This window comes from Dioszegia hungarica (genome assembly GCF_025882075.1).
Source record: "Dioszegia hungarica strain PDD-24b-2 chromosome Unknown MKK02contig_19, whole genome shotgun sequence".
Lineage (NCBI taxonomy): Eukaryota > Fungi > Basidiomycota > Tremellomycetes > Tremellales > Bulleribasidiaceae > Dioszegia > Dioszegia hungarica.
Genome location: NW_026515776.1, coordinates 1 through 64,513, shown reverse-complemented (window position 1 = coordinate 64,513; position 64,513 = coordinate 1). Strand labels below are relative to the sequence as shown.

Below are 64,513 nucleotides of genomic sequence, written 5' to 3'. Positions count from 1 at the left end.
AAGAGTGCAGCGAGTGCTCTTCTCATGGCAGTCCAGGACGTGGGGACGGAGCTCTGAAGCGCGCTGGATTAGGGAGAAGCAGCGGGAGCGGGAGTGGCGGAGAGCACAGGTCGGGTGGGCGGGAGAGGCGGATGTCATTGCAGGGTGCGGCGCTGGCGGTCAATTCGCCTTTGGGGAGAGTTCCGATGTTGCCGCCTGACGAAGGGGTGAGTCGGAGGGGGAATAAGTCGTCCAGGCGGAGTGGGCGATAGAACGCGTTGTCAGCGTGTATGAGTACGTGTGTATCTTTTGTGTAGCTATAGACGTCAAAGTGAGCGGTATATGTAGCTTCAGTATCGCAACATGTAGATCTGTGCAGACGATGGACGTTAGAACCAGGTAGCAGCTGAGGCATACCCGTGCTGATGCTAAAGATGCCATGATGATCATGCCCGGACAGGTGGAAGACCCTTCTCTTCCCTCGCTACCTCGAATGGATCCCTCATCGACCCTGTCCGCGCCCGATATTCCTCCCTGAATGGTCAGCTGGGACCCCCCCGAACTCTGTCTCGCAGCTACAGCTACTCACGCATACGTCCCCTTCAGTCCGTTCATCCGTACTTGTAGGGTCTCGAGTTGTGCGGCGAGCGTCACCAAGGCGTTTTGATGGTTGTGTATGGTTTGGGCGATAGCTGAAGGATGAGCTCGGTTCCCACAACTACGAATGCCAGAGCATTGCTAAGCTTACCTTGTGGTGTTGGTCCATCCGACTCATTTGTCAAACTCGCAACCACCCTCGATAGTTGCTGTCACATCAGCCTACCACCCCAATCCCGGACGAAGCGCAAAGTGGAGAACGCACAACAATGGTAACCTTATACCTTGCCACCCGATCTTCCAGCCCCCTCGCAACCCTCCCAAAGAACTCTCCAGGCCACTCCTTATGCCCTGCGACACGCATGGCACCGGGCCGCCCATCGACCGCCTTGTACGTCTCTACTATCTCCGCCAGGCGCCGCACGTCTTCTTCTTCCGTGATGAAGCGGGCTTGTAGGGCTGTTAGGGCCTGGGCGGTGTTTTGGAGGGATTGGGTGAGGGCGGATGATTCCTAGGCGGGTCAGCTACGTCTCGTCTCTTTCGCGAGGCTACATGAGAGAGGAAGCTCACTTCGGTGCAGGATTTGATATCTGTTGTGGTGCGCCATATAGCTTTACCGAGCTCTTCCGAGTTGATTCCCTGCCCGAGCGTCTTTTGTTGCTTGAACGCCGCACTATCCTGTCAGCTAGATGCACATCGACAGAGGTAGTCTTAAAGCTTACTCCATGCTTTCAATCTGCTTCTGAAATTGCTCTGGCAATTCCGAGAACTTGGTGCTCTTATTCAACCCTCCCTGCGCGCCACTCGAGCTCGCGCCTAGAGTCGAGTTCTGCAAGCCCGAACCGCCCTGCTGATTTTGACCCATCGAGGTGCTCCCCCAAAGGGAATTTTGTTGTCCTGAAAGATTAGCCTATACACCGGTGCTCCAGATAATGGGCTCACCTAGACCACCAGACATAGGGGTTGGAGCCGTCCCACCCGTTTGAGCTTGCTGAGTTTGTCCAAACAGACTGGGCTGCTGCTGCGACTGCTGGGACTGAAGCCCACCGAACAGACTCGAGCCTCCGGCGGCTGCAGGTTGAGTCTGAGCGGGTTGACCGAAGAGCCCGCCGGAGGGTTGAGGGGTGCTTGTCGATTGACCAAAAAGGCCCCCGGCAGGTTGGGTATTTGTTGACTGACCGAAGAGACCGCCGGGAGGTTGTGCGGTATTTGTCGATTGACCAAAGAGACCCCCACCAGTCGCCTGAAGATCAGCCTCAGATCCGGATAAGTTGCAGCGGTGATCCCTGAGCTCACTGGAGCTTGAGCAGGCTTATTGCCAAATGAGAACCCTCCCGACGCCTGTCCCTGCTGTTGTTGCTGCCCCTGAGCCGCTCCAGCGAAAAGAGAGGACTGCTGAGGCTGTGCAGCCTGACCATTCGCTCCTGTGCCTGATCCAGCATTGTTGAACGAGAATGGGGTAGGCGCATTGGCCAATGCCGGCGAAGGGGCAGCCGAGGCGCCCGTGAACGAGAACGAAGGCACCGATGATTGTTGTTGCTGCTGCCCGCTAGGAGCGGTTGAGCCGAATGAAAAGCTACACGTCCATCAGCAGGACGTCGGCATAGCTTGCCAGCGCGTCAAGCACTCACCCTGACATGGTGCAGAGGCTATGTGAAGGGTAAGAGTATAGTGAATTCGCAAGTGTAGCGAGGAATGAGCTTTAGTGCGGCCATGCTGTTTACGTAATTCATATGGTTCCGGCGGGTAATTGTTGTTGCGACGCTCGCCACCTAACTTTCGTCAAAATATCATCCACTTCCTTCGTCTTTACCTATCTCTATAGCAGCTGCAGCACTCATCTCATCGCTAGAATCTCCTGGAAAAGCTCTCTCTCAGTCTCAACCGCCCGCTCAGGAAATCTCTCCGCGTCCGCTTTCCAGTCGCCCGAGGGAGAGCGATCACCGTGGTCCAGCTCGAATCATGTCGTCCGACCTCGATAAGTGGGTCTCGACTCGCTTCATTGCCCATACATAACTTGGATAAACAGCTGATGTGCCTTCTAGGCAAATAGAGCAACTGAGAAGATGCGAGATTGTCCCCGAGTCGGTGGTGAAGGATATCTGCACCAAGGCGAAGGAGATCTTGATGGAGGAAGGAAATGTGCAATACGTGGATAGCCCAGTGACAGTATATCCTTCAGCTGAGTACCTCATCGAGACGACGCTGATCAGTAGATATGTGGGGATATACACGGGCAATTTTTCGACCTCCTCGAGCTGTTCAAAGTAGGCGGGGATTGCCCAAATACGAGCTACATCTTCATGGGTTAGCTTCTAGCTCCACTGCGTCCTTCGGTCGAGACCAAAGCTGAAACCGTAGGCGACTTTGTCGACCGCGGCTTCTACTCGGTCGAGACCTTCCTCCTCCTCCTAATCCTCAAAGTCCGATATCCAGACCGTATCTGCCTTATCCGGGGAAACCACGAGTCCCGCCAAATCACCCAGGTCTATGGTTTCTACGACGAGTGTCAGCGGAAATACGGATCGGGGAATGTCTGGCGGTACTGCTGTGATGTGTTTGATTATCTGAGTTTGGGGGCGGTGGTGGATGGCCGGGTGTTTTGCGTGCATGGGGGGTTGAGTCCGCAGGTTGCCAGGCTGGATCAGGTGAGTCAGCTCTCGCGTTCCCGATCACTCGTCAGGTGAGCGGCAGCTGATTTTGTAGATAAGATCTATAGATCGGAAGCAGGAGGTACCGCACGAGGGACCGATGTGCGATCTCTTATGGTCAGATCCAGACGGTCAGCTTTCTCCCACTTCTTATCGTTACGGATCAGCTGACGAGGTAGAAATACAAAGCTGGGGAATGTCACCGCGCGGCGCTGGATTCTTATTCGGCTCAGATGTCGTCGACCAGTTCAACCACAATAACGATATCGAGCTGATAGCGCGGGCACATCAGCTGGTCATGGAGGGGTTCAAGGTGTGTAGCTCTCCAGTCCCAGACAGTCTCCTCTCGGACAAGAGCTGACAGGTGTAGTTGATGTTCGACCGCAAGATTGTAACAGTCTGGAGCGCCCCAAATTACTGCTATCGATGTGGAAATACAGCTTCTGTGGTGAGCCCAACAGGCTGTTCCTTCTCTTCCTATCCCATTACCACGACAGCTTTGAGTCCCACGGCGGTGTGGACTTCGGAATATCAACTGACTCCTCAGCTCGAACTAGACGAGAATCTCCGGCAAGAATACAAAGTCTTCGAATGCGCACCGGCCGACGCCCGGACAATACCTCAAAAACGGCCGCTCATGCACGAGTACTTCTTATGATTGCCCGGATATTGGGTGGGACGTGTGTCGATCGCAGAGGTGACGAGGGAGGTGGAATCGAGGGCGATAGCAAGAAGGGCCAAGGCGAGGGAGAGGGCCGAAGCGGAGATGAGATGAAGGGTTCACTGTGGTCGCCCTTTCGGGATCGGCGTAATTTCGTAGGAGGATCATCCTTCACTGGACATATCTGTATTGTACTATCCTCAGGAACTGCGAGAAACAACATCACTAGGTCATCAGGTCATCATCGGGCATGTATCGCATGGAAGTCATTGAGTCCCTGACTCTACTTCGTCTGGCGGTGGCGGTGAGTCAGTATCTGCGACGAGTCAGTTTACCTGAAAAAATCGCATCGTCTCGCCTGTGGCCGGGTATCTGACCCAATCTGATCATCCGCGCGATCGGCTACCCATCGCCGCAGCGCCGCTCGCTGGGCGGCCGGACATCCACGTGGATCTGGGCCGATGCCGAGATGAGGAATGAGGAGTTTTGGGCTGATCCAGATCCAGGCACGGAGAGAGTCACTCCATAGAAGTCCATAGACGGTAGACCGGCTGTGCCATGTACCTCCGCGTGATTAGTGCGACACATCAATCCATGCCTAAAATCTGAATCCACTACATCTACAACAGTCCCATATCCTTCCCCTCTAAATGTCAACTCCGCCGAATGTACTCGTACTCTACTTCCCATCCCCCAATATATCGCCTACTCCACCTACCATCCCCTTGATAGCGTCCCTTACAACCCCACTCTCCCCGGAGATCCATAATGACCCGCCCTGATCCAACTTCATCGCCGTCATCTCGCTCCCCCCTCCACCTGAGCGCATATCCGGCTTCGTCTCCTCCCCCGCTTCTCCTCCCAGCGCCGCCACTTCCTTCTTCTCCGATGCGCCCCTCAGAGACTCCCACAAACTCCCCACAACGTCCGGAAATCCTCTGATTTCCTCCAATGGGCCACACCGTCCGTCCGCCTCAACCCCATTCATCGGTGACGCCGCAGCATCGCTGATAACCCAGCTCTGATTATTCGGGAGCAGCGTGAATTCGACCCCGAATCGACGGGTAGACTGGATATCCCAGATGAGGCGATATCGGCGAACAGAGAGGATGACGAGTTGCGGTCCCGGGCTCGATACTGGTTCTTGGGCGGGTGCCAATGAGGCTGTCGAAAGGGAATACGGTGCAGATTCGAGAAGGAAAGGCAGCGTCGCACGAAGAAGCTAGAAAGGATCAGCCGATCATTCCGGTACGGCCTACTGTCCAGCAATTACTCACCCCGATGAATCTGACACCGACGTCCTTTTGTCCCTCGACCAGCTCGTTCAACTCCCAGCTCAACAACCCCTTCATCGCTTCGTGGGGGTTGACTGCTTCCCCGGCTCCGTTTTCCTCGACACCCTGTACCGCTCTGCCAGCAGCAGCAGCATCAGCGGGCCCCGTCCGGCCAAACGAAACGACATAGCCGTCCGTGCCTGAATCGTACGTGATCTCGCACAGGTACCCAGGGGCATATTCGAGCGTCGCTGTTCGGAGGTCGAAGGACAGCATCCGGACGTCTTTGAAAAGCGGTAGCTTGTTGAGCTTGTTGACTACAGAATCAGTTGCAGTCCTTTCTGCGCTAAGTGGTGAAAAGATACTCACCGGTCCCAGCCACAATAATGACCTTACTCAACCGCTCCCACTGCTCCAAGAACCCCTTGACGCAATTGTCCAAATCGTCCGCATGGAACTTGACGACTGACGATGCTTGGTCAAACGTGATCCCATCGGATTTCGTGGTTGCGCTGGTACCCGTGGCTGAGGAGCCGGAAGGTCCGGATGTAGGCGTCGATGGGCGATGTCGAAGCTGGACGACTGTTACTGCCTGATTGGATCAGCTCAGCTCCCTATGGAGATCTTTCATTCGCCTCCCAAGCCGATCTGCGTTCTTATTCCTCAGCCTCCCTCACCAAGGCCCATCGTTGCCTGATCATCATTGTCCCCCGCCCTCTCTTCTCTGCCTCTTTCCATCCGCGACACATATCGACCCAAAGACCGAAGACCAAAACCCACCGAGCACTTCCCACCCTTCCACCACCCCCCGACCTGTATCCACACTCTCGGCATAGCCACCTCGCCCGCCTCTGCTCTCGCTCCTGCTCCTGCTCCTGCTCCTGCTCCCGTCTCGCTGCCGCCCCCCTTCCCTCCACTCTGACTCTGCCTCGCCATCAACAGATACGCCGACCGGACCGTAAATGTCGGAATAAGACCCGCGAGCGGAGAGCGGGACTTGGGCGCGCCTGGGCCAGCGCGGGAGGGCAGGCAGAGGGTATAGGGGATATGTCGGGATTTGAGTTGGGATTCGATGATGGATTGAGCGACGAGGGCGCTGGATGATCAGCTTTGTGGCCTGGAGATACGACACATCGAATAGAGGAGGATGAGCGCGTATAACCGCGCTCGCGAGGGATAAGGACGAGGGAAGAAAGAAAGCGGTACGCACTTGCTGTAGATAAACACATCCCGGAGATGCTTCTCCTCCAACTCAAACGCCGATCCCTCCTTATCCTGTGGCAGCACCGCCTCACCGCTTACACCCGCACCTGCAACTCCAAGCTCCATCCTCTCAACCTTCGGCTCGGGCGTCCCTGCCATCTCATCATCCTCCCCCTCGCCCCTCTTCCTTTTCCCTCTCTCCCCCTCCCCATCCCCCTCTCTCCCTTTTCTCCCACTGATCAAACCCCGATCAATCCCCACTCGCTCCCCTATACCCAACTTCCACCCCGCCCCATTCTCCGCCTGGACCTTGACCAGCTGCAATACCTCGAACACGACACCCGAGCCCGTGATGCGGGTGACGAGGTGGTGATTTGCCGAATTGGGGAGGGGGAGGAATATGGAGGATGCGGGGTGCAGGTCGGCTTTTGCCATATCTACAATATATATCAGCTTGGTTCTCCTTGTTAGACCCGCTGTCAAGTCGGATGGAAGTAGAAGTCGAGCTGACCTTGCGATCGGAGGGGGAGACGGCGCGTAGGTGTATGGCCCAAAGCCCGCATCTGACCTTCGATATTCTCCGTGATGATCTATACCATCAGCTGAGGTGTCCTCGAAAGACGATGGACGGATCTCCAGCTGGACCTTGGCGGATGAACAACATACAGCGGTAATGAGCCGTCCAATATCGTCCCCCAACCTAGTCTTCCCCTCATTCACACTCCCACAAGCCATCTTGGCCCTCTTGCCTCGATCTTCCATTCCTCTTCCTAGCCCTACTGCGGCCGCTCCTGACCCCGCTGTGATCCCGCCGGCAGGGACTGTATCGTACATCGGGACAGCACCCTCATCCTCAATCTCGATCAGACCAGTAAGCGCGCTGATGCCCACCAGAATGGCGGTCGATCGTTGTCTACCCGGTAGAGGGACGCGCATCGACAATGGTCGTGTCGAGGTTTCGGCGTGGGTATCAACCAACGTAGGGGGATTGTTGGGGAAGATGCCGATTCGCGCAGAAGTGAGAAGTGGGGCGCAGTGCGATCGCGTCAGATGGACGGCATGCTCCCTCGTCGCCTCGGTGAGAATATCGGCGATAGACAGCTGGCTCGGGTCCTATAGGATGTATCAGCTCATGCTGTCACATTCCTCTGCAGCCGGCAGCCGGCAGCCTCAACTCACAATCTCCAATCCCGCACTATTCAATTCGTTCCCAACCTTCCACCCATCAGCAGTAGCACCTCCAGGCGCCTCCCCAATCTCCCCAAGTTCCCACTTGACCCCCAATCTCATACGTAACAGTCTTTCGGCGGGTACGATCCCCTCGGCGCCTGCTCCGACTTCAGCGAGGAGGGATTCGGCCTCGTTTCGCTTTTTCGAATCTTCGAGGAGGGCGATGCGGAGGATACCGCCGACGAGGGGGGTTCGGGAGTCCGGTACGGGCGGGGCGGGACGGCGTGGTCCGGATTGGGGTGGAGGGGGTGGAGCGGGAGGTCTTGGGCGTCTGTAGGTCAGCTGATGGCTCCAGTCTTCGGAAAGCGAATGAATATCACGACCAGGATCGAAGAGAGCACTGTGAGAGAGGGGAATCACACGTACAGCCAGTACCTCAGCGTCAAGACCTTCTTGCCCCGGTCCATCTCCACCGCCAACTGTCCCCTCCACTTTCCATTCGCCAGTACCATCGCCTGCGTATGAAGAACCTCGAGCTGATACGTCAAACTCAGATGTTCTGGTGGTATCAGCTTTTCCACCTCTACTTTGCTTTCAAAGAGGGAAATGTCAGCTTACGGAGGAAGTTGTGAATCCTAACAAGCGGAGCATCCACCCTCTTCTTCTCCCCGCCCGACACCGTCTCGGCCTTCAGATCCGGTACCCCCGAGCCCGTCCCTATCCCTGTCCCGCTCGGAGCGGGTGAAGAGGCCATACTGACGTCCTCGCCCACCGCTCGGCGCACCACCGCCTTCCTCCCCTCTCCGGGCGCCGGAACACCTACCCCCCCATCCGGCACAGGCCTCGGTGGCAGAATCTCCATATTCGCCAGATCCAATACCGCCTTCCTCTCCTCCCCGTCCAGCCTGCGCCGTGTGGTCGAATTGTTTCCCTTTCCTCCTGGATCATCCACCCCCTTTTCCTCCTTCTCCCTCCACCCCCACTCCACTCCCGTCAACCACCACCTCCCCTGTTCCTCCTTCTTCCTCCCGCTCCCGCTGCCGTTCCCGTCCTGTCCCTCCACCCCGCCATCGGCCCCACGGAGCGCATGCCCAAAGTTGATAATCGTCAGTTCCGCCCGCCATTCCCCTCCTTCCCCTTGGAGATACACCCGCCCATCTTTGATTTCGAGAATGACCAGATCCGACGGGACGTAGTCGACGCATTTCAGCCGGAATCGGATATGTCGGTTCAGCTTGCGCAGGGTGGTGAGGAGGAGCCGGTTCGTGAGCAGGGGTTTGGGGGTGAAGGTGTCGATAAGCTCTGTGGGCAGGCGGGGGTAGGTTCCGAGCGAGAGGACCGACATTGCCGTCAAGAGGTCTGGGTTCCGCATGCTACCATATCAGCTTATACTCCTCGATAGCGCGGGGTTGCCAAACTGACCGTAACCCATCAACGACCTTGGAGGTATGTCGTAGATGCTCCACCGCTGCCGAGTGCTGCGCATTCTGATGACCCATGAACACCTCTATCCGCTTCGCATCCGTGATCTTCCCTCTTATCACTTTCCTCTCCGCGCCTCCTCTCTCTCCTTCTCCAGTCCGGCCAGAACCATCGTCCATCGCTCTCCCCTTTCCTTTCCCATTCCCTCCGTATCCTGTGATAGCAGCTACGTCGGGCGAATCCGAAGACCCGTTGTTACTGTGCGGCGTGGGGAAACTGGCGGCTGGATGACCGGTACCATTTGTTCGTGCCGGGGAAGTCCCAGCCGCGTTGCCATTGAGGGCGGCATAAATGGGCACGTCGACTTGGGCTTTCCAGCGGAGAACAGCGAGGTATTTCAGGATAGATTGGCGCGTTGTCCGGGCGTACTGAATGATGGGTTGCGGTTTTTGGCGGTCACTTATGGATGGAAGACTGGGTGTCAGCTTGTGGGCCACAAGCAGATATTCTTGAGGCTGGACAGTCAAATTTCTTCCATGCTTCGCGTCTGGCTCCGACTCCCCCGTCCCCCCATATATAGTCTTCTGGGCCCTTGCTTGATACATCCGACTCACGTAGACTCCGCGAGCCCCCTCAATTCCCCATATCCCCTCCTGACCACCCTATCCAACATCGGACCGAGCGGTACCAGATCCCCTTCAAACCCCGGCGGAAGTTCCTCCTCCACCTGCTCCGGTGTCGGTGTAGGATAGGCAAATACCGGCTCTGGACCGAGCTGAGGGTTGCCCATCACTGCTGATTTCGAAGTCGACGCGTGAGGTTGAGGTAGAGCGGACATGGATAGGGGCGGGGGATGACCATTGTGCCCGATATTCGCACCTCCAGCTCGACCGGCCCCTCTTTCCCTGGACCTGTCGACGCTGCCGTTCCGGCTATGCGCCGCTGAGCCTGCGACTGTGCTCATGGCTTGTGTAGGGAGGGCATGGCACCCCTCTGATTGTGCTATAAGAAGTAAAAGGAAGGAGGGGATAGCAAATAGGGAGGCTTGGGTGAGGATGGGTGGGTGGGTTATTCTAGCGGCGATCGCCGTTAAACCTTAATCTGAAACGTTCCTCGTGGGTCCAGCCAAAATGATCGCCTCAACAAAGTACTTTACCTCTTGCTACAGATAGACCCCATAGAAGCTAGAGACACGGTCTAGTCCTGCTCAGACGGTCGACCAATAGAGTAGAGAAAATCGCATCGAAAAATGCCTAGAATACGTCCAGAGGATCTCGTCCGAGTGCTCCAGCTCGCGCAGGAGCAGACCGATGCCGGACGCAGAATAGCCGATGCTATCGCGCTCATCGAGGGGGTGATGGATGACTTGGGGTGAGTACGTGATCTTGTATAAGGCCAACGATATCTCAGACTAAACTGTACTGATCTTGTACTGACTTTGATAGCGAGGAAGCTATATCGATCTCCTTCAACGGCGGTAAAGACTGTTAGTCATCCTCTCTTCCCCCCTGTCTTGATGACTGCCGAGGATATGTGCTGACCACAGAAGGCACTGTCCTGCTCCACCTCTACGCAGCCGTCCTTCTCGCACGGCATACGAAAAGTCTCTCCTCTCTACTACCTACGCCGGCCCATCTTCCCATCTCATCACCCACAACCAACGGCCTATCCGAGCCCAAACCTATCTTATCCTCAGTAACCCCTTCATCGCCTTCCGGACATATCACCACCCCGCCCTCCCCACCCCTCCCCACCATCAAAGCAATCTACATCACCGCACCGGACCCTTTTCCCCTCCTCGACGAATTCGTGCTCTCCTCGGCGGAGTTGTACGGGATGGACCTGTATCGCTTCGGAGGGGGCATGAAGGCTGCTCTGGGGGGTTATCTGGGGGGTGAGGCGGGAAAGGGAGTCAAGGGGATGTTGATGGGTACGAGAAAGGGGGATCCGAATGGGGGTGAGTTGTGCGTGTGGATTGAGATCCACTCAATCAAGGATCAGGAGATCGGACCGAGTCAGGCGTGTATTGAAAGTGAAAGAGGGGTGAGGTCCGTGGAGCGATCAAATGGAGTCGGAGATGGAAATCCGGAGACCGGTTTCATAGTAGCACTATGTCCCTAGAGACTCGAGCTGACTCTCAGACGTCGAGCCCCTCGCACCCACAGACCCCAGCTGGCCCTCCGTGCTCCGCATCCACCCAATCCTCGACTGGTCCTACGCCCACGTCTGGGACTTTCTGCGAGATCTCAACGTTCCATATTGCTCATTATATGACGAGGGGTGCGTTGTTTCCTCTCACCACTTCATCTGCCTGGTTCCGACTGAGACGCCATCGCTGACGCCGCAGCTATACATCACTAGGGTCCACCAAAAATACCGTCCCCAACCCCCTGCTACGGAATCCGTCCGCTCCGTCAGGCTGGGACCCCGCTTGGAAGTTGACGGACGGGTCGAAAGAGCGTTGTGGGCGACTAGACTCTTCATCATGACATGTCGCTTTCATCTTGGCGACCGGGCGCGCGTCCACTAACCACACTGATGGATGACTGGCCGAAGCCTAACAGTGCACAATCTGAATCACGTGCGATCCCCGTGCAAATCACAATACAATCGCCAATACGCTACTGCCAACACCCAAACCATGCAAGAATACAGAAAGCATCTATCAATACTGTATGTACCCAATATGCTAACAAACCAAATCAAGACCCGCGCAAGACCCTGATATCTCGGTTCTTCTATCAATACACTCCGCCTCCATACCCAAACCAAACCAAGACATACCGTACTCCCAAAACACCGGCCGCCATGCCGCCATCTTACATAGGCTCACCGGCTCACTTGCCCGCATCCCCAAAACTCGCCCTCCGTTCTCCAGCCCCATCCGAGACCCTTAACCCAGCCATTTGACCCATCACCGGTCGATCCCCATCGAGGCTATACCTCCCCCTCGTATCTTCCTCTTCTACCTCTACTTCTCCGCCTCTTTCCGCCGACTTTGCAGCGGCGGCAGCAGCAGCAGCCAACCGTCTCTTCTCGCGCTGGACAGTCGGGCTCCCACCGCCTATAGGCGTAGCCGCGCCAGATGGGACTTCCGCCGTATCGCTAGCAATCGAGATCCGACTGATGAGGCTCGACAACCCTTCTCCTTGTCGTCCCGCACCAGTCTCCGTCCCTGTGGCTGTATCACTCAACGCCCCGCCTGGCGCCGGCGCTTCCGAAGTAGAAGCGAGCCTATCCCGCGCATTCAGCGCCAGGGGCTGACCCTGGCCCGGGCCCGTGGACGCAGACGTCGAATATCGGCCCCGTGCGGAAGTTTCTCCCCCATTCGACGGTTGTCGCGGGATGAGAGGGAAGTACTCTCCACCGCCCCCTCCACCATTACTCTGCCCATTGGCATTGACGTTGGCAAAGTACGACTGATTGGCATTGCCGTTGCCATTGCCGTTGCCGTTGGGCGTTGTGACCCCCGGAGACCCGACGCCTCCGTACCCATGCACAGGATCGCCAGGGGCGAACGCCATCGTCGTCGGCGTCCCGAGCGCCGCTGAACCGCCTTGCCACCCACCGCTTCCACTACCACCGCCTCCAAAGGCGCCATTCCCGCCGAACCGATCCACCGGCCCGCCCGGCGCCGCATTGAGAAACGGATTGTACCCAAACGCGCCTGGCGAGTTCATCGGTATACCTGGACTAAACGGCCCCGCGATCCCAGGGGACAAGAACGGATGCCCTCCGCCTCCAGGATGCCAGCCCGGCGTTTCGGGCAGGAACGCATTAAAGACGAAACCGGGCATACTTGGCGTCATGGGCGGTAGACCTCTCGTCTGGAGGGGCGAGAGCGGGTTCCCTGAACCAGGCGTGTGGAGTGGCGAGAAGGGAGGCATCGAGATGGGTCCGGGATGATATTGGCTCGCGCGGAAGTTCGGGCCGGGAGTAGGTCCGCCAGGGAACCCATTGGGGGAGGTGGTAGATCCGGAAGTGGAGGTGGGGCGCTGTGGAGTCGTTTGGGCTTGCGCTTGGGCGAGGGAGGTGTTGATCCCCCATGGAAGGCGGTTTGCGGGCGAGGCGGGGAGGGAAGAGGCGGATTCGGAGGATTGTGAAAGTGATTGCGTTTGGGTAGGGAGATTTCGAGCGCCTTTCTCGAGGTAGACCCGGATTTGACGGCCGCCTATCTCGCGCCTGTGGGTCAGCTGACGCTTCGTATTGACATCTCGAAGCACCAAATCTCACCCGTTGAACATATTGACAGCTCGTGCAGCGTCTGTTTCCGTCGCAAAGAGTGCAGTACCGTAGCCTCTTGGTTTTCGGTTGTCGTCCTGCGCAACGCTGCACTGTTAGCTGTGGTCTCAACCTCGATGAAGACCTCCCAGGTGATACGTAAACTTACTCGGCGCGCATAATCAGACCAGCAGGACGTAGCAAATCCTTCAGATCCTGCCACTGCATCGTGAGGGGCATCTACGAATCAGCTCTGTGCCCCGCCCGTCTCAATCCGAGTCCGACCCCGATATCCTACCGCCCCCCCTGGCTCCTTCGCTACCTTTATTCAACCCTAGTTTCCCGTTCTCCACTCTACGACAACCTGAAAATCATTCCAGAGGAACATCCTACTCACATTCGACACAAATACCACCCTCTCATGCAGATTGTCCGGCCTCCCCAGCCCCATCCCCTGATGCGCCAGCCCCTCAATCTGGACCGGGAAATGCGGCGCTACCTCTCCAGCATTACTTCCCGAGAACGATCCCCGCTGACTCCCCAGCCTCCCCTCCCCTCCGCCTCCGAATCCATCCCCGATTCCACCTCCTGGTCCTCCACCCACAATCGACGTCGGACGCGATATAGGCAGATTCGACGAAGAGCCTCGGATAGAAGAATGCGCTAAATCCGGGGACTGTCCATTGCGGGTTTGCGAGAGGGCTGCGGAGGGCGCGAGCGAGCCTCGACGGTGTTCCAGCGCCGGATGCGGGTGCGGGTGCGGGTGGCCCGGGATAGGTAGGGCAGAGGGGATCGTTCCTCCGCCTGTACCGGTGAGAGCGCCAGCGAGGGGGGACGGGGCGATGTTGAGCCCGGCGACGGGGTCTTTGACGATAGGGAGGGAAGAGCCGAGAGTTGAGGATGGAGGACTGGGGTTGCCCGGAGCGGGTGAGGGGGCGTGGGTGGAGTTGGCGGAAGCGAGGTGGGAGTGGGGTCCTTGGCCGTCTCTGTTGCTGTTGCTATAATTGCTCATATTGCCGCTTGAGCCACCATGACCGTTGAACATCGGTCGTCCCCCTCTGCCTCCTTCTCCGTTCCCCATCCCCATGCCGTTCCCGTTATTCCACCCTCCACCGCCCCCTCCTCCATTCGACATCCCATACCCTTGATGCTGCTGATGCCGTTGATCGTGATTGTTCTGGTTCTGCTGGTGGTGGAGCTGATGCTGATGTTGATGTTGATGTGGACCCCCAGGCGGCGGTGGAGGTCCGTTATTGAACGGCGGATACATCGGTGCCCGGCCGTTCCCATTCCCGTTATTCTGAAATGGGTGCGGGCCGCCATGTTGATGTGGATGCGGGTGGGGGTGCTGATTCGGATTATGACTCTGGTTCTGCATATGCAGGATATGCGGTTGAGCTTCGTACTCTGGCGGTAGTCGATCGGGCCGGACTTCCAGGGTCCGAGTTTGCCAGGTGTAGCCGTTAAACCGATCTTGGACATCAGTTTCTTCTGCCCGGACGCTGGTAGAGGGGGACTTGAAGCTCACCGATAGCCCTAGCGGCGTCCTCTCTACTCCCGAGGAGCACAGTACCGTATCCTCTACTCCTATTGTCTGGACCGAGGCTTACGTCTGCGCGTAGTACAGTGCCTGCTTTCCGGAAGAGATCTTTGAGATCTTGCCATCTGACTCGATATGGGAGCTACTACGTGAGCTTGCGAGATCCTACACAGCACAATGAGGTAATTGTATGCTTACATTGCCGACAAACAGATTCACCCGCCCGTCCGCCCCCACAGCGCTGGGTAAGAGATTCGTCATCAACGGTGTTCCTGATCTATGTAGGACTGGTATGTCAGCTCTGCCTCCGTCACTCAATGACGTTCATAAAAAGCAGTCAACTCACATCCTTCATCTTGGACAGATTCTGGCGGAGGAGCTAGATGCGGTGGGGCATTTGCCATAGCCGCAGCGATGACGGCGTCGATCTCGGCGGACGTGGGAGGTCGGGAAGGGGAGTATGGGCGACCAGGATGTTGAAGCGACGGATCCTACTAGGTCAGCAATGGCCTGACTTCGCTCGAGGCGATTAGGCAAAGTAGAGCTCACGCCTAGACTAGGTGAAATACCCCTGAGATCCAGCTCGCCTCCACCGCCCGCAGGCGCAGCACCGCCCTTATAGACTCCCCGCGAGCTCGAGCCAGAGCCTGCAGTATAGAAGGAGCCGTCATTGGAATATGATCGCTCCATGTTGCTCTGCAGGTGACTGATGCAAGATCAGAAATGGGGATGGGGCTCGCTACAATGTCAGCGTAAATGAGGAGGACAATGGAGGTGCTTGGGCGAAAGGGAGGGACATACCGCCAGACTACCACCTCGTTTTCTAGACAAGACGATCCTAGATCCAAAATGAGGGGTCGTTAGGCTGTGATTGCGAGCTCGAGGGGTATGGCTTCGCTGAAACACCTGGACCTAACCTCGCGGGTAATGCGTTCGAGCGGCCCCGGAGCTGCTATTTCGATACAGGAGCTCCAGACTGATGACAATCGGAGCAGGATGGTCGAGCGATAGCCTGAGTCTCGCTCTGTCAGAATGGGAGTAGATGCGAGGATAAAGGAAGCTGTTGGACGGACTCGTTAGCGCTAAGAACATGTGAGGAGTGCGAATGCGTCGATCACCGGCCGGATACTCTAGCTACCAACCGTGCCTGACGCACGGATATCGCAGCCGCCACGTGGATCAGGTGGCAGATGGGTGGCGAGTGGCATCTTTCTCCCCGGTAGCGCAGTTGCGTTGAGTGAGCTTTCCGGAAGGGCCAGGAAGGACATACAGCCCAGGGAACAAGGAGAGAGGCCTGAAAGAAGAGCCATTATTCCAGCCAAAAAAGGTCGCGGGCGGGCGCCCACTGTGGCACTCACCCACTCGCCGCTCGGTCCGGAGTCCACTCTGCTCATGTATCCAAGTGCCGTTCGAGGCACATGCTCCTCCCGTTCTTCAGACTTCGGCGCTCAGGGCTCAGAGAATGGCTGCAGAGAGTGGCCAGAGATCGAGATCTCGACATAGATCACTACGTGTGTCATCAATCGACGTAGAGTGCCACACGACAAAGGTCGACCGTAATCATGACTTCCCTTGACTTCCTCGTTGGAATCTAGGTCTAGTAGATCTACAATTACACATCGCTGCAAGATCTGATCGCCCTTTGCGAAGTCATTGCGCGTCGTGCGTCCATCACGGCTCTAAAAACACATTGTAGGATGTCCTGTTGCTTCTCAAACTTCTGGGAGCTGCCTGTTCTGAGACAGCCGGAGATCTTCAGCTTCTCATGCTTCTCGCAATCTGGCCTCACGATGCGATTCAGCTCGGTGCGTCTAGGTTTCTGTCTCGAAGATAAGGCGCCAAGCTATTGATCCTTTGAAGGGTTCTTATCTAAAGGCGCCAGATCTGATGCCCCTTACTCGCTTCCCCCCTTCTGCTCCGTGGACTTCAGGCAATCTGACTAGAAGCAGATCAGATTGACGTCGCAGAGCTTCTAATTCAAAGAAGCAATGTCGCTCGGTCGATCCCTTGAAGGCTTCTTGTCTAATGGCTGTCATACAACGCGACAGTCACTCGCATCACCTGAGACCTCTCAGACATGACATAAATAGCGCTCGCTCTCCGGTTCAGATCAGGTCGACAGCAACTACAGTCATCACAGATCACATTCCATCCTCACTCACACTTGACAATCTTGCCACCCTCGATCTCACATCCTCATACTACCCTTATCGCACACTATCCAAGGTCTTCCAACAGAAACACGCGATATGGAGTCAGGCAACGAGGCTTATTTGACCAACGTCTACATCTTGCATTGGTGGATGCAGATCGCCAGTCTGACGGGTCCGAGGGTCCGACTGTCCGCTCCTTCGCGATCTACGATCCCACACAGACGATCAGTGGCCACGGTGTCCTGAAGGCGAGTGAGGTTCTGGCGTGGCGAGAAGACGACGACGCCAGGATCTTCAACTCGCTGGAAGATTCCCTTTCGGGAGGCGCGTGGCCGAATACTTGGCAAGACACGGAGCAGTCCGTCCGGAGCCTCTGCGAGATCAAGCAGAAGCTGAAGGACGGCAGACCCATTCGTGTCATGAATTCCCACATCCAACCGGGATCGGCCGCCAACGCTGACAGCGCCCGACCCACAAACCTGGAGAGGACCACCAAGGACAATTCTGCCCAACAGCTCCTGATCAGCCTTCACCAGGCGATCCTCGCAGGCATCGACTTCGTGGCAGGTAACCGGACCAATTAGCCCTCCAGGCGCATCTGTCCAGGCCGAGTGCCTCTCTCCTTACTTGTATCATCCCGCTAAGAGCAGCGAGTCGCTTGTCTATAGTTCATGCATATCACATCGTATCCTTATGTCTTGTTCGCTTCCCATCGCGACGCAACCGAGTGAGTCTCAGTCTCGAGCGAAGTGCACTTTGCCGACTGGGACACAAGAGATCATGTGCGGATATCTCCCTCACATCAAGATCTAAAACAACCCCAGCAAATCATCATCCGCCTTCTTCTGCCCCTGTCCCTGCTGGGCCGATTGCCCCGCCACAGGACTAGCGCTCGGTGGCGACATCAGGTCCATCCCCATCCCGCCCATCCCGCCCATACCTCCTGATCCCATCGCCGCAGCCGGCACGCCAGCGGGCTGACTCGGTACCGCCATACTCGCCGTTGAGAAGAGGTCCATGAGCTCGTCCAGAGGATTGGTCGATTTCGTGACGGACGCTATTTGCTGTGTCGATATAAGACCGCGATCGGTTGCTGGTCGGCTGGTGCTGGCGCTGGCCGCGGGGGTGGATGGCTCGTCGTCAAAGTCCAGGAGGTTCTCGGCTTGTTGACCAGCCATGACTGTTTGTAATGCCTTTTCGCGCGATACTTCCTCCTCCACACTAAAGCATCAGCCCAGGTCCCCGCTGATATTACTGGCCAGACTCACTCTGTTGCCCGCTTGGCCATCTCCTCTGCCCCCAGACGCCCCTTCCCAATGAACGTCGCCGCCGGCTTGTGGTACACACTCGCCAAACTCGATATCTCCCCCAAAAGCTCCTCCAATATCGCCGGAGATACAGTTGTTTGCGGCAGACTGATCGGTGGCCGAACAGAGAGGACGACCGACTTCGCAGCGGCCGGGTCGGACGAGAGGAGCCGCCAGTAGATGTACGCTCGATCGCGCACGTCGGGCGAGTCGCAGTCCTTCGTTGCTGCCTGAAGGACTTTTTGGACGATACCCTGTGCCGAGTCGGGCTTCTTCAAGAAGAGCTTGACGATAGCTGTGAGGGTTTGTAGTTGGACCTAGCATGTCAGCTGAGATCTGGACCTGGGCGGAGTGGGCTCACCTGATAGCTCTCCTCCTTGAAGGCATCCAAGAAGTGCCCCAGTAACTCATCGGCATTCTCAATCTTCTCGGCATATTCCCCAATGATCCAGATCAAAGACGCTTTCGCCTCTGGCTCGTCCAGCTCTTCCAGGTTGGCGCATAGTGTTGGGATGACAGCTTCGTACGAGTGTGGGTATTTCCGGAAGATATCCTGCATTGTCAGTCAAGCACCTTTTCCGTATCTGCCCTACTGACCTTGATAACAATCACTGCCTCCTGTACCACATAGCTGACCCTCGTCTCGATCAATTCCATCAAAACGCCCACACACCGCTCCGCCGCCGACTCGATCTTGATCGCTACCTGGCCCATCGCCCGAACTGCCTTGCGCACAAAGTCGACATCCACTTCGGAAGCATACCTGATGAATCAGCTCGATCCGCACGACATGTCAGATTCTCACTCACTCCTTCAATTCTCCTAGCAACGTATCTACATTCTTATCGCTCGCGAGCCGGACCATGATATCCAGCTTCTCCACCTTGACATATGGCGGGTCGTTGTATTTGCAGAAGAAAACGCGCATCTCGTTGGCGAGGATATCGGGACGTTTTTGGAGAAGGAGGTTGATGTTTCGGAGAGCGACCCATTGGACTTCGGGTGGAGATGAGATGAGAGTGACTGATGGGTAAGCTTTGCCTGGTCTCTTGCTTCGTGGAGCACACATGGCAGCTGACATACCGAGAGGAGGAGCCATTTTTCGTGTGATGATCTTGAGCAGGTCTTCCCGCTGCACGCCCTTGATATGGACCATGATCACCTATCATCAGTTTCAACTTCAAGCGTTTCAACCCCTCAGAACTGACCTTGACGGCTCCCAACACCACCGCAGCGTTATTATGCTGGAACTGCGGCATGACCCGCTCGCAGATCTGCTCGCTCTCCTCGGTGTCTACCGCCTTGTACGTCGCGAGGGTGTTGAGGATCGCTATTCTTCCCCATTCAGAGCATTCGTTCAGCGCCACGAGTAGCTTGGAGAGGGTAGGTGGGTCGATGAGGAAGAGGTGGGCGTTGGGCTTGGCAGAAGTGGGAGGGGTAGTGGGGTTGCCGTCCTCGTCTACGGCTGATTCGGGTGTTTCAGATATCCTTAGTGATGCTTCGTGGATGTCTGAGAGGGCGGTGATGGCGTTGGCGACGACCTGAGATGTCAGCTCGACCGCTACTGTTCAAGTCGCAAGAGATAAGGCCTCAACTCACCATAGGGTTCCCATCTCCCACCAAGTCCCTCAACGTATCGATAAACCCATACTCGACACATAGCTCAGGCTTCAGGTCGAACACCTTGGCCACACACAATGCCGCCGTCTTCCGGACATAGGGGTTCTCGTCTCTCAGGCACTTTGACAGCGGGGACGCGAGGTAGTCGAGCGTCTTTTCTGTGCGGAGGACGGACATGGTGCGGATGGCGAGAGCGCGGACGAGGGGGTTTGGGTCTGCGGTGTCCTGAATATTTAGCAGGTGCCCTCTGTGTTGCACTCCAGACAGTATATCCGCCTTGCGAAGCCCAGCTCAAGAGGTAACAGGTCAGAACTTACCTTGACGAAGGTGTTGACGGCGAGGATGACCAGCTCTGGCTGAGTCTTGGCGTAGTTCATGAGATACAGATAGACCAGCTTCTTCTGCTCCAGGTCGTCCGTTTGCTAGGCGGTCAGCTTCTCCCGTTGCGCAGCGGTGTCTAGCGGTCTAGCGGTTCCTATTCATAACGCCGCCCTGCTCTCCCGCCTCTGCGGCTCACGTCTGGGCAACCGCGTCCGTGATCACGACCCAGTCCAATATACTGCAAAGTATCCTCCCGTCATCGCCTAAGCTCCACATTGTGACCGCCCTCTCGTCGACACGCCAAATCCAGCTTCGCCAATTCCAACTTCCCGGCGACCCTCGCTTACTTCACGAGCACCTCCATTCACATCCACTGACCCGGCCCTTACGTCCAACATTCTCATATCCAGGATCCTGCACTCACCATGTTCTTCACCACATCCGGAAAGAGTCCACTACAGTCCTTCCCTATGGTGTGATTCGCAATGACCCGCTTGATCGCGTCGGCCCGCTTTTCGCGATACTCCGAGTTGAGCTGTTGACGGAGCTCATAGTTCTCGCCTGAGACGTCAGCTCTCCCTTTCTTCTCATAAAATCAGACGGGCTGTCATATCCGAAGGATCAAAGAGAGCTCGGGTCCCATCATGACGATACGCGAGTCCAGCGGACATACCTTTTCGGGGAGGTGCTACAGACATTGTGGAGCTGTTTGACCGAGTATGTGGAAGTCCAAAGACGCTTTCTTCTTGTTTGAGCCTGGTCGAGGTGTTGGGTTGTCTGTGCTAGCTCGGCGACTTGGGCCTGGGCTCGCGGCGTAAGTGAGTAGACAGCAAGATGGTTGAGGAACAACTGAGGAATGCAGAGCCAAATCAGAGGTTGCCAAAGGACGCGCGAGGTTATAACGGCATTGCTCTCGCGCGTTGATTGATTCGGCGAAGGGCAGTCAATCTGCTGAAGCACTCCGACCGTTCAGTGTCTATCATGGACCTTGGGAGCGGCCAGCCATCACGCAGGGCTCCAAGCTCCTCTCGAGGTTGCTTCAATCGATGTTGAGCCAGGACAGGCGCGGCTTGCTGAAAAGCGGCCTCCGAGCGCGGAGATATTGGTTCTTACTCGGCCTCGGTCGACGGACATCGGGCTCGTGGATATCGAAACTTCGCCGCCTCCTTTCGATGCCTATATGACCGCTGACTGTTCTGATACTCCCTACTTCCCCCTTATAACCTCAAAGCCAGATGGTCCCGCGAAATTGACGCCGCTGACTCTTTACCCCTCCTGGCGTCAGCTCATGCGCTCGACATGCCCGGGACAGTCGTCATCACCGGCTCCAACGGGGGCATGACCATCCTCACTGTTCGCCAGTACGCTCTAGCCCACCCTGAGGATCACCTCATCCTGCTCGTACGAGACCCCAGCAAGCTGCCTGCGGAGGCGGTCCCGGCATCGGACAAGATCATCTACGAGGCGCTGGATATGACGAGCCTTGAGGCCGTTCGCAAGGTGTCAGCCAGTATAGCTGCGAGAATCAAGGCGGGATCTTTACCTCGAATCAAAACTCTGGTCTGCTCCGCTGCCATTCAGGTGAGAATCGGTGTCCAGAGCATCAGGCAGGATCACGCCGATGTTCAGATCACGTCGATCGAACAACCCAAAGTCACTCCGGACGGGTACGAAGAGACCATCGCCGTCAACCACCTCGCGCACTTTCTCCTTATCCTTGAGCTACTTCCCTCTATGGCGCCAGACGGCCAGATCATCATCGTTGGCAGCGACACCCACCGGAACGACTACAAGTTCTTTGTCAAGAAGGCGGCGTACGCGCCACTGGAGCAGCTCGTCAATGTCAGCCCGGGCAGTGAGCCTATCGAGAACGCGAAGGACAATGGGTTGCAGAGGTATGCAACTTCCAAGATGCTGCAGCTGATGACGGGTCACATGGTATGTCTTTCCCTCCCCACCCACCGAACTCTAGCTTATGGTACAGCTGGCACGTCGTCTCAAATCTCATCCCACCTACTCGGGAATCAACACCGTCATGTTCGATCCTGGAGCGATGGGCGGTACCGGGATGCTGCGAGACCAGTCGCGCTTCCGTCAAGCTCTCGTGGACCTCGCCTTCAGCTTTCCGCGCGTTCTCAACTGGATCGACCCGGAGTTCCAAATCTCGCTCAAGGCGGATAGCGCGGCGACTTTGTTGCGTATCATGGAAGATCGGGAGATGGCAAAGGTGGAGCCGTTGGAGCCGGTGAGGGAGACAGGAGGGGCGCCGTACTACACACCAAGTGGCAATTTGACGCAGTCTTATGGGGAGACAAACGAGGTAGAGAAGTCAAGCGCATTGTGGGCGGACTCCGTGCGGCTCTTGGGGATAAGGAAGAATCTGTCGCTGGAGTAGGGGATAGTCAGAACCCAGGATGGCGTCAGCGGGCTAGAAGTGAATGGATGGCTGAGGAGAAGCTTGGCCGTGCGTACTGACGTACTGGCAGCGTGATCTGCTTCTTGCACGCCCGAGCACGTCATAAGACGTGGCAGACGGTAGGTGATGAATGGATCCCTTAGCTGGTCAGGGGTAAGAAAAGAAGCCCGCGTAACAGACTCTTTGCTGAGCTGGGAACGCACTTAGAGGGGTAATCGCCACTTGGCTTGATACTTCATATCCTGCTCCGTCCCCATATACAATCTACCGAACATGTCTGACTACTCAAACGCGCTGCCGTCTGACACGTTGCCCCTGCGCCATTCATACCGCCAGTTCTCCGGGCCTAGGATATCGCATGAGGAACGTGAGTACCGATGGCTCACTGGAAGCATCAATGCGCGTTTTTTTCGCTAAGATAGACTGACCCATAACAGCCTTCCGGCCCGCGGGACTCGGTGATGACAGTGAAGCTGATGATGATGACCCAGACGAAGAGAACCGACCAGCATCGCCTACTGCGTCGGAGGAGGGAATAGCTCCTGCGAACAGGCCGCGAGGAGAGAGGCGGGAGGAAGAACCGAGTGTTGAATCGAAAGAGTCCAATGTTGTCTCGGAGGATGACGGTGCGTCCAAGATCGAAACCGCGTACTTTGCGGCTATCATGCCCAAAATGAAAGAGATCATGTCGATTGAAAAATCCATCAGCTCCCTCGAGCGCGTCGGTCTCTCGACCAACACCCCGGAAGAGTTGCGTTCGAAGCTCGAAGACGCAAAAACCCGGCTTGCGGTCCAGGCATCAGACCTTGCTACCTCGGTGACGGCGATGACTGCTCCTGCTGGCGCGGAAGCTCAGCAGACTTGCCACACTCAGGTGGCCGCATCATTACAGGGGTGAGGTGTCGGACTCGTTGATTGTGGACGTACATATGCGTATCTGTGCTCAGTATTGTTCCCTCAGTCTACAACGACCCTGTGCGCTCCACATCTCAGAATCATTGACGCTGTATTGTTACAGTAAAGAGAAAGTATCTGCGTTTCGGAGGTGGTGGCCAGGGCAGGATCCGGACCTGTCGATGGGGAATCGCCACCTTCGCCAATGAGCATGGGTCACTCACAAGGCCACTGACCTCTCGCTTTGTGAACATCTCAGCTAAAGGTAAATCCGCACCCTGGCGGGACTGACGGCCCCCATGTCATGTTGCTGCAGCTATCTCGCCAGATATACTATGAGTACTGCCACGAGATGGCGAGTCCCTATGTCCAAGGCTCCTGCAGCCCCACCGCCCAAGAGCGACGTTGGTGATTGATTTTGTCTTGTAGGTGCAAGGAAAAAGGTAGAGGGAGCTCGGCGGATACATGACTAGATGGCACGATATATAGTGGTGTCTGCGAACGATCCGTCTCACTTCTAGCTACGGTACCTTACCCAACGACTGGTCTCCCAAAACCCACGGTAGTGCCGCCCCGCGAGGTGATGTTGAATTCACCTGGAAGATTCCAGGCTGCCCGATTTTGCTCAACAGCCCTCTGGGTGGCCTCTCTTTTCCTGGCTGCTTCTTCCTCGACCTTCCCCTCCCCCTTGCACTTGATACATGTGTACTTCGCCCGCCCAAAACCCCTAAGACGGCTCCTGAGCCGAATCAACTCCCCTTGACTATCGCCGTTATGATTGGCGCAGTATTGGCACCCATACCAGTGGCGACAGCGCAGCCACCGGTGTGGTGCCGCTGCGCAGAGGAGACAGCGAGCGAGGTGAGACAGGCGCACGGACCTCGGTGGCAAGACGTTTCAGGTGTTTCAGTAGTTAGATTCGCCTCTTGCCTTCATCTCTTATCCCATACTCTAGCTATAGCCAGGTAGCTCTATGCATCGCCCATAGCCTCTAGCTCTCGCCCTCGACACTGCACGCCTTCTCGCAGTGCCTCGCGCGCCCGCTACACTTCAGGCATACCGATACCTGGCTCCCACATCACATTCGCCACCCTCCTTCTCCCCGCTCGACTAGACGCCCAGACCGTCCCTGGAGGCACTCCGTACGAAGCCTACCTCATCTCGACTCTCTCTCCACCCTCCCCACGCTCCACGGCACTACACCGGATCAAGACGAATATGAGGAATGCGGATATGACACCGACGGGGACTCCTGTGACGCAGAGTCAGCGGAGTTGGGTTTGGCCCGAGGACCGAGGCCCGACACAAACGTGTTACTCACCGATAGCCACAGACCGTCTTACCATGGTGCCTGTATTGCCGATGGGCACCAGCGGATCGTCGCCGAGCCACCCTTTCGTCGTGTCCGCCCGTCGCTGGATATGGGGCATGTTCGCAAGTGCTGGCGGCTCGAATTGGTTGGATCTTCGTAAGAGCTGTAGCGGGCCCTCTGCCACCTCTGGATGCCTGCTGGATCGATGGTGGCGATTGAGGGAGACAAAGCCGATTCATTTCGTTCTCTATTCAGTCTAGTCCCCTCAAAGACGGTACACTATGTAAAGGGATACCGAGCTATTACCCCTGCAGATTCCTTTGAAAATCAACCCCTAAATAAGCTACAGCCCCGGCCTCGTTACTGACTACGAAGAGGGCAGGGCTTGCTGTGACGTGCGCGATGGGCGCTGGTGCGCAGTGGGAGGCGGCAAGGCAGCGAGAGGGACCTGCCGACTGCTCGAAGTGTAGACTTACCGAGCCTTATGGCCAAGAAACGCTTATGATGTACATCTGGATGAGCACAGCAAGCAATACTGACCACTCCAATAGCTACAAGTGTTCTCAAGACCTTCACATTCCCTTCCGTTGTCAATTCCCCTAGTCCCCTTCCCATCCACACGGTCCCTCCATATCCTCCCATGTTCCCCTATGACCCCCAGAGTCACAGTCACCCTAGGCACCCATCAACGACATCCGCCTCTTCTTTCCGATTCCATCTATAGGTGGCTGCGACCCGCCGAGAGGCGTAGGACTCCCAGCTCGGGCGTCGCTGCGTTCGGCTTCCTCCGGGGCGGTATCGCCAGTGATGGCTTTCTTGTCGAAAGCGCCTGTTTTGCGTAGCCACCTAACGAGTCAGCTGGTGTGCGCAGGTTGCCACAGAGCTGGACTCAAAAGCTCACCTTTGCCTGACTTGATGATAGCTTCGGGTCGGTACGCCTTTACTGACCAGATCCCACTTCTCGCCATGCAGCGCTACAGCCCGAGCAAGCAGCTCATCCTAAAAATGTCAGCTCGCCTTGGCCACGGAGAATGAGACTGAAAGCTCACCTCCTCCACAGTCCACTTCAAATACGGCGACCTCATCCTCCTCGCCGGCATCGAGCTCGTCAAGTGCACATACTTGCCCAGTCCAGGCACCGTTCCGCCTGTCGGCGAATTGAACGCATTCGTCTCCCCACCACCGCCGCCACCGCCACTAGCCTCGCCAATGATTGGTGTTCCAGCAGAGACACTGCCGAATCGTTCCCTCTTGGCCACCAGGGGCGGCGAGAAACCTCGAGGGGTCTCCTCGAAGGGACTCTCGTAAAGGGACCAGTCCCGCGCCGGGGTAGTAACGCCGTTAAGCGCTACCGATGCGTCCGAGACGTCCCGAGGGCGTTGGCGGGGCGTGGCGATAGTGGTAGAGGAGGAAGTGGCGGGTGCGTAGGGGGTAGCGTTGGCGGTGGTACGGCCGTTTGGGGGTGGTGCGGGTGGATCTGCGAGGGAAGGGTCGATCATGTGATCTGCGATCTGCGGACCTTGACGGAGTTCCAACGCCGGGGCTAGGCCGAGCCGATTGGGCTGGGCGGGCGGCTGCATCTGCCGCGAAGCATCTTCGGCGTGTCGATCCGCACCCTCGTCAGGGCTATCGATCTGGCTCGCGCGGAGCAAGAGATCCAGCGCCGACTTGTCGACCGGTCCAGCACCGCCGCCCTCGGGCGTGACGGTATCGTCATCCTCCGCCATGCCTCCAATCGGCTGGGACCGGCCCCAAGCCGTATCCTTCCTTGACTTCTTGGTCGGATGAACGTCCTCCGAGGGTGTCTCCGCCCGACCGTGATTCGTCGACCGAGTGGCGGACATGTTCGACATCGGGATTGGCTGACGAGAAGAGGTAGGTATAGGCGATCCCGGACGAGTAGCCAATTCCGCCGCGAGGAGAAGATCGCTAAAATTGGAACCGCCGGGCGTAGTAAGGGGTTGCCGGACGCTCTTGTTGTTCCCCGGTGTGGTTGGCTGTTTCTTGTGGCTCTTCTTGTGCTTGCCCAGAGGCGTATCCGGCATCCGGCCCTTCCCCTTAGCGCCGGTAAAGCTCACTCGACGCTCCAGGCGGACTTCCGGCTTCTCCTCCAATTCGCTCTCGCCTTCCTCCTCGACCGCCTCCTCATCAAACAGCATCCCGCCGTACCCCTCCGAATACCCTAAGCCGCCATCGGGTCCAACAACTCCGCCCCGCTTAAGCTCGTCCAGCGTCAACCGCCCGACACGGTCATCCACCTGCCGCATGACCCGCACTTTCCGGGCAGCCAGAAGAAGATGTTCCGTCCGCGCATCGCCCATCGTAGTAGATCGCATGATCTTGGCCGGGGAGCGAGAGCGGCGAGGGTACAGGGGTGCCTGTTCGGCGCGAGATGGCCACGATCTGGGCGGAGGAGGGGGATATTGTGGAAGGGGTCCGTCGCCGGGAGCGACGTCGCTGTCAAAGTTGTTTGAAGAGAGTACAACGTGGGAGCGGAGGTGTTGCAGTTCGGTGACGAGTTTGTCAATTTGACGTTGAGTATCCGCAAGCTTCTCGTGTCAGCAGATATTCTGAGTGGATTGAGATAAACTTGCCCTTGGAGCCATCAACCGATTGTCCATCTCCAATCGCTTATTCGCCGCCTCCAATTCCTGATGATACCCCACATTCAGCTCAAGATGCCCTCTCGGCCTGATCCCAGAGGCGATATCGGCTTCCTTCTGCTTGAGTAGCGCCTGGGTAGTGACGTGCCACGACTGGCGCTCGGCCGCAAGTCGACTCCTGATCATATCAGCCACTAGTCCGTGCGTTTATCATCTGGTGATGGTCATACCGCTCAATAGCCATGAGTTGCTCGGACAGCTTCGCCTGCTGCTGCAATGTTCGGATGGTATCGCGCTGAGCGGCGAGTTGTTGGTGCAAGAAGGGTAGCTCGTCGATGCATGGCGTGAGGAGTGTTCGAACCTGTTTATCAGCATTTTAGACTGTTATCAGATGAGTTGGACGTACCATGTTCTTCAACTCAGTACTTCCCGCGCCCGATTCCGTGCCTCTATCGATCTCGTCGAAGCGCCTCTTCATCACCTTCAGGCTCTCCTCCGCCGGGAACCCATGGTTGGGCGCTGACTCCACCGACCCAAATCGTCCGGCAGCCTGCCCGTAGGACCCCTTTTCCACATTTCCATATCCCACCCCGAGAGCTTCCCCCGACCCCTTCGTGCTCTCCCCAGTGCCCTGCATTCGCTCAGAGGCTCCCTGCGAGATGACTCGGACGCTCCGTTTGCTCCCCGGCGGCGCAGCTGGTGTTTGAAGCTGTGATTCCCTCTGATGCGGGCTGAGCGGGCTGCTACCGAGTGAGGGCGTCTGAAGTCGATGATCTGTTGGTGTATGGGGATTAGGCAGATCTGAATGCTGTTGCATCGGGCAGTCGGCGAGCTAATGACTGAGTGGACCGGTCGGCGGCGAGAAGATCAGGCGCGGTGACTCCGTCCTTTGAGCTATCGAGTCGAGTCAAAAGCGCTTCGCGCTCGACGCTGAGATATTCCCAGCTCTTCTGGCAAGAAGCAAGAAGCGCAGGTGCTCTACTGTGTCCGTATAGAGCAGATATATAGATGAGGTATGTATAGAAAAGAAATCAACGTCGCTGGCTGAGAGAAGAAGGTGGCTTTGAGAATGACGCAAGGTTGCAAAGACACTCACGGTTTGCTCCCGAATCGGGTAATTCTCGGCGTTACGATAATGAGGCACTCGGGTGGCAACTTGTGGCACATCCTCTTAGAGCAGCGCACTTGGGTATTGTACCTATCTACCTTTATCAGATGGTCTCAGCGGCCCCCAGCTCACACGCTGAACAGCTCCCCCAGCTCATTCAATGTCCGTGCATGTAGGCAAAAGATTTTTATTGTCCCATCCCATTCACCTGTAATCTAGAAGCTGCAACCATCATCCTGACCGAGATTGGCGAAGAGCGAAGTCCCGCCATAGTGGAAACCCCAACCCGCATCGACATGGCGTACCCGCCTTGGAGCCGTCGTAGCCGGTGCTTCGGTCTGCTGCGGCTCAGGGGCTGCCACGGCCGTCTCGGCGGACAATTTTGCCTTCTTGTTGGCCGCGGTCTGTTTCGCTTTCTGAGCCTTCTCAAGCCTGTAACCTTGATCAGCTCATCCGCCTTGCAGGGCCATAGACTGTCTTACATATGGTCGATATGGCCAAGATAGCCGCCGTGAGATCGGTATGCGAGAGCTCTGACGGCAGGGACGCGGAAGCTGGAGGATCAGCCCAGGGGTCTCCGCGTGAAGATCTCGTCGAACAGAGGGACACTTACAGTTGCGTCAACCTGAACGATCAGCTGATTTCAGGTCTATCACAAAGAAGGCAGGACTTACCTGTTCGGATATCGATTGTTGTAAGGCTGGGTTAATCAGCTAGTTCACCTGTACCCGCACGAGATTGACTCACCGCTAGACCGTGCTTCAGAGTCACCAGTTCAGGCTTGGTGACTTTGTAGTTCTTCTTCGCATCCTAGATGGTCAGCTCAGATCATGATATGCCAGAAAGGATATCGAAACAGCTCACGGTGAGGGTGATCCAAGTATCATTGAGCTCCTCAGCACACTTGAACCTCCACTCGCTCGGCCACCCATCGAGCCTCATCCTGTTCCCCTTATCGTCATACCGCCTTACAATTTCCGGTTCGAGATCGTCTTCCCCATCGGTGTCAGGGACCTGCCACCCTCGCTCGTCGTTGGTGATTGGGACGCCCACCGCTTCATCTCCCTCCTCCTTCTCCTGTCCCGAGGGCGTTGCTTCGGAAGCAGCAGTCTCCCCCGCTGCCTTCGCACCGATCACCTCCCCATCCTTCAGTCCAGCCACCACGGCAGTGAAGTACTGGCTCTTGATCTTGCGTGTCGGGTTCTTCTTCCTGAGCTCAGCTGCCTGCGTTGCCGCCAACTCGGCCCGTTCAGCTCGGGCTTTGCGCTGAGTGACGGCGAATGACCGCTTGTCCGTCTTGTACTTCGTGTACTGCTCGTATGTCCAGGCGGCGCGAGGTCCGGGCGGCTTAGTGAAGGTGATAGACGGTGTGGGCACAGTGCTAGGAGTGGAGAGAATGTCTGTCGTGGGTGTGGACGGGGGAGGAGCTTTGTCGCGGGTGAAAGCGTGATAGGCGGGAAGGCCAGCGGGAGGTCCTCACTGAGGCTCGTTCCTCTGCGCCCACGGGATGACCGGCTGACGCCCTTGGAGGTGGAAGATGTGCTATACAAGGATCAGCTCCACCATAGCTCGAATGGAGCACAGCTAACTCACGTGGAAGAAATCATCGTCTAGTCGATCACGAAAGAAGCGGCTGACCCCTGCGAGGGACACCCAATCTTGCATCTGCTCCATTCAGCGCAGACCCCTTGGGGCGAATCAAGAATGAGAAGAGCAGCGTACCTGAAGAGATGTATCAGGACTGAAGCACTTGTCGAAGACCTCCGCCGGTAGCTTGTCCAGCAACACACAGTCTGTCCTCTCTCCCCAGTCGGGCAGATCGCGACAGAACGCCGCTTTGGCCTTCTCGACTCGCTTCTTCGCCGGAGCTCCCTTCTCGCCCTTTTCCTCGGACCCCTTCTCCTCTTCTGCCTCGGGAACACCTGCACCGATCTCTTTTGCCTTTCGCTTCTTGCCAACCTTCTTGACCGGCGGAGTATCGTGCTGAGCCGGCGATAGGTCATCCTGGCCCGTTGGAGCAGCCGCTGCTTTGCGCTTACGTCCGGTGGGCTTGACCGCTTTCGTCGCAGCGGTAGCATCGGGGGCCGTGGGAGGTATGTTGACCGATACCGGCTGCATAGCGCCTGACTCAGCAGCCGAGGGCGCCGAAGCCGGAGTACAGGCTGGCATGACGGCGGGGTTGAGGAATTGTTTCAGATTGGAGATACGGCGATTTTTTCCTGACAATCTTGTAGTATACTGATGATAGGAGCGAGTGTCGCCGGGATTAGACGAGCAGGTTCCCAGTCTAGGCAAGCTATACGATGTATGAAGGCAAGCTGCAAAGTGGTCCAAGCGCGTCTAAGTTTCGAGGTAAACAAGGCGGATGCCGTAAATACCCTTCACCGCTTGGGTGGGGAAGGAGCGTGGGGCAGGGTTGACGCAAAAGAAATGTCCGGAATACATCATAGGAGCATGCTACACTATGGGAAAGAGCATACCATAGCTAACCCTAGGCTGCCGCATGAGCGATCTTGTCCTCCTTCGTCATCCCGTGCTTGTCCTTCTCCAGTCGGCCCTCCGATATACCATTACCATCGTCCGGCTCCGCCAGAGTGGACTGACTTCGTCCCATACCCTCGTTCTTCTGCTTGGCCTTTTCTTCCTCGTCGGCCTTGACAAGGTTCCGATAGCCTTTGATCGCGAAGAGGATGTCTGCGTCCTGACCCATCAGCTTCGCCCCACCATCGCGTATCCAAGTAGAAAGTGAGGCGGACTCACGTAGTCTTTCGGCATGTCCTTGATCTTGAAGATGGAGAAGACACCGGTAGGTTCTGCAATGTCAGCTCTTTCCGCATTGGTCCAGACCCATAGCATGACTCACCGACGACAACACACTCCACCTCGCAGATGTTCATCACTCCGCCCTTCCGCAGTGCCCCGTAGATATCCACCTTGGTGATCCGGTGCTTCTCCATGAGACCCTCGAGCAGATGTCCTCGAAACGCGACGATGAGAGGAGGCTTAGTGAAGAGGCCGCCGAGCTGATCAATCAGTGCTGGTCTCGCTTGAACACCAGAGCAGACTCACCTTGGGGAACTTGCATCCAATCCATGACCTGAGTATCAGCTTTCTTTGTCCCACGCCCACAGTCCGGGGAAGGGGGTGTACTCACGTCATGTACTGGAAGGTCAACAGCGTGATCAAGCCGAGCAAGCCGCGGACAAGCTGTTGACCGTTGACGATGGAGGCTAGTGTCTGACTATTCAGCTCGTTATCCTAATCTTAAGGCAGAAAGACTTGAGCTTGGACGGTGGAAGAAATACGCACGGAACCTAGAGCGACACTGCAGATCCCATCCCAGATCGTCAAAGGCGCTACCGTCCGATTACTGCTGAGCCGCAAACACCCGAATAGGAAGACGATGGCGATTGAGCCTATGGCGAGCGGGTGGAGGATGCCTTCGGCGTCGAAGAAGTCGTGCAGGTTCAGTAGACCGGAATCGATATAGGGCGTGAGCGAGGGTGGGGACATAATGAAGGCGGCGCTGGATGGGGCGGATGAGCCTCTGCGCCGCGTTGAGTGAGTCTATATCATTCTTGCAAGCAAGGTGAAGTTTACCCAGATCCTCCGAAATCAGACTGCGCGGAATGTTTAGTCTGAGACATGGAGTGAGACATTCGGTCATCGTGGATCAGCGACAGATCTCAGTAGTATATGTTGCAGCTGTCAGTCGGGCCGTACACGGCTGTAGTTGGATTCGGTCTAGACCAATCGTCAGTAACGCCCAGATTCACATGGGCCCATCGATCACTGTGGACTACGGGCAGAAACGCACTGTTCCGGTAATAACCCAAACACGCGTCATTCGTGGGGCTGTCAGTAGCTGCTTGCGGATGAGAATGGTACAACTTGCGCACTAAGAGATCTAGTGGGAGCAGTCACAATGCAGATCCTTAAGCATCCTGAAACTACTGAAACCAATCTATGGTATCAGCGCTGGGACTTCCTGATATGATACAAGCGATCCTCACCTTGTTCTGCCTTTTAATTGTTACACGCCCAGTTCTCGCAGTCATACCGCCCCCTGCAAGGGCACATGTTCGGGTAGTCGGCGAAGTCAGCCCACTGGAGTTGATTCTGATATCGCGCCCAGCTAGGACCTGCCACAGTCTGCTGACGTCCGGCAGGCCAGGACCGATTGGGCTGACTCCGTCTGGGCGTGACAGGGGCCCTGCCCTCGGCTATAGCTTGCTGGGCTTTCGCCTGCTTGGTCTCTTGGGCCTTCTGGGATTTGACAGCATTATGATTGCTATGCTAGATCAGCTTCCCTCGGCAAAGACTAGATGCTCTAGAGGATTACTCACGTTCTCTCCAGATAATGCGCATAGTCACCATGACATCGTATCTTGAGGGCATCAACCGAAGCTGTGCGGAACCTGGCTAATCAGCTTACAGTCCTCGCATGAGGTATCGTGCGTTTGGCACCCACATTGAAGCGAATCTACAACGTCAGCGATGATTTTTCACCTGCCAGCGAGAAGAAGGCTCACTTGTTTTTGACTTTGGGATGATAGATCGGCTGCAGCTATGAGCTAAGTCTCTCGATCGACTAAAATGGTACGGACCGTCATCACGTGCTTAAGCGCAAATAGCTCCTGCTTGTGAACCTTGAACTGCGAAACGGCATCCTGATTTTTGAGCTCCTGTACCTTCCATGATCTGTCATACAACGACCTCGACCGACTGATGAGAGACTTACGGTCTGGCTGAGCCAATGCTCATTGACCTCCTTCGCGCATTTTGCCCTGTATTTGCTCGGCCATGTATCCACCTTGGTCCGTTCTCCGTTGGCGTCGAACTGGAACTCGATGTATGGTCCCAGCTCGTCCTCGCCATCCGTCTCCGGCGTCTCCCAATCCTCCGTGGTTGGCTCCACGGCCCAGGCCGGTACCGGCTCTTTCGGTCGAGGAGGCAATTCGCCGTGCTCTACCTCTTTCCCGTCCTCCCCACGCATGATCTGTCCATCCATCAGTCCGTCCCTCTTCGACGTCACCATGACCTGCCCCTTGTTGGTAATGATCGTTGGCGTCGGCTCGTCCGGGCCCTTCGGTCGATATGCCTGCTGCGCCGCCATATCATTCGCCACATCTCGCTCGTGCTGCTCATTCGCACAGTAGAGTTGTTTCTCCTCCTTGTATCGTTTGTACTGCTGCCAAGTCCAGGATGACCGGGGTCCGGGCGGAATAAAGTATGGCGGTGGATTGGGAAGGGGCTCAGCGACGGGGAGAGGGGGCCGTTCCGGTCGAGTGAGGATGAGGGGGCGGGTGAAGGCATGCGAGGCAGGATGAGTGGAGCCGGTTGACTTATAACGCGGCTCGTAGTGTCTCTGTGCACCCGCGCACGAATAGATATCCTGGGTTATCAGCGAAATGTTCATCACAAAATGCAAAAGTCCACCCACCCGGAACACGCCATCGTCCAGGCGGTCTCGGAAAAAGGTACACGCTCCAGCCAGTGAGATCCAGTCACGCATCTAGGACGATCAGCCGCTATCTCTGGTCGGGCGAGGTAACAGCTTTCCAACCTACCTTCAAGCCGTGCTCAGGGTTGAAGCACTTGTCAAGTACCTCCATCGGTAGCATGTCCAGTAATGGACAGTCCTTCCTCTTGCCCCAGTTGGGTATATCCTGCAATTTGGCTACCTTCGCCCTTCCTTTGACGATGACAGGGACCTGGTACGCTGGGCACTTGGCCATCTTTGCCAATCTATCCACCTCCGCGAGAGTAGGTACGTCCTCCGCTGCCCATGGACTGAGGGGCTCATCCGGCTCCGCTTTGCGCTTCTTTGTCGGAGTGCGGGGGACGCTGGGACCCGCAGTGTCCAGAAGATCAAGCAGAGATCGGGCTGGATTGGGCTTCGGGGTCGACCGGTACCATCCCCGCTCGACCGGGGCAGTCTTGCGCTTGGATGGGGTCCGAGGAGTTCGCGGAGTTCTGGGGCTCGGCATCGCTGATGATAGTATTGCTGATGAGGGCTGGCGAGTCTCTGCCTGCTAATGGAATGATAAGAGTGGATGGAAGACGAGTGGCAATGTCAAGGCAACGTTGAAAGCGTAGAGAATTCGAGAACTATAAGCGGCGGGCCGTAAAAGCGGGGGTGGGGTATGCCGTAATTCTGAGGTATGCGGAGTCGAACCGCTTCTGGCAACTTGCAAGAGTGGCAGCCGTGCAGCTTGCAGCTTGAGGCCTGTGTACAGAGCTCTCGACAGGCTTCGCAGCGCCGTCAGCAGCCAAAAGAATCATAGGAGGGAGGCCGGATCAGGTTCGGGCGCATCGAGAGGGGATCACGTCGAGACCAATGGCTTGCATTATGCGAGCAAGCGATCTTCTACTGCTTTCTCGGTAAGGCCTTCCGCTCCTTCTCTCACTTCCAGGACCTGGTCGGGTCAGCTGAATCACTCATCGAGTAGAGTATCCTCATGTTGAGCTCAGACATACCTTGGCCACTTCAGCAGTCTGCTGGAAATAGGACAAACTCGAAGCGTGTAATGTCATCAGATCGGTAGGTGATCCACTCGGCGCCCTGATGATCAGCTGAACGACCATGTTATGCAGCAGCGCAGACACCTACCAGTTGATCAAGATCAGAGGATATGATATCCGTCCATCCTTGTGTTTCTGCCCAGTCAGCCCATACTTTCCCTGACCCACCGGGAGCGGCTCACTAATTCATGCGAGATGAGCACATATCGAGGCGAGTTCTCGGGCAGCTCTATAAGGTAGTCAGCTCTCACAGACAATCACAGACGCCGAGGAGACACTGAGCTCACCTTCGGCAATCTCATCAATGGTCTGGTCCTTGAAATCCTCATCGACCTTCATCGCCAGCTCAGCCTTGACGATCTTCACTTGACGGTCAGTACGGTCGTCAAATGTCAAGCTACACTCTGCAGACGCAGCCACCAGGCGCAGTCCTCTCATACACCGGAGCCTCACCTGAGATAGCCGCGGTCCCCTTGTTGTTGGCGAACCGGAACTTCTTGAGGGCATCCTTGACATCCGCGGGTATATCGACCGTTCGTGACTGCCCTCAGCTCTGTCTTGACCCATTCATCTAGGCGCTGGCACGACTCAGGACCTACCATGCTAGTACTAGTGCTGCTGATTGACGTTACAAGATGAAGATGATAGCGCAAGATGAGCGATAGATACAGTTGCTCTGAGCTTCGCGCAGCATGAGCAGCGCGTCACTGGTCCGGGTACATTACGGCAGTTCCTGAGTCGGAATATGATTATCCGGTACCTGAAACCGGAATTTCACTGTTGATCCGAGGCAGAGCTCACGCTGAGCTCAAGGCTGCGCTGGTCCAGCGTTCACCAATATCGTTTCAGCTGCTACAATATAACCCCTCATCGAGGCCCGTACCCCATCGAGGGATGTTCCTCAGCATCCTGAAGCCGCTGGCTGTTGTCTCGACCATCGCGCTATCGACGCTAGGCGTGCTCAGCCGGAAATACCGACGAGCTCGGTATGCGTTCCACCTCACGCTGTATGCGGGTACGCTGGGTTTCATGAGTGTTGCGGGGGTGTTTATCAGCTTGGCGGCTACTATTGCGGGGCAAGTGAGTGTCACGCCTGTCCTCCGTCATATCGATCGCTGGGCAGGCCTGTCACGAGGGCTGGGCGAGCTAAGCATATACTCGCCTCGCAGCCCCCGAGCTACTCCTCGCGGTATCTACTGAATTTTGCTGATACGCTCAAGCGGCTAAATACCAATTACTTGGTCGCTCGCTGCTTCTATGGCATTACCAGTCCCCTGGTTGGCATCCGCCTTATCGTCGAGGGAGGAGAACACCTCGAGCCAGAAGCTGGGAGGGAACAGAGTGCTATCTTAGTGGGGAATCATCAAAGGTAAGTTGTCTCGCCCGCCGACATGGCACAAGCGCTGTGATCTATACAGAAGTAGCTGACAATATAGCTTCCTCGATATCCTATATCTCGGCCGTATTTTCCCCAAGCGGGCTAGTATCATGGCAAAGCGGGAACTCATCTGGGCTCCTCTATTAGGGCAATATCGTGAGCCCACTTCTCGCGCTGACTACGTGAGCGTCAACTGACCTTCAGTCGCTGCATCTGGAGCTGTGTTTGTGGACAGGAAGGACCGCAAGAATGCGATGACAGCCATGACGACCGCAGGCGAGAATATGAAGCGGACCGGTGTGCGTTCTCTTTCTCTTCCCTACCCCGCTTTCGCATCGCTCGGCCAGACCACCTCACAGTGAACAACCAAGCTGACTCTCTAGGTATCACTATGGGTCTTCCCAGAAGGAACCCGCTCGTCTACTCCCTCACCCGTCCTCCTCCCCTTCAAGAAGGGCGCATTCCACCTCGCCGTCCAAGCCCAAGTCCCGATCATTCCCGTCGTCTGCGAGAACTATCACCGGCTGTTCGATGGATCAACTCGGTTCGAGAGTGGAGATCTCAGAATACGAGGTTAGCTGCCGCTCACCCGACATGGCAGAACGAGCTGACTTCCAGTCTTGCCGCCCATCTCGACGAAAGGTCTTTCTTCTTCCGATGTGGGGGAGCTCGCAGAGGAGACGAGGAGACAGATGCTTGATGCGCTGATAGAGATCTCGGCACCCGGACCAGGTCAAGGAGCGGAACGGAGGGCGCCTAGCCACACACACGCCATAGCACCCGCTGAAGAGGGACCGCCACCTCCCAACGGTGCAGAGGGGGGACTGGTGGATCGTCTGGATGGAGAGCTTATCTCGGGACATGGGGAGAGCACGGACGACGATGAGATGGACGATGATGTTGTACTGATAAGAAGGCCCAAGACTGAATGATGCATGGTGCTTTGTAGTCCCGATCAATACTTGGTTACTGCTGCATGGACTTTGCTGAAGTGCACGAGAAGTGTATGTACAGTACATGTGCTCTACGTGTTACGGAGGTCTTATACACACTACACAGAAGTCGTTGCTCCGCCCCGATTCGTATTGTACACAGCAGACTCCTTCAGACATACCGCCAATCCCGCGTACATCCGGTATTCCTCCCCACCCACCCTCATCACTGCTACCGTTCAGCTCCAACTGTGGTCCCGGTCACCAATAACCCATGTATTCCCCTCGCCCCCGACCACACCAGCACAGCTCCCTATGATACCGGTCCATGCGTCCTTGGTGGAACCCTCCATACCATCGCCTTCTCGCGTAGCCTTCGTCGTCGGTAAGGTCGTGCTCTCGGGGATCACCTGTGTCCTCCCTGTCTTCGGCCTTATCTGCCGCTTCGGCCAGTCGCGCTTGTCGAGTAGCCTTGGCCTTCTCCGACCGCTCTTCAAGAGCCCTCCTAGTCCCATCAGCTGGGTCCAGTAATTGGCCGAAGCACGACTCACAAGTACTCCAGATGGCCCTGCTTCCCTCCATGAGATCGCTCGGCAAGCGCTTCGACCGCGGACTCGAGGTACCTAAAAAGTCAGCTCGGGTGTCCTCATTCTCTTCACCGTTCGGCTGCAAAGCTCACATCTGCTGGGGTCTGAAGTTGTCAGCGGAAGCTCAGCAGCTGGGTGTCGAGACTCAGACAACTCACTGCTTGGAGCTCAAGGGATTGGTCTACCGTATCAGCGGATGGTCCACATTTGTCACGCACAAGTCGCTCATACTCACTATCAGAAGGTGGCGCAGGCAGATGAGCTCCGCCTTGGACACCTTGAATGTTCCCATGGCTTCCTGTACACATCAGCATCGTTTTTCAGAGTGTGGTCCTTCGAGCTGCAAAGACAGACACCTACAGTCATGTTGATCCATATACCGTTGACCTCCTCCGCTACTTTGTTCCTCCATCCGCTCGGCCAGTGATCGTAGGGGATGAGCTGTCCGTCCGAGTCGTATCGTGGCGGAGCGTATGGTTCGAGATCATCCTCTCCGTCCGTGTCCGGCACTTCCCACTCCGCGCCGACCGGTAAGCGCCGTATCCACCCCGGGATCTTGGCGGCCTCCCAGAGAGCCCTCCCCTCCTCGCTCATCTCAACACCCGCCCTTGACGCGACCTTTGCCTTCTTTTTGGGAGGGACCTTCCGCACGGTCTCCTCCTCGTCCACCTTCCGCGTGACAGGAAGCCCCCATTCATCCTTCTGTACCGCCTCCTCCCCATCAAGCCTTCCTTGTATCGTAGCGAGCACCGACCGCCTAACTTGTCTAACCTTGACCATCCGCCATTTGGCATTCTCGATGGCTTTCTTGGCCGCCTTGTCCGCTCGCCGGATCCTCGCTCGACGTTCCGAATCGGCATAGCTGCCCTTCTCCTCCTTGTACACCGTGTACTGCTCCCTGGTCCAACCAGACCGAGGTCCTTTCGGGATATAGTGCGGCTGTCTGCTTCGAGCGGATTTGGGCTTACTATCCTCGCCGCCTGTCGCATGGTCGGAGCCTGGGCCGGTGGAGTCGTTTGGAGTCGGATCGACCCACCAGGGCTGGAAAGGCCGAGTGAAGGGCTGGGAGGCAGGATGGCCGTCTGGTCGGTTGACTCTGCTAGTTGTGACCTTGGTCTCGGGATCGAAGGTGTGGATCATGTGCTGGCTTCCGTACTCCCTTTTGCATTTGAGAAACCATAGTTCCTGTGAACCATCAGAGATCTGTCTCCCAATCAAGCTGGCCATGCGCTGGTGGGGGCTTACGTGGAAGAAGTCGTCATCAAGCTTGTCTCGAAAGAATCGGCTGACTCCTGCCAGAGATATCCAGTCTCGAAGCTACACTATCAGCTCGTCGGCTCCCTTAACCTCTGAGGAAGTACCTTACGTTGAGATCCCGGTCTACGTTAAAGCAAAGATCCAGAACATCCTCCGGCAGCGACAGAAAAGGCGAATCCGTCCGATCCCCCCAGTCCGGTATATCATTCCAAACTGCCGCCTTCGCCAAGAGCACCTTCTTCTTTGGCGCTGTCACTTCCTTCTCCTTCCCCTTCGCTTTCCCCTTGCCCTTCTTCTTGCTCTTGCTCTTCGCCTTCTTCTTCTTGGGCTTGACGTCGTACTCCTCGTCCGAATCCTCCTCGGATGAGTCCTCCTCCCTCTTCTTCTTTTCGCCTGTTATCTGCTTCGACACCACTACGTCCTCTTCCTCCTCGACATCATTCGGTAATAGCTCGATGTCCGAACCCATATCGGGAGCTTCCTCGTCGTCCTCTTGATCTTGGCCAATACCACCCGAGGGAGATCCAGGCGCCGAAGATAAGCCGGAGGAGATGGAGGAAGTGGGGGAAGGAGGGTTGTCATCCCGAGTAGAGGCGGTTGCCAATGTAGACGAGCGGACCATGGTGAGGGAGTTGAAGGGAGATGATCCGGTTGTGAGATTGGGAGTAGGTGGGAGCGAGGAGCGGGAGAGGTAGGAGAGGAAGGTGATGATGAGCAAGCCTGAAGCGATCAGCGGGGCTCTCGCTCGGATGGGCAGAGTCTGCTGATCGAGACATGGTAGAATGAGTCAGGGAGAGGTGATTGTACAGGCACTTTGTCAAGGGTGGAGGAGTGTTCAGAAAAGTGGGAACAGCGTGCGGGATAAAGGAGGGTGCAAGTTCTCACATACCGGTACTTTAGCTCGGCCCAGTCCCAGCCATTGCCCTTCTGGATACGGCGATGCTGATGCGCCAATTATTCTCGAGCTCGATATACCTATATTGAGTAAGATGTACATGAGTAAAAGTGAAGTATGTAGCTGTGTGGAGGTGACTGAACTCTGTGTATGACGTAGCAGCCGCCGCACGGACGCGAGGCTAGCACAGGCACTACTGGTGCCTAGATCCAGAGGTCCGAGCGGTGGTTCACCCCAAACCTTTCCATCAAATCCTTCATAACATGCCAGAGCGTGGGGACTTCGGTATTTGACCATCTTCCCGAGTCCCGATGCGTCATAGCGGTGCCAGTATAGTCCGTCTGGGATGTAAAGTAACACCGCGAGCTATGTATGAGCGAAGAGGCGATGTTTGCGCCGCGAGCGGTCCGAGCGGTAACGACTGTACGATACTGCGGGAGAGTGACAGACCTGATATTTGATGCGTCTCCACGCTCTATTCCATCTCAGGCTGCGAGTCAAGTTCTGCTACAAGGTTGCGATCCGGGGTAGAAGGAGATGGAAGACCAGGATACCCGTCACCATCGATCGAAGCGCAAAAGGGAAAACTTTAATTGAGGAATGCGGAGCTGTTCGTCCAGCATCCCGGGATCCCGGAGGATTCGAGCTGACCCGAGGTCTGAGGGGTCCCCGGAGGAGTACTTGGTAACAACAAATCTCTGCCGCTTGGATGTATACACAGTACATAGAGTATCTGCAACGCATAATTTACTCTACACAGAACATAAGTAGAGACGTTATGGCTACCCCGTAGCCCCGAACCTTCTCTGCCCCCCTGAACGTTAACTTTCCTGCTCTCCCTCAGTCCGACCGGTCCCCACTCTGACACCAGCATGACCAGCTGCAGTACACTCCCTTCTTTGCTCCCGTCCGCTGATACTTATCCTCGTCACCGTCCTCTGAGTCTGGCGCTGTGTGTTGCTTTGGGTATCGTCGATCGAGGCGAGCCTGCTGTGCAATTCGGTCTTGTTTCCGCTTGGCCTCCCTGCTCCGTATCAGCCGGAGAGCAATTGCGGGCCGCCACATATGAGCAGAGGAAAGTACTTACATGTGATCGAGGTGACCTTGGGATCCACCATGAGCTCGGAAAGCCAGCGCTTCGACTGCAGCCAGTGGAAATCTGACAAGTCAGCTGGTGGGCGGCAGCATCGCGCAGGAGATGAGAGTCAGAGTTATACCACTGTACCAAAAGACAATTGCCACTTGGGAGTAGCATACTCATATTCTAACTCTCCCCCATGCGACGATACCAAGTGGTCGGGTATATCCCGTTGTTTTAAGCAGGCTACTGCTGATGTACGTTGTTTTCAGGAAGACTTCTCCCTACCTCGTGGAATCGCTAAAGTCTTCAACACCGAGGTTTCGAACCTGCGACCAGTGGTAGTGTGAACGAAGAGCGGCGTTACCAAGTCAGAGTTATACCACTGTACCAAAAGACAATTGCCACTTGGGAGTAGCATACTCATATTCTAACTATGAGGAGGGCCGACATTTGTTTTAGCCTAGTCGTTTCAGCTCAAGTCATCGACTTAGGAAGGAGGTAGAGGTGCGACTCACTGTTTTGAATCACTCCTGGTTCGCTGCTCAAGTCAGCGCAACTTCGCATGAAGGGGCATGGGTTAGGTACGCACAATGAGGAAGTGGCGAAGGCTCAACAGCTCTGCCTTACTGAGATCGTACAGCCAAAACGCCCTCTGTATTCTCAGCTTTGCGACCCCCAGCCTAGCCTCTGAGACTCACATCTCCGGGGATCCAATTGTCGTTCACCTCCTCTGCAATGAGCTTCCTCCACTTGCTCGGCCAGTAATCGTCAGGCATCACTGCGCCCTTCTCGTCATACATTGGCGAATCGTCCGGTCCCAGCTCGTCTTCCCCATCCGTGTCCGGCACAACCCACTCCCCCGCCGGATCCCGCAGCCACCTTGGTACTCTCGCAGCTTCCCACAGTCTTGCGCCCTCCTCGCTGAGTTTCGGCGCCCGCTTTACATCCTTCGCCGCCTTCTTGAGTCGTGTGGCGGTTACAGGCGGCTCAGCCTTCGGCAGGACTGGCAGACCCGTTGCGGGATCGAGTGGTACCGCCTCCTCGCCGTTCTCTCTGCCCTTCACCTCCGCCAGTATGACCTTGTATCCGTTGCCCGTCAGGATCCGCCTGCCTGCTCTCGCCTTCTCTGCACGCCTAGCGTTGTGCTCAGCTAGCTCCAGCCGCCTGACTCGTTCCTCCTCCGCGTAGATCGCCTTCTCCTCCTTGTATACGGTGTATTGCCACTTCGTCCATGACTCGCGGGGACCACGGGGAACGTAGAATTTGATAGGGGGGGCGGCCGAGTCGAAGATGGCTGGGTCCTCTTTGCCGTCAACGAGACTCTTGGAGGCGGTCGATGTGGACGTGTCGGCTCGTCCGGATGAGACCGTAAGAGGAGAAGGAACGGAGGGATCGACACGCCAGGACTCGAATTCGCGGGTGAAGGGATGGGTTGCCGGGCGACCAGGGAGCCGTTCGATGCGAATGGACGTCGGGGAGCTGTAGTCGTACGGACCCCATATGGTCTCACGATTCTGACCCGACTTGCCCAAATAGTAGGCTATCTCCTACGCTCGTCAGCGTTTGTATCACGTGGAAATATAGCCGACTGACCTGGAAGAAAGGGTCATCGAGTCGTTCTCGGAAGAATTTGCTAACTCCGGCGAGTGCAACCCAGTCGCGCAGCTGATTGGTCAGCTCAAAGCTCTCAAGGGACCAACGAGTACAGTAAGCTGACTCACCCCAAGATCCTGCGCCACCCCGAAGCACCTATCTAGCACCTCCCCCGGCAGCTTCAGCAAGGGACAGTCCTCCCCATCCCCCCAGTCTGGTATATCCGCCCATACAGCCACCTTCGCACGGAGCACCTTATCCTTCACCACCTTCTTTCCCTTCCCTTTCTTCTTCTTTCCCTTTGGCTTCTCCTCAAACTCCTCCTCGTCCGAGCTGACCGGCCGCTTCTTTTCTTTTCCGCTCTTCTTGGAAGGAATCGGCTCGTTCTCCTCGTCCTCGCTCATCGGCTGGTCTCCGGCTTGGGAGAATCTGTCCGAACCTGCATGTCTTGGAGAGGAAGTGTGTGGCGGACTGGCAGGGCTTGACATGAAGAACTCCGGTGTGATAGGCTTCGGACCGGGCGACTGCGGCGGAGCCGAAGAGAGGGAGGAGGATCTCGAGCGGGACGAGGAGGGGAGTGGGAGCTCGAGAGGATCGAGAGGATCGGGGGAAGAGGGGATATGGATGTTGTCGAGACGGGAGGAGGTCGGTCGCGAAGATGAGGAAGAGCTCATCTTGGGCGAAATGGTCGCCGGTCCGTGTCGGCCGGGATGCTAGGTGAGGGAGCTGGCGGGTCAGCTACTGTTTATGCGGACGCGCGGTAGTGACTGGACATGCACAGCTGAGAAAAGGTGAAGAAGCTGTTTGCCAGACGAGGGAGGGGAGGGGAGATCTAGGATGTGGGGCAGGTGTGACTCGGCGAAGGCGGGACGAAGTGGGCACCTGGCGATGTTATGGCGAGGGGAAGTAGGGAGGATAACTCACGAGGCGATCAGGCGATCATACCAACCTGGAAGAAGCTGAATCAGTGATATGTATATGTATGAAGGCGAGGAGACGAGATGACTGGATCTGCGGATGATGTCAGGAATGTTTCAGATCTCGACAGTCAGGGCGGAAAGGGGGGTCCGAGCGCGTGCTTGGACCCTTGACTTCGAGCGCGCGACGCGTTGTCACCAGAGCAGATGGGACCAAGCGCGAGGATGAGCATCATCTGGCCTGCGCGCTGCTTGTCAATGAGGCCTGAGATTACAAGAACGGGGATGACAAGGTTTGGCGCGTCGCACAACTCAGGTGATCTGCATTCCTTCTGCCCTATCTTGGATGATGTTGCTGAGCGGATTGCGAGCGGTTAATGGTGCGGAAAATCTTATAGATCGCAGGTAGAGCAAGGCAGACGAGAGCATAAGTAAGTGAACAAAAGTTGTCGCTGCATTGCAGCTGGAGCTGATGCGCTGATGCATATGATAGCCGGAGTAAAATTTCGCTCAGGAATGTGGAGTTGCGTGCTTCAAGCTGAGACAGGGTCTGATCCAGGTGGTGACGGCAGCATGATTTTGCCTCCAGCAACCCCGGTTCGGCGTTATAAATACAGTATGTACATCGACATGACCGAAAGCATACAGCAGGTGGGAATATCTTTCACAGCACGTAATAAACCCACCCTCCCCTCACACCCGACACTTCATGATCCCTTCGGCGTCTTGCCCTCCCATCCGCCCATAACATCGGCCCCTCGCACCAGCATGATCCATTTAAAAGAACTCTCCTATTATGCTCCTTGACTCAGATCAGTCTTCGATATCGTCGATAGACACAGGGGCTGGGTTTGTCCTCAAATGCCGTCGCCCCCTTCTTGGCGCTCTTTGAAAGGAGCGGATCATCGCCCTACGTCTCAGCTAGGCTGGACTCCAGCGTGTTGACAAGGGGAACAGCACTCACATATGTTTCGCGTGCCCAGTAGGACCCCCATGAGATCGGTAAGCCAGCGCTTCGACCGCAGCCGCAGAATACCTCACGTGTCAGCGACACAGCGACATGGCCGGCCTAGGCTAGACTGCAAACCGGTGACGTACATGGGATGCAACCTAAGACCGTCAGCTTATGCTTCGGTATTGTATAGTGAAGAGCAGGAAATTACAGCTTGGTATTGATCCTGGTACGCTTGTTCGGATCAGCGTCCGCCTGTGTTCGCAGAGATGCTCGCTGCTCACAATAAGCACGTGCCGCAGAGAAAGCAAATCCGCCTTGGTGACTCCATATCCTATGATAGCATCCTAAGGGTTAGCTGAGCACACTGAAGGCGTCAAGATATCCAGCTCACCTCTCCACTGACCCAAGTGCCGTTGACCTCTTCAACCACCCGCTTCCGCCAAATACTCGGCCAATAGTCGTCGGGGATGACCGCTCCATTCCCATCGTACAGGACTGGCCTGTAATGCTCCAGCTCGTCCTCTCCGTCCGACTCCGGTACGACCCACGCGGCCGCGGGGTCCCTCAGCCACTTCGGAACCTTTGCCGCCTCCCAAAGCGCCCAGCCCTCTTTGCTGATCTTCTTTCCCTCCTTGGCCGTCTGTCTCGCCTTCTTCTTGGCGGGTCCCCCTGACTTGTGCTTCGCCGGAAGGGACGGTACCGGCATACCCGCCTCATCCACCGGACCAGCCTCGTCCCCGTCAGCCTCGTCCCCGTCCTCCAAGCCCCTTACCTCTGCCAGCACCTTCCTTAGACCATTCCCCACCGTGATCGACCGGCCCTCTCTAGCCCGCTTCGCTGTGGCAGCATCCTCCTTGGCCCTCTCATCGCGGCTTGCCTGGACCTCCTCCGCAAATTTCGCCTTATCCTCCTTGTAGATGGTGTACTGCTCCTTCGTCCACTGTTTTCGAGGACCGCGAGGGGTGTAGAACATGCCGCGGTGTAAGTGTGTCGAGCCTTGGTGGATGAAGTGGCCTGCAAACGATAGAGGAGCGGGGGGCGGAGGCAGAGTCGGACCCGACCGCCAGGACGGTATGTCTCGGGTGAAGGGGTGCGTCGCAGGATGGCCGATAGTTCCATTACTGAGGTTCTTGACATGCCATAGGGGTGATTTGCCCCCAGACACTCTCTTGTCGTGTCTGGCTTTATCGCGGAGGGACCATATCTCCTGTACCTTCATCAGCTATGACAGCTCACTGCCCCGGATGTAGAGGCGAAACATACGTGGAAGAAGTCGTCGTCCAGACGCTCGCGGAAGAATCGATTGACTCCAGCGAGAGACACCCAATCACGTAGCTGCCGGGTCAGCTTTCCTTCGTTCGCTCAAAATAACCCAGTCGACCCTCAGCCGGACTTACAGCTAGATCCTGATCCGCGCCGAAGCACATGTCCAGTATCTCCCCCGGCAGCTCCAACAGCGGGCGATCCACCCTATCACCCCAGTCCGGCAGATCCCTCCAGACCGCGACCTTCGCCCTGAGGATCGTGTCTTTCGCCCCCTTCCTCGTCTTGCCCGTCCCCTTCTTTCTTGCTTCGGACTGGGCGTCAAAGTCCGCATCGTCGTCCTCGTCGGCCTGCTGCTTCCTCTTCCCACCGATCCCAATGATCTCTCCAACCAATGAAGATGGGATCGGTACGTGGTCGACCTCCTCCTTCTCGCGCAGCTCAACCACGGCCTCCTCCTTGCGTTCGGCTTTTGCCCTCTTCTTGCTTCGGGTAGCCCTCGATACAGGCCCGTCGCGCCCGTCTAGCTCGCCGTTAGTATGGGGAAGCCCGTCGAGGGCGTGCGAGCCGTGGACGCGAGAGGAAGGAGGGGGCGGCATCGAGGACATGGAGGAAGAGCTGGTGAGGACTGGACCGGGAGTGGTACGATCATCAGGTTCAGGGGAGGAAGGGATGTAGATATCGGCGAGACGCGAGTTCGGGTGGGAGGACGGGCTCATAGCCGATGGAGGGAGTGCGGTATAGTAGTGACGGTTGTTCTTCGTGTTTGGTATGGAGAAGAGCTCACACTGAGGGGAGTCAGCTTTCTGAATGTCTGCGAGGTCGTGAACGCGGACGAAGGAAGAGGCGAGAGGAGTGTAATGAGTAATCAAGGTTTCGGTGAGCTGACAGGGAGGACGAATGGCGGGGAGTACTTGGGCTGCTGAAGGAAGAAGAAGCTTGTGTAAGGGCAACCTGGATGAAGAACATGACTCACATAGTACTCAGAGCAGAATCTGCGGACAATAACGGACGTGCTGGGTCAGCAGTAGGTACGGGTATGAGAAAGAAGGAAGGTCAAATCGTCAGTATCGCCCGCGCAGATCCAATTCGATCAAGGTAGCGCTCGGACCGCGCGCCGTTTTCCAATACAGTAGAAAAATGGTGCGCTCGGACCACAACGACCGTGCTAATATGGCGAAATTCAAGCACGAAGGACAATGAGGTGAGATGCGTGAGCTGCGACTTCGCTCACAAGGAAGAAGCTGTATCCTTTGATGGGTCCGCCACCTTTCTAGTGGCCTGAAGGTATACTGACTGCCTGGACCACCCGGTAGAGAGCTCGGCAAGGCTCGAGAGTCGACGCGCTCCTCGATATGTCGATCCGGACAAAGCTCTCGCCGCTCACGGCGTCACCATGCCAAGCTCTACCTACCACAGCGGCGTAGCTCCCTCTGTCACAAAGCCAGAGAGGATCTGCAGGAAGGGATATAGGCCGGTATAGTGGCTGTTTAGTGCTATTTAGTGCTGTTCAGTGCTGTTTAGTGCAAAAGCTTGCGCCTTTCGCGCGTCCAAGAGAGCCTCTTGATGATCCTGGCGGAAGCAGATGAGTCGGGGTGATGACGTCACCCAAGCGAGGAATGTGGAGTTAGTTTCGGCTGCGCTTGACGCAAGCTTGACGCGACGCACTGCCAGATGGTCTCTACGTACTGCACGATCTACCCCACACGCAACTCAGCCAGCGGAAATATGAAGGCTGGATCCACAGCTAGACCCGTTTCCGAGGGACCAACCTCGAGGATAGACCCATGATTCGGACAACGACATGCAGGACCTAAGCGGATGTTCCACACAGGCTGTGTGCTCGTGCGCGGACAATGAGGCCGCCATGCTTTTCTAGCTTACTCGAGAATTGATGGCTTCTTCCGTCCATCATCACACATCTCGCGACAAAGCTAGTTCCTCGACCTGTTCAACACGACGGTTGCGAACGATCTCGAAAACCCTACTCGCCCTTATCGCCCGACGTGCTCGGAAACCCTCTAAACAAAGGTTTGTCGAAACACCTCCTGCTTATCTCTCGGCGGACCGCCAATTCTCGAATGATAGTGACACTGACAAGCAGATAGTATCTCAATCCTGCGTCATCTTTACATCAGATACTACTGCCGCCAATGACGCCTCTACGAGACTGGACACACCTCTTCCTCGTCTTCCTCTGCGTACTCGGCGCCCCCTCAAGTCCGAATTTGAACGACGCAGCACCATCAATGGCGCCTGGGACTCTGGTGGAGAGGCAGGCGGGAAGTGCATACAAGCTGCAGATTGAATACAGCGGAAAGACGTTCTTTGATGGATGGGACTTCTTCGACGAGCCAGGTGAGCCCCTCCTGGCGCCGGCATATTGTCTTCAGCTGACATTTAACAGATCCGAGCAATGGCTGTAAGTGGTTGCCTATGATCTACGCTTTTAGGTAGATATCACAGCTGACGCGGTCCTCTCTTGCAGTGGTCAAGTAAGTCTACTTCAACTTCCCGCAGTAGGGTCCAGCTGATACCCTAGCTATGTCAGTTCGAGTACAGCTTTCGCCCGCGGACTTGCTTTTTGGACCGCAGACGGCACTCCAGGCATACAAGTACGTACCTTGATTCGGTGAATGCGGATGAGCAACGCATGATATGCATCGCTGACGCGATGTAGGCAGATCATTGGACTACCCTACCAATCGGCACTACTCGTGACTCTATCCGTCTTACCACCCGCCAGCTCTTCTCCGGAGGGGTCTTCATGATCGACGTCAGGCTGATGCCTTGGGGATGTGGAGTGTGGCCAGCTTGTGAGTTGGATCCTGCTCCGAATTGGCAGGACGTATAGCTGACTATACAGTCTGGACTCTAGGCTACCACGGGACGTGGCCGTTGGCCGTAAGTCTCGCATCCCTGCGTACGGGGACCTTGCTGATCTGGCCCGCAGGGAGAAATCGACATCATCGTATGTATCATGACGCGGCCACCACGGACAGAGCTAACGGGACAGGAGGGGATTCAGGCGATGAACCGGAAGTGAGTTGATTCTTGTTTATTCTAGGCGGGACTTACGAAAGCTGAGCTGATCTCCACAGTCAAATGACCATGTAAGTCTACCCTGCCACTCATCACTGGTCGGAACCTGACGAAGCAGACATACCAAGCCCGGCTGCGTAGTCGACCAGACCCCTGGCAGATTCAGCGGGCAGCTACTGGTCAGTTTTTACTTCCTTCTGATGTAGCTCGACGGCAGGTGCTGATCATCTGAGAACCCAATATGCGATCGAGCATCAGGTCAGCGACCACGTACTGTCGATACGTCGTCGAGATCGCAAGCTGACTATCCAGGCGGAACAGGCTGCTCTATCGTCTCAACCTCACCCATATCGTTCGGAGAGCAATTCAACGCGCAAGGTGGCGGGGTGTTCGCCATGCAGTGGGATGGGGATGGGATTAAGATGTGTAAGTGTTATTTGGCTTGACAGAATGACGGGAAGCGATCTGACGGGACAGGGAACTGGATCAGGAAGGACATCCCGGCTGAGTGAGCACATACTCACAGCTTTTTGCAGCGTCGAGCTGACGTACAGTGTCACAAGAGGTGCTCCCGTCCCAGCAGGCTGTGAGTGACTTCTGTACCCTAGGTGTATGGATATCTAGCTGATGTGATAAGGGGGACAGCCAGTCGCTGCGTGGGGCGCAGCAACATGCAACCCGTTCGAATACTTCAAGCCTCAGACCTTGATCCTCAATCTGAATCTTTGCGGTACGTCCTGCACCTGGTGTCAGCTGCCAAGCGGATAGATACTGATCTCTTCAGGTGACTGGGCGGGTGGGCTATACAACCGTGAGCTTCCTTGCACCTCGATTCGGTCAGTGGCTATAGTTGATCTTTTCAGAATTTCCGTACTGTCCCGGTACATGCGCGGAGCACATTGCCAATCCCGTGAGCTAGTTGCAGGCCTCTGGATAGCAATTAGACCGTAGCTAACAGTGGGCAGGAAAACCTCAAGAACGCCATCTGGCTCGTCAACTCCATCCGAGTGTACCAGCCACAAGGCCAGCCTCCCATCCCAGAGCAGGCGCCGACCAACGCGAACTTGACGGGCAGTCCGGGACCGGTCAATATCGTCCGACCAGTGGCGGACAACAGCGGCGCGATGAACAGAGTGACTACGCTGGCGTCCTGGGTACCAGCGCAAGTCATCCTTGGTCTTAGTGGGTTATCGGTCATAGGTCTGGCAATTGTCTGAGGGGCTTATGTCATCCCAGCATGCACCGAATATACTTATGAGCTATGCAGTGCGGCACTCGGGTATGCACTGACGTTCCATCTCGCGATGCTGGTGATCATACCAGGTCATGAACAGAGTTTCGTTCGTGGCTGGATCTCGGCTTTATACTGCACGGGTCTGATTGGTGTGGAAAATGGATCAAGTTTCGGAAAGATGGTGGGTGCGCCAAGCGGCCCTCCCAGACCCCCAAGGATGTGAGGGCGGGCCATGAGTACGGCAACCAAAGGATGAGCGCTCATCAGACCCGAGGAGGCGCGTGTAAGGAAGATGTCCCAAGGCGTTTCGAATTCATTGTTGGCGACTGTAATCTGCATTCGATCTGGAATATAGCCCTTTCGGCCTTTGTGTGGTGTGTACGCCTTTGCACAGCCCCACGTTGACTGAAAGGACGCTCTTGCAGCTGGCGGTGAGCACGACATATCACACCATATCCTCATCCCTTCATCGCAAAGGCCTAGAACATGTCTCACAGTCGCTTTAGCGAGCTATATAAGGGGGAGAATCGACGGCGTGGTCTCGACATCCCAGTCCCTCTTTCTCTTACCAATCTATACCTTACACCTGCACCCACCCACCACAGATCACTTCACCATGCCCGCTGAGGACACGAACCAAAACGAGAGCCAGGTCACATTGCCCAGGCTCGCCACTCGCTTCCCCACCGTCGAACACAAATTCGCCATCCTTGCGGTGCTCGAGCCGTGGACAGATCTGAGCCGAGCTGTCGAGAACCGTGCGGCGCCGCCCCTCTCACACGACGCGCGACACATACTGAATGAGGCCATCGAGCCGACCATCAGTGTGATCAACGAGCACATCAGCCAGGGAGGCTCTATCGCTCCGTCAGAGATCGAGCCAATCATCCGTCGCTCCATGGCAACTCACATGGCCGACAGCCCTTGCCTCAACCGCCAAGGGATCAGCGCGATTGGCGACATCGTTCCCTTCGAACTCCCGCGGGAGGTACTCGACGACATCGAGCAGCAAAGCCAGAACGGCGAGCTCGTGTCGATCCGTGGTGACCTCTTGGAGGGGACGGACGGAAGCGTGAGGTACTACCCCAGCACACGGCCCACCCGAGTTCCGGATGGACCGACCAGGACCACGTTCGACATCAGCGTGACGATGTCCCTCAGTCAGCTCATGGCCTTCCTTGCTCGAGGCAATTGATGCAAACGACAGTTGCCAAACGTTCTCAGTTCCATACCATTCCGAGATCTCCCTTCATCTGTATATAGTCAGCTCTCATGCATACCCTACTTTGTGCCAGCTGCAAGTTCCCACTCACTGAAGCGTGACCGCAATATGCATATGGATCACAGGCGGTAAGCACCGCCAAAACGTCAAGGCCGTGAGGTGCACTTGACCGACCGGAGTTTCTCCATTCTAACAGCACACGCAGACGCTACAGTCGGGCGAGATCTTCCTCACCATGAGCCGAGTCCCACTCTGCAAGTGTTGATCGGATACACATGGAATATGATGAAAGTTCCGATTGGTCTCCAGTACTGCCCCGGCTGCATCCGTTTTCGGTGAGTCGCTTTCAGTGCCCTCCTTAGGTCGTCTTGACGGCCTCGAGCTCTAGTCAGGCAGGGTGTAGGACCGCAATAGCTTGTATTGTCCCACACCTGAGGCGGTAAGTCGTAACTCTTTCAAGTGTGACTTCAGACATGTCAAATTCCAGCAACTCCGTACCTTCAGTGGCAATGACCAGGGTCAGTACTTTGTAAGCGGTACCCGAGATGACCAAAGCGTAATTTGTCGCCACTCGGTCGATTGACTATCCAGGTGAACTTCAGTGCAATATCATGGTCATCGCGCGAGGGAGTCTCAATATGATGCGACCTTATACTTTGGCCTGGGAGGCGGCTCCCGCTTCCTCGCCTGTACAGTTCCTCGCAGCCGCGTGAGAGCACTTGACATGGACAAAGACTGCGTTATCAGCAGAGCCGGTAGCAGGATCAAGGACGACTCACCGGAGCAATCATCACACTGCAGAGCTGGCCGCTGGCCGATGCGCTTGTGACACACTGGACACTTGTTGCTCGGGGCTAGAGCTTTCGGCAGGAAGGCAGCGAATGTCGAGGGGACTGCTTCTTCAGCATGATGTCCGATCCTACGATTCGCAGAAAGGCAGAGAAACATACAGGTTGATGGCTTCTTTCCGCTCAGCAACGCCAATGCCTCCTTCTCAATCAGGGTGAACCGATGAGTTCCGTGTGCAGGTGGTGCGGCCTGCTTCGCCGCTTCCTCGTCTGCCTTGTCCGCCTTAGTCTTGAGCTTGAGGGGTACGGCTGGCGGGGTATCGACGGAGAGGGCGGTAGCCGTGTTGGAGACAGCAGGAGCGGACGGGGACGAGTCAGACGACAGGGCTAGAGGGGCGGTATCGTCCGCTGAGGCTTCGGCCAGCTCGAGTGTGGTATGCGACGGTGATGCCTTGATAGTCATGGTAGATGTGGTATCGTCCGGGGGTACAGCGTTCCGAACGACAGATGCGTTGCCGACGTTGTGAATGATAGATGAGGGATAGTCGCGGGGAGGTCCAGCTTCGAAGGATGAGGTAGAATCATTTGAGTGGATGAGTCGCTGGTGGCCTGGACGATCGGCTTCCTCACCAACAAGTGTTACAGCACCAACTTACCTCTCATCTCGCTCGCGTCTGACCACTGCGTCATGATGCTCGGCCTCTCTTCCCACCTCGCAGTCCGCCACGTATCCTTGCCCTCCTCAGTTCCCGCTTGGGCCGCCCCCTTCCCATCCACTTGAAGCTTCGCCAGCGCCTCCAACGCGTCCTCCTCCATCCGCTTATCGCTCGCCTCTCCTTCATCCTCCTTATCCGACTCCTTGTGTGTCGTATCCTTGACCGGCTCAAAGATCGGCATCGCCCGCTTGCCGGTGTGCTGCAGTATGCGAATTGACCCGACGTGCTCCGTCTCGTTGTCGAGCCGGCTGAGAACTTCGAGCTCGATCTCCCGTAGGCGTGCCAAGACTTCGGGCATCTTGGGCCGGTCACTGGGGTCTTCGAGACAGCAGTGCAGGGCCAGCTCGACCAGAGCGGGTGGACAGCCCTTCGACGCGCGGCGACGGACTTCGGCGGGGTCAGGGACAAAAGAGGGAGCTTGCCGCTAATGGTCAGCACATCCCGTAAGAGCGCTTACGATGAAGGTCTTGGAGTCGACGAGTCTGCGCGAAAGGATCTCGGTGAAGATGATACCGAGGGAGAAGACATCGGTGGGTAGATCGAACTCAAAGCCGTTGATGATCTCCGGGCTCATGTATCCCTGCATGTCAGTAGAGACAGAGATAGATGGGCAGACACTCACGTCTGTCCCACAGTAGGTCATGCGCCGCATCTCGTCCGCGTTCCGAGATGCTATGCGAGCAAATCCAAAGTCGGTCACCTTGATCCGTTCGTTGCTGGTGATGAGGAGGTTCTCGCCTTTGAGGTCTCGGTGGATACACTGTAAGTCAGCTCGGGTCGATTGCCGTAGGGTAGTGTTGATGACTCACCTGGCGGGCGTGCAGGTAGGCTACTGCGCGAGCGACATCGGTAGCGAAGGACAGTCGCAGTCGCCAGGGGAATGAGTGAGAGGATAGGATGAACTGCCGAAGATTCCCTCGAGGAACAAATTCGGAGACGATACTAGCTCATCAACACCGTACGAGCCATATAGTGGAGCAAAGACTGACAAGACGCGTCCGTCCCCTTCAATCGCCTTGGATAAGCCCAAAAACAAGACGATGTTTGGGTGTCGACATTCCCTCATAATCCGCCATTCGCGCTCAAAGTACTTGTGGACCTGGTGATCAGCCCCGCACCACAGCCTCAATGAGTGTAGCTCACATCATACTCTGTCGAGGGCAAGACCTCCTTGATTGCGATGTCGATGCCGAGGTAGCTCCCTGGCCATCAGCAAGGGCATTCCAACTTGAGGGAAAACTCACCCTTGAAGACCGAGCCGAAGCTTCCTGCACCGAGTCTCTCGCCCCAGGTGATATCCTCATACTACGTAGTCAGCTCCTGTCGCGCTCGCACTAGCTAGCGCAGACGTACTGGAATGACGTCAAAATCCATGTCTGCTGAAGATCGAGGTCGAGTCAGGCGGGGTCGAGATTGGTCAAGATTGGCGGATGGGATCCTCCGTTGTCTATATAGAACGCTGCACACGAGCGATGAGAGTGATGATGAGAGCGAGACATCGTCATTGAGCTTCTCTCTAGTCTGTCCAGGGCTGGCCAGGGCAGCGCACATACACAAGCTAACATCTGAAACAGCTCCGACCGCGAAAGGGGGGCAAGTGAAACCTCGATCAACCAGGGTCAGTTTTGGCGAGCTAAGCGAGTGTGGCGCCACATCCCTTCAGCTTTGGCTCCTGCCCGTGTCCCTTTCATCCCTGTCTCTTCCTGTGACTGCAGGCCCCTCTGACCCCGTACGAACTTACTTTGTCCTCTCCCGACTGCACTGTCATCATCCCACATAGGTCATCTGAAAGCTGCTGTCGAAGAGGAGAGAGAGCGGGTGTCTTTCCCACTGTACATCAACATGTTATCGGCAAACAGCGCATTCTGGGAGGCAGTCACTCTCGCAGGTCTCGTCCTCGGCTTACTTTTTGTGTCGACCGTACACCTCAAAGACTGGTGGTCTGACTCCCCAAACAAGAAAAGTCGGTCTTCTTCCGACGCTCAAGGAGCAGATCCCGTACAGGAAACCGAACCTGCGGCTGACGATGAGACCGATAAGTCAGCCGAGGAAAAGGCTGAGAAACGACGTCGGCGCAGGCAGGCCAAAAAGGATGCTGAACAACAGTGTGGAGGGCCCGGTCGGGGTGGAGGGGCAGGTCCACCTACACCGCTAGATCTGAGGCGGACGGCCAACCCCGCCAATCCTGTGAGGGGTGAGGCCAAGAATCGAGTGGGGTTCCCGGACGCGGCAGGGAATGAATTGCCCGGTGGTGGCTCAGGAGGAGAGACACCTGCCACGACCCCGGGATCAAACACACCCTCTCCCGGAGGACGGGCCCACTGGAAGGACGAGGGATGGCCGGGGAAAGGAATTGGCAAGGACAAACAGTACCTCACCCAGGAGTTTGAGCTAAAGGATGGTTCGAAGGCCATCGTGAAAACCGAAATGATGAAGGACGTCAAGACCAGACTCATAGAACAGACAGTTCAAGACGGGCAGGGTACAGATACGGAGCCCCCGCTTGTGCGCCCAGCGCTAGACACAAAGGTCCCGGAGGTGATCGTGCCTAATCTAAGCGGACGTAGACAGGCTCCGCCATTTCCCGATCAGCGATCACCCACGGACATACAGCTCCCCAATTCTCTAGAGACCAAGGACGGCGAAAACAAGGACACGACGCCATCGCCGGTGCCGCAAAGCGAGTTGTCACCCATCCCACTGCCACCTCCACCAGGTGATCCCAATCCGCCGAGACATCCCATACCTCCGGTCGAGGACAAGGCAGCACCCCGGCCAGTCGCTCCTCCTCACCCAGGCACTCCTCCTCATTGCCCACCTCAACCAAGCGGGGAACCTGGATCCGACACTGAGTCTGGCCGGCAAGCGTTGCTCGCGCGAACAGCTCCGGATCCTGACAAGCCATTAATCGTACGGAGGTCTGTTCTAGAGTACCCACCTGGCAGCGACAAAAGGTTCTCAGGGCTCAACGGGGTGCTTGACAAACTGCAGACAGACTCTTTGGCTAGACAGGCACAGCAGAGACATGGTGATGCCGTGAGCTAGCTTGATCGTCTGGCTCGAATCATAGGCGTTGGCTGATGGGTCAGGGTCGGGCTGCCTCCAAGCAGAACACTGTCCAAAATGGCCACAGTGCCAAGACGACAGTGTGTTGTCCGTGTGTGATCATAAGCGCGACGAGCTGATGTAAATAGGCCCGCGAAAGCAAGAATGAGTGGAAGACAACGCCCGATGGCGAGCCCAAAGTACCGAAAGGTACGCGACCTGCTGAGACGGGGCAATCGGTGGATGCAAAGTCCGCTCCCAGAAAGCCAAATAACCCAGACTCGGAGAGATCTGAGAGTGGATCGATGTCCGCAAGCTCGACGTCAGAACGCTCGCCGAGGACGATGAGTGAGGACGAGAACGGACTGGCCAAGTCGGACAAGAAGAAGCCTTCTGGTGCGCTCAAGAAGGTCACAAAGTCGACGCGGGATCGGTTGGATGATGGGAGCAGCGAAGAGGTGGCGACGACTCGTACATCACAGCGCGGCAGAAGAGATCAGCAGGGGACGAAGAACGAGGCAGAGGGGGCAGACTCGTCCAGCAGAGAGACGGGCAGCGCACACGAGTCCAACGATGGAGGATCAGCATCGAAGAGGAAGAGGAAGGAGAAAAAAAAGGACAAGGGGGCGCCTTCAGACGATGGGGAGGCCCCTAATGCCAAACCAAGCAGGAAGGCCGGGGGAGCCAAGGGCCAAGGTATGAGGAGCGACAAGAGTATACGCGGGAGGAATAGGGAGGACAAGGAGAAGAAAGGGACTAGAGGGAGGAAGGGGAGGAAGGCTTCCGCTAAGGGAGTCGAGAACTTCGACGGCTCGAGCTGGGAGAGCGACGGAGACGAGGACGAGGACCAAGATTCACCTCGGGCGCATGGTAGGCCGCCTCCGACATCCGGGGAACGATCTGCGAGACAGGACACTTCCCGACGGCCCGGTAGGGATGAAGATCACACTGGAACTGAGAGATTCGCATATGTCGATGACGATCGCCCCATGGGAGGACCGCATCGGGCGCCGCCAGGGAGAAGTCATGATGCCTCCGACAGATCAGGCGCGCAGACGCGTGCGCCGGGCGGAGATCGGCCGACCTTCGGGGACATTCGGAGTGTTCGTGATCGAGAGGAAGGACCTTGGGAGCCGACCCGATTGGGCAGAAAAAAGACCGCAGGAGATGCGTCGGCGGAAGGTTTCGTGCCTCGGTTGAGGTCGAGAAACGGAGACGGCTTCAACGCCGGTGCATCAATTGAGCGTCACGACACCTTGCAGGACCGTGCAGCTAGTGCCTCAACTCGGAATACCCAGAAGCGACAGAATATCGTCGACACGGCAGGGGGCAATGAAGCCGTTCCACCAGGGCAGCGGCTGGGTACGAAGTCTCGGATGGAAGGCCCGCTCCCGGGGGATGTGGGTACGGCAGCTGGTATAGCGGCGGATGTTCGGAAGAAGCGTAGTGCAAAAGCCACTGATGATGCTGGGGCCGCGAAGGCTGAGGGACCGGTAGTGGAAGCACCGGGGTCCGAACGACCGCCAGGTCCTGAGGTTTCTGTTGCGACAACCCCGAGGGGGGAAGAACAGGAGTCTGAGGTTACGCACAACACACTGAGAGCTGCGAGAACAGCAAGGGCGTTGCGGGAAGAGAAAGAAAGGGAGACTGAGGATGCTCGGGTGGCGGATGATCTTGCAGCGGCCGAAGCTGCGAAGAAAGGGCTTGATGCTGTGGACCCCCAGGAGAAAGACGAAGCGGGTCCAGGAGCACGCAATTGTGACTTCTTACACTCCGCATGATGCCCAGGCTGATAATGCAGATCGTGAAGCTGTGGTCCAGATTACCCCTGCATCGAAGACTGCGTTGTCTCCTGGACACTCGCCGCGTCGCGATGAGCCGATGTCGCCCAAAACCAGCTTGGGGCGGAGCAATCAGACGGTGCCGCCTGTCTTTCCACCCAAACCACCGGCCAGCGTCGCATGTGGGTCATGTAATGAGCATTGAGGTGTCCCGCTGATCAGTACAGCTGGCAGAGCGGTCTTTGGTCGCCAGGAAAAATCCACAATGAAGAAGATGGGCGACACCGAGAAGTGCATTGTACAGCTCAACCCACATCAGGTCCCACCCCGCAGCCAAAATCATGGCTTTGCACGCGAGAAAGACGATTTTGGGAAGATCCTCGGAGACTACGTTGAACAAACACGGGGCAACCCAGACAGCGGTGCTCTAATAAAGGCTTGGAAAGACTTCCGTGCGAATAGTGATGACGCGTACAAAAGTAGCAAATATGCCGACGACGACGAAAAGGCTGTGGCGGATCGGGTGGCCGAAGACGCCAGGCTCATGAGGGCCCACCGAGAAGAGAGGGAAAATGGTCTAACTTGTATGTTCCGCCATTGCCTGCCATCATCCTGCTGATCTCTGTAGCGCCTGTGGAACATCAAGAGAAGGTGAATCGCATGAGTGACGAGGCGTACAACAAAGCAGTCGACCGCAATATCGTTATGCTATCGCAATTTTCGGCGCAAGATGCGATCGCAGCGGCCAAGGAGGAATACGGCGACGTCTATGATCGCGGAAAGCCATTCTCTAAAGTGATCGACGGCCACGAAGAGTGGCGCCAGGAAGACGTAGACAGTCTGGACATAGCAAGAGCTGTGCTGCGTCATTTCAAACGCAAACGCGCCGACGTGGCCCAAGGCGCGAAGCGGTTGGAGGCTAAGCGAGCAGAAAAGATTGATGAGGTACCAGGTATGTCCTTTGAGATCGTGCTATGATCATGCTCATAATTTCAGCGGATCTGCCGCGTGCCGAGAAGGCGAAAGGAAGCGAGCACCAAGTATCCGTACCGTCGAACCGTTCAGCACGCCTTGCACCTCAGGCGACAGCGGGGTCCGATCAGCGTATACCACCAATACCACCCTTGGAGTGGGACACGGTTGTTCCTAGGAAGAGAAAGGACAAAACAGGGAAGATAGTGACGGGAGGGGAAGAGGGCATTGACAATGCTGCAAGCGAGGCTGGAGACCGAGATCCCAGCGTGCATACGGCTGGAAGCACAGACAAGTCAGGTGTCGGAGAAGAGACGGCACGTTCAGGAGCGCATGACAAGGGGGGCCTTGATGGAGCGACCCGTGTCACGAAGAGCCCGGCAAACGGTGGAAAAGCGTCACTGAACCCTCAAAACACCCATCATCAGAGTCGTCTGTCCCGCCGCCGCGACTCGCAGAAGATTCACGAGAGACCTGTTTGGAACACGACTTCTTCGGTAGACCCGACATCTGACACTCCCAGGCGAGAAGGGGAGGATCGAAAGGATTACATCACGCGAAGGATCGATGCCACAATTTCTGGGTATCGCTCACTTGATCTGGAAGACGCCTTAGAAATAGCAAAACAGGAACAACGCGACGCCTGGGAAGCCGGCGTTCGGCAGTTTGGTGATGGAGATGACGCAGAATGGAGTGAAGCAGCGGAAGATCGGCAGCAGATTGCAGTGAACGTACGAGGCTACTTCGAGGGCCTAGTCGAGGGGTCGACTTGGTGGTCTGCTAAGAGGGCGCGGGAGTGGCGCGAGCGGCGCCAGCAGGAGATCGTGAAGGAGAAGGGGCACAACGTTGGCAACCGACTCTCCCCTGTCAACCACCCACCCGTCAATACAGTATCTGGTACCGGGAAGAGATCGTCATCGCGATCTCCAGAACAGGAACGTCATCAACGATCGGACATGGAGCATGAAGCAGGGGTCAGCGGGCAGGGCAGTACTCAGGGCGAAGCGGATCAAATCGCAGCTTGCGACGGTGATGAAGAGTCACGGATCGAGGAAAGGAGGGCAGAGCTGCGAAGTAAAACCTCCAGGCGAGGCGTTCTAGGTGAGGATCCCGCACCACCTGTCAAGCGCAGCAGCGCTATCTCAGGCCTGGACTCCGGCACTAGGCAAAGTCTGCTTTCAAGTCAAAAAACAAGCCTGAGTGAAGGAGAGATAGAGGAGGCGGTCGCCGAGAGAATGAAATGGCTCACCGAAGACGAGAGCTGGTCTTTTCGTGAGGCGTCGAAGATAGCTGCCGAAGAACACCGTGCAGCTCTCGAGAAGGCTTTCATACATGGAAAGCCGACCGGTCAGCCGTGGACGGACAGACTCGCTATAGCAAGCAGGGTGCATGAGTCAATCGGGACCCGCCAGTTGGAGCGCCGGCGAAAGGAGGCTGCTGCTACGGGCAGTGCAAAAAGCGTGCCTGGACAGCAGCGGCGCGAAGGCGTATCCACCCACATCAATCAACCTCGCACCTTCCGCAATGTAAAGCGTTCTCCGGGAAAGAAGATTGAGGTCAAGGAACAGATTGTCTCCCAGCATACTGGAAACAATCTCTTCCTTCAGTCACTGTATTGCATCGGCAGAATAGTTGCAGATGCGCCTGTCGCCTCCCTCTTCTGCGCTGCATCCTCAGTCGCTATCATCACAAGCACAATACAGATCCATAATTTTCGCATCTTGCTATCTGAAAGCGGCGATATCGTGAGGCGAGAGGAACTCCCCACCGGTTCCGCTATTCTCGAGAGCTGGGTCTCCAAAGTCCCTGGAGTCGTCGAGAATGGTCCGGACGGAGCGTTCTGGCTCCTGAACCTCTGGATCATCCTCGGCATCCCATTCATCGCGGCGTCCTGCGCCACAGCCATCAGCGTCGCCGATGGTCCACAGTACCCAGGTGGATACGCAGGGAGGATGCGAGCAGTCGGGAGACGTTTAGGGCGGATCGTTCGCGCAGGCTGGGCGCTTCCGAAACTTCTTACCAGCTGCCTCACGACCGGCGGCGAAGCGACCTTGATGGGATCACACCCACGCGGTACGCTGGGCGCACTGAGACGAGGGGGCTGGAGGACCGTACTCAAATTGGCCCTCGTGCTCATGACCGCCACGGTGACCTGCCTAATCGGCTTCATGGTCGTACGGGCAGCCACACTCGCCAGCGATACTCCTTTGACACCCCTTAGTCCAGAAGAGACGAGAATCAGCGTTGACGGTCTCACGGAAGTCGCGTCTAGTCTATCACCAAACACGGGCTTCGGCCTTATCCACGTCTTTCTCATCATCGCAATTCCTTCCATCGTTTATGCTATCTACTCCTTGCTGGACCCTGAACGCGAGGAGGTCGTCAGGACTGGGGCGGTCAGGACATCATGTTGGAAACATATGTCAAAATTTCCGCGAAGGATTCATCGAGCGGTTCCAGGTTGGATCTGGCGAATCTTCTTTGTCAACGCTATACTTGTCCCCGTCATCACGGTCGCCTGCTTTTTCGAGGAGGTCCTGACGCAAACTACCTCCATCTTTGGCGTCATATCAGGGGGAGATGCGATCACGGGCGCGAACATATTCTTCGGTGTCATGACCTTGCCCGCCGGCTGGGCGGTCTATACTCTTTGGGACCTGGTGATGGACCTTTGGGCGTGGATCAAACGGTGATACACCTGGCGAATGCAGAGGTGAGTTGAGCTTCACCGCTTTCGCGACAGTCCTCCCCTCAGCCTTCATAGCTGATTGTATCTAGGTCGTCACAGACTCATAACAGAATATCGATCGACAGGGACATCGACGTGTGGTGGCGAAAGGTACCGAGAGGACCGGAACATGCAGACGTCTCATGTAGGATGTAGGATCTAGCGTCGAGTACTCGTAGAGCCTATATCCTGATCAACGGGATGACCCGAGAGGCAGCTGCGCTAGCTGCTGTCGCCGCGCGGATGTATTCAGCTGGACTTGCGCGTCCTCGACATGTTCAAACAGGTATTCCCTGTTGGGCCTCGTGAGCTACTTGAGGTCAGGACAGCTTTGGTCATTGGGCAATCGTGCCGCATAGCTCGAACACCTATCATGTTCAGCTTATATAATAGCGTCTCAAAGGATGAAGATAGCAGGGAAAGAGTTCAGGACTGGCTGGAGCAAAGGGGTACATAGTGCACATCCTTCATGGTAGTTCCCTTTAAACTAAAGCCCCTCGCTCACCCCTTTCTTCACCGGCCTGCTTTGTACCTTGATGGCACATATACCGTGTCCCTTGGTGCGCAGTGACTACACAGTTGCGGATACATACATCAACATGGTGACTGCCAACAGTGCATTCTGGGAAGCTACTACCCTTGTAGCAATCGCGCTTGGGGTACTGGTGATATCGACGGTCCATCTCAACGGCTGGTGGCCCAAATGGCCTGGCTCTTCCGCTGCCGCCACAAGAGCTGCCGCGTCTGCTCTCGCAGACAGTGAGACGTTAGAAGCGGAGAAGCGCAGGCGAAAGCGATCGGGGACCAATGAGCCAGGAACCCCTGGAGCCGGGGGTGCGAACCCGGATCGTTCTGGCAGTAATCATGGTTCCGGAAATGAGTCGGACATGTCGGGCCGGTCGGGAAGCGGCAGCACGAGAGGTAGTGAACGAGGGGAACGAGAGACCCCCAGGTCCGACGGGAGCGAAGCGGGACGAGGCGGGTCGCAAGGTAGGTTGAATGGAAACCGGGATTCATCAGATGGCGAGCAAGACACGAGCGATTCAGAGGGGGGCGGAAGAAGCAACAAGGTGGGCGGGGCAGAGGCCACTACACAGCAAATCACGGAAGAGATACCTCTGTCCGATGGCTCGACGGTCAACCTTGTCTTGAACGTCAAAGACAATGAGAAGGTTCGATTCATCAAGAAGAGAGCTTCGGGTAGTCATGCGGGATCCCCTCCTCCCAGGCGATGGCACGATGATTCATCAGAGGAAGATGAGGGCCCAGCAGTCGGCGGGGGCGGTGCGCCAGGCGTATCGGGAGTACAGCCTCCAGCAGCAACAGGACCCAGCTCCCGAGCGCCACCAACCCCCTCCGAAGGTCAGACAGGCAAGCAACACGGGGGCAATCAGGTTGTATCCCTCGTATCATCAGGACCACGTCGAGAGGATTTCCTCCTGCCTGAGGAAGCTTCCTACATTCCCACTCGTCCACTGCACACTGCGAGATCGGAACTCCCGACTACACCCGGTGGCAAACAAGTCGCGTCTCACTTGTCACCAGGACCGCTTCGGGAGCCTTTCATGATGCCAAGTGACGCTCCCTTCGGAGCCACTCGTCCACTCACCAACAAGCGCTCGGAGATACCGTTATCCGTGCACGTCCTCGCAGCCGGTCTTCCGCCCATACCCGGACCTCATCGCTCGTTCGAGCACTTACCTGCTTTCGACTCCACCATACGAGATTTCCCAGCCGGGCAACGGACCCGCATGCTGCAGGGAACCGCGGACGCTGCATCCATATCATCCGCGTCCCCTCAAGGCTCATTCCTGATACAGGGTGACCACCCTGTCACTCGCGATCGTTTGCTTGACCTAAGTGACCCCAGTGTCGCTGCGCCGCTCCATGTACGTCAGGTCGGCATATTGCCCATATCCGGTGATCCAAGAGCCTGGGTGCACAGCGATACGCCACACATGGCCTGGAAAGGCCTGCAAAGTGAGCCCGAAGCTGGGCGAGCATTGGCCAGCCTTGATGTGAGGGCTGCTGTCCCGATCAGTCCGGAGGTGCTGGCGGAGGCTCAGAGACATAGTTACGTGGTGAGTGATTGCTCATTACTGTATCAGGAGAAACCAAGCTGACTGTCAGGGTCTTGATGCGCACGTTGAAGGCGGCAAGCTGCTTCATACAGTTCCCGTGAGTTCCTGACCACTCTGGCAAGACTTTCAGTGTCTGACAATCATAGGAACGCGTGCCAGTCAGTCCAATCAAAGTGGCTTTCAGGGATCGCTTGAAGCAGTTATTGCCACGTCGAACGGGGATGAAAGTGCCAACACCTCTGGTCCTCTCTACACAAGATGAATACGTGGTCCCCATAGCCCAGTCCGCGGATGCAGAGGGGGTGACGGCGGCGAGGAAGAAGGTTAGAGAGCCGATCAGAGGGGTAGTGTCACTGATTCCTCAGACGGCGGAGCTCATCGCTGTGAGGGCGAAGAGGCGGACTGGCAAGAAGGTCGGCAAGGGCCTAGAAGTGGGACAGGACCCTGAGTATGCGGTAGTAGAGACCATGGCGATGTCTGCAAAAGCCAGAGCGAAGCTGGAGAATCGGGGACAGGAGAAGGCAGAAGTTGCGCCGAGGACAGCTAAGGTGGGCAAGGAAAAAGCGAAGGAGAAAGCAGGCGCGCAAATCAAGGCCCAGGCAGCTGTACGCGAGGGCAGGGAGCTCCTCGTGGGCACGGAGAAGGCTGAGGTGTCCCCAACAGGCGTGGTCGTGTCAGCCTCGGCTTCTGAAGCTTTGAGCGGCGTCGCGTCGAAGAATAAGACCAAGCTTAAGACCAAGAAAAAGAACAAAGGCAAGACAGTCCTCAAAGCTCTCGGATCGGCATCGGAAGCCGTCAGTGGTCTAGACACCAAGAGCTCCAGAATCGACGGCAACAAGCTGAGCAGAAAGAATAAGAAGAAGAAGAAAAGCAAGGCCCAAACTGGCTCGAGCGAGGATGTGGGAGAGGAACAGACGGTCAAGTCTCAACGGAACGACAAAGTCCTTGAGGAGGAGAGCTCAGGCGAGAGTGTAGCCAGTGAGATATCGGCGGTGACAGGGAGAAGCAAGAGCAGCAAGAAGTTGAGGAGCAAGGTTGACGGTGACGAGAAGGCAAGAACCCGGAGCAG

General features: G+C 56.5%; 20 protein-coding genes across 20 annotated transcripts in view; 7 read left to right on the top strand and 13 right to left on the bottom strand.

Moving 5' to 3' along the window:
• Positions 1 to 199, top strand: part of MKK02DRAFT_29037 (uncharacterized protein) — a gene marked incomplete at both ends in the record, with an annotated part of 1,151 nt that extends 952 nt beyond the window's left edge. Inside the window, 2 exons of the mRNA XM_053087694.1 lie at positions 1 to 114; positions 144 to 199. The exon at positions 1 to 114 is cut by the window's left edge and continues 952 nt beyond it. Coding sequence (XP_052942914.1) covers positions 1 to 114; positions 144 to 199 — 170 coding nt within the window. The remainder of the gene's footprint in view (positions 115 to 143) is intronic.
• A 226-nt stretch (positions 200 to 425) lies between these two features.
• Positions 426 to 2,215, bottom strand: MKK02DRAFT_39113 (uncharacterized protein; the record flags this gene model as incomplete). The annotated part of the gene is made up of 9 exons (XM_053090447.1): positions 426 to 513; positions 569 to 671; positions 728 to 785; positions 842 to 1,087; positions 1,147 to 1,249; positions 1,299 to 1,473; positions 1,519 to 1,819; positions 1,873 to 2,152; positions 2,208 to 2,215. The coding sequence occupies 9 exons, from the start codon at positions 2,213 to 2,215 to the stop codon at positions 426 to 428; spliced, it is 1,362 nt and encodes a 453-aa protein (XP_052942913.1).
• A 323-nt stretch (positions 2,216 to 2,538) lies between these two features.
• On the top strand, positions 2,539 to 3,885 carry MKK02DRAFT_39112 (Metallo-dependent phosphatase-like protein; the record flags this gene model as incomplete). Its single annotated transcript, XM_053090446.1, has 8 exons — positions 2,539 to 2,558; positions 2,622 to 2,745; positions 2,793 to 2,883; positions 2,938 to 3,224; positions 3,283 to 3,358; positions 3,407 to 3,540; positions 3,598 to 3,675; positions 3,775 to 3,885. The coding sequence occupies 8 exons, from the start codon at positions 2,539 to 2,541 to the stop codon at positions 3,883 to 3,885; spliced, it is 921 nt and encodes a 306-aa protein (XP_052942912.1).
• Positions 3,886 to 4,567: 682 nt separating this feature from the next.
• Positions 4,568 to 9,795, bottom strand: MKK02DRAFT_18645 (mediator complex subunit MED14-domain-containing protein; the record flags this gene model as incomplete). The annotated part of the gene is made up of 19 exons (XM_053085987.1): positions 4,568 to 5,018; positions 5,070 to 5,110; positions 5,166 to 5,479; positions 5,532 to 5,754; positions 5,943 to 6,028; positions 6,086 to 6,258; positions 6,373 to 6,478; positions 6,602 to 6,802; positions 6,877 to 6,955; positions 7,032 to 7,131; positions 7,198 to 7,478; positions 7,545 to 7,866; positions 7,962 to 8,094; positions 8,154 to 8,258; positions 8,355 to 8,553; positions 8,599 to 8,908; positions 8,958 to 9,078; positions 9,127 to 9,431; positions 9,572 to 9,795. 19 exons carry the CDS (start codon positions 9,793 to 9,795, stop codon positions 4,568 to 4,570), a joined length of 3,774 nt encoding a protein of 1,257 aa, XP_052942911.1.
• A 411-nt stretch (positions 9,796 to 10,206) lies between these two features.
• MKK02DRAFT_39110 (putative FMN adenylyltransferase) lies at positions 10,207 to 11,446 on the top strand (the record flags this gene model as incomplete). The annotated part of the gene is made up of 5 exons (XM_053090445.1): positions 10,207 to 10,328; positions 10,403 to 10,443; positions 10,507 to 10,914; positions 11,099 to 11,237; positions 11,305 to 11,446. The coding sequence occupies 5 exons, from the start codon at positions 10,207 to 10,209 to the stop codon at positions 11,444 to 11,446; spliced, it is 852 nt and encodes a 283-aa protein (XP_052942910.1).
• A 915-nt stretch (positions 11,447 to 12,361) lies between these two features.
• On the bottom strand, positions 12,362 to 15,003 carry MKK02DRAFT_8751 (uncharacterized protein; the record flags this gene model as incomplete). The annotated part of the gene is made up of 7 exons (XM_053093707.1): positions 12,362 to 13,139; positions 13,191 to 13,286; positions 13,348 to 13,418; positions 13,576 to 14,162; positions 14,406 to 14,651; positions 14,707 to 14,860; positions 14,917 to 15,003. Coding segments are annotated over 7 exons (2,019 nt in total), but the record flags the coding sequence as incomplete, so codon positions are not given.
• A 2,677-nt stretch (positions 15,004 to 17,680) lies between these two features.
• Positions 17,681 to 20,817, bottom strand: MKK02DRAFT_39108 (clathrin binding protein; the record flags this gene model as incomplete). Its single annotated transcript, XM_053090444.1, has 11 exons — positions 17,681 to 18,092; positions 18,140 to 18,495; positions 18,540 to 18,731; positions 18,776 to 18,941; positions 18,988 to 19,201; positions 19,262 to 19,340; positions 19,387 to 19,719; positions 19,778 to 20,023; positions 20,116 to 20,220; positions 20,544 to 20,680; positions 20,793 to 20,817. 11 exons carry the CDS (start codon positions 20,815 to 20,817, stop codon positions 17,681 to 17,683), a joined length of 2,265 nt encoding a protein of 754 aa, XP_052942908.1.
• A 601-nt stretch (positions 20,818 to 21,418) lies between these two features.
• On the top strand, positions 21,419 to 22,514 carry MKK02DRAFT_39107 (uncharacterized protein; the record flags this gene model as incomplete). Its single annotated transcript, XM_053090443.1, has 2 exons — positions 21,419 to 22,057; positions 22,104 to 22,514. 2 exons carry the CDS (start codon positions 21,419 to 21,421, stop codon positions 22,512 to 22,514), a joined length of 1,050 nt encoding a protein of 349 aa, XP_052942907.1.
• A 2,901-nt stretch (positions 22,515 to 25,415) lies between these two features.
• MKK02DRAFT_39105 (uncharacterized protein) lies at positions 25,416 to 27,981 on the bottom strand (the record flags this gene model as incomplete). The annotated part of the gene is made up of 6 exons (XM_053090442.1): positions 25,416 to 25,587; positions 25,643 to 25,740; positions 25,791 to 27,290; positions 27,408 to 27,522; positions 27,575 to 27,705; positions 27,751 to 27,981. 6 exons carry the CDS (start codon positions 27,979 to 27,981, stop codon positions 25,416 to 25,418), a joined length of 2,247 nt encoding a protein of 748 aa, XP_052942906.1.
• Positions 27,982 to 28,667: 686 nt separating this feature from the next.
• Positions 28,668 to 30,621, bottom strand: MKK02DRAFT_39104 (uncharacterized protein; the record flags this gene model as incomplete). The annotated part of the gene is made up of 9 exons (XM_053090441.1): positions 28,668 to 28,884; positions 28,935 to 29,006; positions 29,066 to 29,077; positions 29,127 to 29,152; positions 29,200 to 29,262; positions 29,317 to 29,833; positions 29,933 to 29,994; positions 30,046 to 30,117; positions 30,175 to 30,621. 9 exons carry the CDS (start codon positions 30,619 to 30,621, stop codon positions 28,668 to 28,670), a joined length of 1,488 nt encoding a protein of 495 aa, XP_052942905.1.
• A 322-nt stretch (positions 30,622 to 30,943) lies between these two features.
• MKK02DRAFT_39103 (uncharacterized protein) lies at positions 30,944 to 31,965 on the bottom strand (the record flags this gene model as incomplete). The annotated part of the gene is made up of 6 exons (XM_053090440.1): positions 30,944 to 31,153; positions 31,213 to 31,265; positions 31,316 to 31,475; positions 31,522 to 31,549; positions 31,607 to 31,689; positions 31,762 to 31,965. The coding sequence occupies 6 exons, from the start codon at positions 31,963 to 31,965 to the stop codon at positions 30,944 to 30,946; spliced, it is 738 nt and encodes a 245-aa protein (XP_052942904.1).
• Positions 31,966 to 32,478: 513 nt separating this feature from the next.
• Positions 32,479 to 34,442, bottom strand: MKK02DRAFT_39102 (uncharacterized protein; the record flags this gene model as incomplete). The annotated part of the gene is made up of 9 exons (XM_053090439.1): positions 32,479 to 32,594; positions 32,643 to 32,743; positions 32,799 to 32,870; positions 32,924 to 32,935; positions 32,985 to 33,013; positions 33,060 to 33,122; positions 33,194 to 33,847; positions 33,896 to 33,967; positions 34,023 to 34,442. The coding sequence occupies 9 exons, from the start codon at positions 34,440 to 34,442 to the stop codon at positions 32,479 to 32,481; spliced, it is 1,539 nt and encodes a 512-aa protein (XP_052942903.1).
• A 360-nt stretch (positions 34,443 to 34,802) lies between these two features.
• Positions 34,803 to 35,579, bottom strand: MKK02DRAFT_39101 (uncharacterized protein; the record flags this gene model as incomplete). The annotated part of the gene is made up of 7 exons (XM_053090438.1): positions 34,803 to 34,871; positions 34,933 to 35,017; positions 35,066 to 35,112; positions 35,160 to 35,206; positions 35,265 to 35,342; positions 35,431 to 35,523; positions 35,573 to 35,579. 7 exons carry the CDS (start codon positions 35,577 to 35,579, stop codon positions 34,803 to 34,805), a joined length of 426 nt encoding a protein of 141 aa, XP_052942902.1.
• A 292-nt stretch (positions 35,580 to 35,871) lies between these two features.
• MKK02DRAFT_18684 (uncharacterized protein) lies at positions 35,872 to 37,287 on the top strand (the record flags this gene model as incomplete). Its single annotated transcript, XM_053085993.1, has 6 exons — positions 35,872 to 36,057; positions 36,198 to 36,346; positions 36,414 to 36,511; positions 36,560 to 36,654; positions 36,739 to 36,928; positions 36,974 to 37,287. 6 exons carry the CDS (start codon positions 35,872 to 35,874, stop codon positions 37,285 to 37,287), a joined length of 1,032 nt encoding a protein of 343 aa, XP_052942901.1.
• Positions 37,288 to 37,801: 514 nt separating this feature from the next.
• MKK02DRAFT_29025 (uncharacterized protein) lies at positions 37,802 to 39,753 on the bottom strand (the record flags this gene model as incomplete). Its single annotated transcript, XM_053087693.1, has 7 exons — positions 37,802 to 37,805; positions 37,839 to 37,910; positions 37,967 to 37,978; positions 38,033 to 38,055; positions 38,110 to 38,172; positions 38,235 to 39,191; positions 39,241 to 39,753. 7 exons carry the CDS (start codon positions 39,751 to 39,753, stop codon positions 37,802 to 37,804), a joined length of 1,644 nt encoding a protein of 547 aa, XP_052942900.1.
• Positions 39,754 to 40,229: 476 nt separating this feature from the next.
• On the bottom strand, positions 40,230 to 43,374 carry MKK02DRAFT_29024 (uncharacterized protein; the record flags this gene model as incomplete). The annotated part of the gene is given in 10 exon segments (XM_053087692.1): positions 40,230 to 40,457; positions 40,477 to 40,516; positions 40,916 to 41,053; positions 41,114 to 41,185; positions 41,383 to 41,511; positions 41,623 to 41,645; positions 41,697 to 41,759; positions 41,806 to 42,654; positions 42,701 to 42,772; positions 42,829 to 43,374. The coding sequence occupies 10 exon segments, from the start codon at positions 43,372 to 43,374 to the stop codon at positions 40,230 to 40,232; spliced, it is 2,160 nt and encodes a 719-aa protein (XP_052942899.1).
• A 1,056-nt stretch (positions 43,375 to 44,430) lies between these two features.
• MKK02DRAFT_29023 (uncharacterized protein) lies at positions 44,431 to 46,554 on the bottom strand (the record flags this gene model as incomplete). The annotated part of the gene is made up of 8 exons (XM_053087691.1): positions 44,431 to 44,527; positions 44,582 to 44,653; positions 44,716 to 44,727; positions 44,781 to 44,824; positions 44,854 to 44,916; positions 44,964 to 45,779; positions 45,809 to 45,907; positions 45,970 to 46,554. The coding sequence occupies 8 exons, from the start codon at positions 46,552 to 46,554 to the stop codon at positions 44,431 to 44,433; spliced, it is 1,788 nt and encodes a 595-aa protein (XP_052942898.1).
• A 1,434-nt stretch (positions 46,555 to 47,988) lies between these two features.
• On the top strand, positions 47,989 to 50,094 carry MKK02DRAFT_39097 (concanavalin A-like lectin/glucanase domain-containing protein; the record flags this gene model as incomplete). The annotated part of the gene is made up of 18 exons (XM_053090437.1): positions 47,989 to 48,193; positions 48,243 to 48,257; positions 48,324 to 48,330; positions 48,378 to 48,450; positions 48,516 to 48,651; positions 48,702 to 48,739; positions 48,789 to 48,806; positions 48,852 to 48,877; positions 48,937 to 48,948; positions 48,996 to 49,056; positions 49,111 to 49,135; positions 49,190 to 49,303; positions 49,355 to 49,385; positions 49,432 to 49,463; positions 49,515 to 49,607; positions 49,662 to 49,688; positions 49,741 to 49,787; positions 49,843 to 50,094. 18 exons carry the CDS (start codon positions 47,989 to 47,991, stop codon positions 50,092 to 50,094), a joined length of 1,212 nt encoding a protein of 403 aa, XP_052942897.1.
• Positions 50,095 to 51,982: 1,888 nt separating this feature from the next.
• On the bottom strand, positions 51,983 to 54,211 carry MKK02DRAFT_29020 (kinase-like protein; the record flags this gene model as incomplete). The annotated part of the gene is made up of 11 exons (XM_053087690.1): positions 51,983 to 52,068; positions 52,113 to 52,226; positions 52,284 to 52,730; positions 52,778 to 53,261; positions 53,295 to 53,417; positions 53,460 to 53,597; positions 53,647 to 53,779; positions 53,827 to 53,936; positions 53,981 to 54,039; positions 54,082 to 54,142; positions 54,191 to 54,211. The coding sequence occupies 11 exons, from the start codon at positions 54,209 to 54,211 to the stop codon at positions 51,983 to 51,985; spliced, it is 1,776 nt and encodes a 591-aa protein (XP_052942896.1).
• Positions 54,212 to 54,679: 468 nt separating this feature from the next.
• On the top strand, positions 54,680 to 64,478 carry MKK02DRAFT_29019 (uncharacterized protein; the record flags this gene model as incomplete). The annotated part of the gene is given in 12 exon segments (XM_053087689.1): positions 54,680 to 55,873; positions 55,927 to 55,983; positions 56,032 to 57,640; positions 57,684 to 57,845; positions 57,891 to 58,247; positions 58,292 to 58,615; positions 58,660 to 61,324; positions 61,543 to 61,668; positions 61,688 to 61,812; positions 61,943 to 63,444; positions 63,494 to 63,541; positions 63,591 to 64,478. Coding segments are annotated over 12 exon segments (9,057 nt in total), but the record flags the coding sequence as incomplete, so codon positions are not given.
• Positions 64,479 to 64,513: the final 35 nt, after the last annotated feature.